The 70,884-nt window shown below is 41.9% G+C and overlaps 4 protein-coding genes across 9 annotated transcripts; 2 read left to right on the plus strand and 2 right to left on the minus strand.

Annotated features, from left to right (window-relative positions):
* The first annotated feature begins 4,625 nt into the window (after positions 1–4,625).
* On the plus strand, positions 4,626–18,566 carry impdh1b (IMP (inosine 5'-monophosphate) dehydrogenase 1b). 5 transcript variants are annotated; one of them, XM_041029912.1, is made up of 16 exons: positions 4,626–4,754; positions 7,113–7,211; positions 7,382–7,462; positions 10,656–10,704; positions 12,271–12,372; positions 12,478–12,552; positions 12,960–13,166; positions 13,286–13,373; positions 13,468–13,667; positions 13,870–13,960; positions 14,135–14,230; positions 14,789–14,932; positions 15,099–15,243; positions 15,335–15,478; positions 15,558–15,641; positions 16,334–18,566. In XM_041029912.1, exons 2-16 carry the CDS (start codon positions 7,114–7,116, stop codon positions 16,353–16,355), a joined length of 1,626 nt encoding a protein of 541 aa, XP_040885846.1. In that variant the 5' UTR covers positions 4,626–4,754; position 7,113; the 3' UTR covers positions 16,356–18,566. The 5 variants fall into 5 exon arrangements, with proteins under 5 accessions (XP_040885846.1, XP_040885848.1, XP_040885849.1 ...); XM_041029914.1 differs by having other exon boundaries at positions 7,385–7,462; XM_041029911.1 differs by having other exon boundaries at positions 4,691–4,839.
* LOC121176003 (proline rich transmembrane protein 4) lies at positions 18,292–37,177 on the minus strand. Of its 2 annotated transcripts, none has more exons than XM_041029909.1 (4): positions 37,089–37,177; positions 30,864–32,014; positions 26,003–26,152; positions 18,292–21,455 (listed from the first exon to the last, which is right to left on the minus strand). In XM_041029909.1, exons 2-4 carry the CDS (start codon positions 31,921–31,923, stop codon positions 19,378–19,380), a joined length of 3,288 nt encoding a protein of 1,095 aa, XP_040885843.1. In that variant the 5' UTR covers positions 31,924–32,014; positions 37,089–37,177; the 3' UTR covers positions 18,292–19,377. The 2 variants fall into 2 exon arrangements, with proteins under 2 accessions (XP_040885843.1, XP_040885844.1); XM_041029910.1 differs by having other exon boundaries at positions 37,093–37,146.
* A 7,552-nt stretch (positions 37,178–44,729) lies between these two features.
* Positions 44,730–50,216, plus strand: LOC121176249. The gene is made up of 3 exons (XM_041030273.1): positions 44,730–44,853; positions 46,212–46,792; positions 47,221–50,216. Exons 1-3 carry the CDS (start codon positions 44,831–44,833, stop codon positions 47,580–47,582), a joined length of 966 nt encoding a protein of 321 aa, XP_040886207.1. The 5' UTR covers positions 44,730–44,830; the 3' UTR covers positions 47,583–50,216.
* A 1,600-nt stretch (positions 50,217–51,816) lies between these two features.
* lepa (leptin a) lies at positions 51,817–52,578 on the minus strand. The gene is made up of 2 exons (XM_041030397.1): positions 52,420–52,578; positions 51,817–52,137 (listed from the first exon to the last, which is right to left on the minus strand). The coding sequence occupies exons 1-2, from the start codon at positions 52,573–52,575 to the stop codon at positions 51,817–51,819; spliced, it is 477 nt and encodes a 158-aa protein (XP_040886331.1). The 5' UTR covers positions 52,576–52,578.
* Positions 52,579–70,884: the final 18,306 nt, after the last annotated feature.

A 70,884-nucleotide genomic window follows, 5' to 3' on the forward strand; every position in this document is an offset into this window, starting at 1 on the left:
AGTCACCTGGAGGTGATCCCTTTGAGAGGAGTGACAGCCCAAAATGTGTGCATATGTGTGTGTGTGTGCGTATGGGAATCCTTTTAAGATGATGATCCTTTAGGGTAGTGCCATATGTAAAAACACACATGCGGGCCATATGGGATATTCATTTGAAAAACAAAATGCTTTTGAAACCATTTAGAGTGATTATGTAACACTGACACTTGGGTGCAAGCTTCACTCAGCAGTGTCAAGGCACAAGTACATGTTGTGTTAGACTGTGGGTCTAACCTCGGCCTCTGACTTTTTTGGGAAGTGCAGTGGTTTTCTATGAGGCTGTCACAGAGCAAAAGAAGCAATACACATCATACCAGTGGTTCCTGGTAAGAGCAGTCAAATTTATCACGAAATCCACAGTTGTAAAAATACACTTCAGAAATGCTGTATTTGCTACGTATTTGGTTTTAATCGAGCCCATGGAGACAAATAAAAATAACACCACCAGTGATGATCTTGCTGTTTGAGCTGTAAAAACGTGCTGCTCTCTTTGCAGAGCTTGTCTCTGGCCCTGTTCATTCTGATTCTGAAATCCTCTTTGTGAAAGTGACGTGGTGCCTCTGATAGAAAGCAGGATTAACCTATGCATGGAGAGGGAGCAAGACATAGAGCTTCATGGAGCACTCAGCGGGACTGTACCATTCAGTCCATTCAACTCGTAGAGAAGTGCCCAGGGCAATGGCTGCTTTATCCCACATGTAAGTACAGTACGTGGCTTTGCTGTGCTTCCACTCCCTTTCCATTACCCTCCACCTTCATGACAGAAAATCTCCTCCACAATATTCGAAGACATCAGCACAACCGCCTCTCCACAACAACACTCTGCTGCTGGCTATCATTACCACAGCGACACCCTCTCAGTGGGAGAATCTCCTAGGTGACGCCCTCTGTTGACACGCCTAGAGGTGGCTGGTGCCTTTTTGTAGGCAGGTGCATCCTGTGCAGGAGCAGACGGAGTAGCCTGACACTGGTCTTTTTTTCTGTTTTTCTCTCTGGGGGAACACCTGTGCAGCTTCGTATCTAGTCTGGAAGTTAGCAGCAGAGTAAACAGAGCAGGCACTGGAATTCAGATAAGAATATTTAAAACAAAAGGAGAGTTTGCATTTGTTTGGCAAAATGTAACTTTTAAACTTTTACTAAATGTTGGTTATGACTTTCCTATCATTTCTGGATTTCAACAAAAAATCAGCCTCTTCTGTTCTGAGCCAAATGTAACCTTCAGCTGCTGGATAACTTATCTGACTTTGTGAATTCTGTTTAAAAGCAAGGAACTGCTGAGGCAAAAGGGCCACTGGATTCAGAGACTGACCTTGAACAGACGATGGAGGGGTATGGCTATGAGCACTTCGGTGCAGAAGGGGCGAGGGAGAGCCAGCAGGTGGATTATCGGAGAATTGTGGGAGACACCCAGCCACCACGGACCAATGTTGGATCCCGAGAAGGTGAACAGTATGTCCGGCAAACCTCACATGGGCATGGACATGAAACTGCAGCCCAGCGATACAGTGCAACACGCATCCAGGCCGGTTTTGGCCCAGAGAGGTGAGTTACTGGGCAACTATAGGAAGAATGAGTCACCTTCAGGTGTAACTATAACAGTGAGTGGGTTAAAATACATCTGTTTGTTTCATTATTTTCACAGAATGTGTCAGAAAAGGTTTTTGGAGCTGTTTGTTATTGCAACTGCCTGCTGCAGAATTAATTTCTTACCTGCAAGTGTGAGAGCTCTGCAGAAAACTGAAAAAATGCTTAAACTTTTGCCAGAACTCACAAAAAGAGGATCAGTCTTGGTTCAAAAAAGATAGTTGGTAAAATAAAATGATGATGTGTAGTCAGTTCTCTGGTTCTCATGCTTTCACTGGCTGTGCCTTCCCAAGGCTGCACATGTAAATTAAAGTCATGCCATTGGGTCAGTTTACATGTCCACACACACTTTCATTGAGATCGGTTTGCAAATGCCCTTGAGGTTAAATAACTTGCTTTGGATGACACACTTTGCTGTGGAGTTGAAGGCCCAGGAGATAATACTTTTGGATTATGAGCAGATGCAGAGAAAACAGAGATCTTAAGTTGTCAGGTCCTATTTTTATCGTGGCTGTTCTGCCCCTCACACACACAGACAATTGTACGATGCACCATCAAGGCAGGAGTGAGCGGGGTGCTGCAGGGAGGATAAACAAGGCTGAATCAACTGCTCAGAATAGCTACAGTGCATAAAGGAACCACTGACCCATATCTGCAATGACCCACATTTAATTTGACACAAACACAGAGTGGGAAACAGATCCCCCTGAGTCACCTTGGCAGACATATCTTGCAACCCTTACCTAAGACTATTATAGAAAATGGGAAGACTATGCAGCGTGCTGAGTTACTGTTAAAACAACAGAGCTGAAATGCATCTCTGCAAGGAATTATCAATATTACTGACTGTACAATATGACCGGAAATATCAGCCCCACAAATGGTGCTAACGTTACACAAAAACTAAACAAAATATTCTGTGTTATCTGTAGCTGATACCCTGTTGGTTCAACTTAAATAAACACGTTCTTATGTCACTCTTACATTGGCTGCCATAGCTGAGGGTGACAACACACTAAATGCAAAGGATCACTTCTTAGTGGTGACACCCTAATCCCATGTATGAATCATAATCCCTAACTTCTGACAGTTGTTTTTGTTATATCTTGCACATGTAGGATTGTTTAACATGATTGCATTCCTGCCAGGAGTTGGACTTTCAGTTGGCCGGAACACATTTTAAAATAGCTCTTGCTGTTCTTGATGTTCTCAAAGTCAAAAAAATTTTGATTGGTAGTAAAACATTTTATTCTGATCTTTCTGCTTCATGGAAGAGGTGATAATAGATACTGACAGTCGTATTTTTAGTTGTGAGAAAGCAACAGTGATTTTCTGTCAGCATTTCATGGCAGCCAGTTATGCCGCCGACAGCTTGATGACAAGAGCGGCATGCTGACAGACTGTCAAGTAATGTGAATGTGCACGTGTGTGTGCTGCATACCAGAATGAGGCAGCAAGTGTCTGGATGTGCGGTCTTATGTTTCTGCTCTTTGCCAGAAGCCAAGCGACTGTCCAACACTTACTTCCTTTAAACATCATGCAGTGTTTTTTGCAATTTTTGGTCCAGCTTTTTGAATTCCTCCGTAAAATGCTACTGCTCATTAAATACAACTTTCTCATTAAATTTCACAGAAATTAATTTTAATAAGTGTTAAAAGATGCGTTTCTCTCATACTGGTTGGACCTGCCTTTATTTGCTCAACAAACTATTGTAAGCAGTACACCACACCGAAAGCAGCTACAATATTAGATGCCCAGTTTATTGTTATATCCTCTTTTGTACTTTATACTGCATCTTTGCATCCTTGAATTAAAGAATAGGATAAAAAAAAAAAGAACGAGAGTTTGATCCACATCGACATTTTGTGTTAAATGTGAGTAGATACTGAAGTCTTTTCCTTGAATCAGTGTAGCCAGCCTTAGCTATGCTCTGTTACACATGGTGAGTCAGCACGCTTTTTTCAACTGTTATCATGTGAATAAAATGTGGTTGGAGTTGGTTTTTCCACTGCATTTAATCCAATTCAGATGATTTACATGTGACCAAAGTTCAGGCATTGCTGCTTAGATTCGGAAAATTAAGGCCTTAAAGTTTTGACATTGGGAAGGCAGTCGCCATGCTCGTATACATTTGACAACAGATCTAAGAGAATCCACATGATTTCTTCTTTCATGGTGTTTAAAGCCATGTCCACACCCTTTCTTCCTAACTCTGCCAAGCACTGTGTCCACAAAATCAGATATCTACATCAAACAAAACAGGAGAGTGTACTACAGTAAACAAAAATAAAACAAAAGACGTTTATCAAGCACACTATATGTTGCTCTGAAGCTTTGTCCTTATACTAAAAATGCAAATTTACAGAAAACTGAAACTACTGACTTAAAGAGAGAACAGAAACTGCCAAAGCACAATGGTAAAGGAAACTCTCAGATATTTTACCTCAGTAAACATTTTCAGTACCACAGCATAAAAGTACTCCATCACAAATAAAGGCAGAAATATTAAGGACATACATTTCAATTATCAACAGTAAAAGTACTCATTATGCAGCAGTACTCTTGGAAAGTTTAGTCTATGACAATGCACAGTATTTTATAAGATAGGGCTTGTGTGTAAAAACTGACCGAGGGTGGTAGAAAGTATTTCTATATTGAAATGTAATGGATGCATAAAGACACATTATGGAAGCGGTCAAGTAAAGTATCTGAAAGTGCACTTAGGTAAATATAATTTACCGCTGTACGACCCTTAAAATAATGAAAATGAAAGTAGAAACGTTTTCTAACAATGAGAACACACACAGGTGCTGACCACGCAGTGGACCTGCAGGTCTGCTAGGCTTTCGGTAAAGTCAATTTTAAGTCAAACTTAAATATGGACCATTGTTGGGAACACTTAATCGTTTTGGTTCCACCACTGGTCCTGATTTCACAGGAGCAGGATGCAGCGGGGTAAACACGCCTCTGAGGAGAGAGGGGATGTGACGCTGCCGCTAGTACATAACACCAACAGGCACTGTCTGCACACAGCCACAGGCACTCACTTCTGTTTCACTTTAATGCGGACCAGTGCTTTCACATCCCGGAGCCACGAACGACCGGTGTTCTCGTCTAGTTTGTTCTTCGAGGTAAAGTGAATTACCGCTCCTATCATCGCTTCCGAGCCTGGCTTCTGCAGGTTCACCCCTTGAAAGTTGCTTCCTTTTGGTCAACGTGGGTATCAGCTCCACAAGGCAGCTAGCTAACGTTACTCGGTCTAGGAAAAGATGTTGGAGTTTACGCTAGCAAAGGAGCTACATGATTTAAAACGCGCTCTTACCTATTACGGGATAAAACAGCTTTAACATCTTAGTAGCCTTTTTTTCGTAGGTGAAGCCAAAACAACCATTCAGCACCGCTAATGCTAATATGCTAACCGTTGCTCCCACATGTCTGCAAGTTAAACGCAGTCTGGACGCAGCTTAGATTTGGTCAGCCAAAAGTTCACATGCATTCACATTATTGGTGAATTATTAAGACATCAGCACCTGATGTGACAGCTTTATAGTATCGTCAATAGCATAAAGCTTTCCTGTGTTTGTGTGCTGATATAAATTTCAATGTGGTGAAACATCAGGTTTGTATTGTAACGTTAGCTGCATCATGTATCTGAACGCCACAGCGTGCTTCGGTGTGGTAAAATGTCTGAAAAAAGTGTTTATGAACAGTGTTTGTGAAGACACGCTTATTTGTGTCAAACGCTGACTAATGATTTACAGGAGGTCCCAGTTAACTTGCCTGTTAAATTATCGTTTACATTGCTGAATGGTGGTCTGGTTAAGTGCCAGCCATATTGCCTGCTGGCTGATGAAACTATGACTGGCTGACTGTTTTCTTACATTACAGGTATTATTATTATTATCCGAGGCTAATAGTGTCAATAGTTAGACAACAGTTAGCCTGGCATCTACGTAGACATATTCATGTGATTAACCGTGAGGGGGTAAATAGAAATGCGTTTATTTCATTGATCTTTAATGGTTAACTTAATTTAACTTAAAGTAACACCACCTCCCTTTTACTGAAAATGTTAGATATGCCACTAGTCATATCAACCTGTATGCAACTCATGCTGTTGGCATGAAGCCTGACTTGCACCGCCGAGCTCGGTGCCAAACTCACTTCAAAAATCTACCAAAATAGTGTTGCCTCTGTTCTCAGAGCCGCTTTATACTGGGTAGAAATATATTTCAGATCGTTTAGCATAGAGTAGGAGCCACTCTTCAATTCGGCGTGCATTGAACACTCATAATTCTACTTTCCGTAATAAAATTTAAACTTTTAGTACTGGTTCACCTAGTATTGCTTCACAATATATTGAGGTTAACGCTAGCCAAACCGTAAGGAAATGTAAGCCAATTCTAAAAAGACATTCTTATGTTTTAAAAAGTGCTTTTTGGTGGGTGATATGTCGATTTCCAAAACGCAGTGGTTAACCAGGAATGGAGCCTTGAATTGTGACAGATGCGAGGGGCTAACATGGACATCGTTATTAGCATAGATGAATGTTGAAACGCGGATGACCAGCAGCATGGATGCCGTGCTGTCGCTTCGCTGTAAAAAAAAAACAACAAACACAGGTCTGAAGCAGCGTGTATTCTTAACTACGGGTGCGCAGTGCGAGCAGCTAATGTTTGCTAGCTGCTGATAATGTAATGTAGGTCACCGGGCCAGCAAACGTTACCGCTCCAGCCGATACAACACATTCTGAGGATGCTGTCTTCTATTAAAACCGCGTTTAATTCATTTTTAAAATATGATTTTACCTCAATATTCCCTCCCCTCGCCCTTAAAACTGAAAGCATGCACTGATAGCTATAGTGGTCCAGTTAAATGTTAGTGGGTCACCCGGCCATATTTTTGCTTAACACGCGGTCGCGTGGGGACTGCTGCACGGTTTGTCATTTGGCTGTGTTATTTTCTGATGCGCTCGATTTTATGTTTTGAATATTACAGGGATTATAATGTTTTAGATCCAGAGATAAAAAAGTCGCTCTCTTTAACTTCCTTCCTGCACAAAAATCACGGCAGTGTTTTTTTTTTAATGACGTATACGGGTTTGTGGTTCTCGATAATAAGCGATCGTACTGTAATTTGTGATATTTAAAATCTCCAGCAATGTCGCTTTTGTAGTCGTAAAATGTATGTTTTTTTTTAGATTTATACATCAGGGTTGCAAGTTTATGACAGGGTTACAAAGGGTTTGTTTTCGTAAGCAGAGGAAGGGGTTGCATCTTGCACCTGGCACGCAGGCGCACTGACATGAGGCTGGCTGAGGGATGTTGATGTTGCTATGGTTATGTCTTCCTGTGAGAAGGTCACTAAGGCTCTGCCTGCAAAGTGGATGTCTGGTGTTCTTCCAGAGCATCATTGCACTGTCTGCAGATCTTTGTATGATTCTTGGGCTACACAGTTGAGTGAAATTGATTCTTCTTGTCATTTGGCAGCATGGCGGACTACTTGATCAGTGGTGGTACAGGCTACGTACCTGAAGATGGACTCTCAGCTCAGCAGCTCTTTTCGATTGGTGATGGCCTTACATACAAGTAAGTTTCCCTGCATCACAGACTTTGATTTTTTTTTTTTTTGAATATCCAAGTAAAGTAATGAAATCAATTCAAAGTAAGGTCTCCTGATTTTAAAACCTCACCTGCGCGCAACGGTGGGTGAAGTGTACGCACCAGTGCTTTGTAATGGCCAACGCATTTTGAATCAGCAGATCTGACCAACAGTGCGTTGTCTCCGATGGTCAAACGGCTGAAGAGCTATGCTCTAAAGGAGATGGGTTGACTTACAAGTGAGTAAAACAGTCATATTCAAACTGTTTCAAAACTGTGCTGTTAAAATCCTCTGTCTCTCCAAGTGAATTCATAAGGGGGAAGCAAATGACTGTCCTTCTAAAGCAACATTACTTTGACTGCAACAATCCATACCAAAATCGAAATCTGGTGTCATGAAAGTGCGTGAGTGCATAAGAGTGCAGAAGATAAATGAAGGGCTTGTTGCTATGCTCAACTTGATCTTGGTCATGGGGATGAAATTTGCTTCCAATGGACATAACTGCCTTCTTAACTTCAACTAACCATCAAAGTGCACGACCTGTCTTGTGAATGCAACACGCGTGACAGGACAGCTCATGCACTTTCTTACAAACACTTTGATAACAGTACTAATCAAGCACTACTTTTTTGCTTTTTACTTACCCTCACACTCCTCTGGTAAGCATTCTGGTCACATGTGAAGAATGCTTTATAGATCATCATGAATCAGCATGCATTTTCACTAAATCTTAATTATCTTAATTAAGCCATGTACTCACCTTTTTTATTTTCTTAATCACCAATAATGAGAAGCAAAGCATTGTGCAGCTCAACTGTAGTGGTTGTTGGACACAGGGAAGCATGTCATTTCTTTTTACCTTTGCTCCACTAAAACATTCATCTAAAGTCATCACAGTGCTTTACCTCTTCAATACGTTTTGCCCACAGGTCCTAACAACCACTCCAATCAATGCTTAAGATTCCTTCTCAGTATTCCCCCAAAAGACTATTTGTTAATGTATTATTGTGTATAATGTATAATATAGCTAATTGTCCACATTCTGTTATCAACTGCATAAGGCCAAAAAAAGTACATTTCAGTTTAAGTGACTCTTTCATGGTTGGAAGGTTTTATAAGCTGAAAATCATCCAAGTCTTTGCTCTAATCGTGCTACTACTGCTTCGCAGCAGCTAATTGAATAAAAAACATAATGATGTTCGTGTGTGTCCACGTGTGATTGAATAGCACCCTTCACACTGTAATGAAGCGCATCACGACTGAAGGAAAGGTTGTGCACATGATGGACTGAATTAACATCATGTGAACTGCAGAAGGATTTGGGATGAATCTGGTTGGTTTGAGAATGAAAGAGTCTGAATGAGACTTTACAGGCCATGTGTCCTGTTTTTGAACCTTCTTATAATGCAGTTGTGACAAATACAGTAGATGCAGTAGTGGTAGAAGTAGAGATTCAGCTTTTATTGTTAGATTTCTTTCTTTGATATAAAAGTTTATAATCCTAAATCTTTTAATTTACTAGTTTACTCACAGTAGAGGAAAAAGAAAATAAGCAACTCAACAAAAGTGAGAAACAGGAAGACAGAAGCAGCTCTTTGAGAGAAACAGCTTCCTGCAGTATTGTGACTTTCACCCAGGTGCAGAAATCATGACGCGCATGACTGTGAACCTGCTGTCGTGATAAAATCTACTCCATATTTTTATCTGTGTACTTGAAATGGCCTCAGAAGTAAAGGTGCCTTGGTGCCTGAATGTAGAGTCTCTTTGTCTGACTATGGCTCTGTTAGCATAATATTGATGAACTGAATTTTATATGTGTTTTTATATAGGCACTGTAAAATACATCTACAAAAGATCACTGTAGTCACTGTAATTAAGTTCAAAAGTGCCTCTTATCGCACTCATATTTATCAGTTATGGTTAAACATGGGGTCATGGCCAGTCACACAAGACATTGGGTTTTAACTAAACCATTTTCTTTAAACCATAAACATGAGAGCACATGGTCCCGAGCTATACACTGATCTCTGACTATACCTTTAACAACCATAAAATCTGATCTGTCTCACCTTTTTTAAATCCTTAAGGGCAAGTCCCATGGCAAACTGAAGCCAGGGTTGAGCTCGAGGTTCACCATTATTAGATTTGCTGCTACATTAAAAAAAAAAAATAAATAAAAAGAACTTTCAGATGCTTTGATGTTCTTTGGGTTTGGGCATACAATGGCAGGCTGGCAGGTGAACACCAGTTGTGGCCACGGTTGAACATTGAAATATTTGTCTACATTTAACATTCAAATGAAAATAATCATCACCAAGCCATTGTTTTCTTTCGTATTCAAAGCCAACTCAATGAGCTCTTATGTAGGGCTGACCCTGAGTCAGTACGTGTAGCCTGTGGAGTCGCTGAGGTTTGTGGCTGCTGCTAAATGCTAGCAGATGTGTGCTGGACTTCTTTCTTATGCCTGCGTTGGCTTGTGGGTGTTTGGGCTCTTAAAATGAGGGGAAACAAACAGGACTCCTCCCTTGCAGTGTCCCATTGAGTGTGGCTATTTCAGACCTTCGTTTTCCCCACCCGCGCCAGAGCTGAAAAAAGTTTTCTTTTTTTATTTCACTTTCATTTTTAGATCGCATTTAGACTCGACTTTTGTACACCTGTACTGTTCACCATTTACCTGTTACCTTATTCTCACCTTGAACTTTCACTCTCCAGTTTCCTAAAACATGCATATGGCACACAAAGCTGCCCTTATTCCTTCACCTTTCCATCTGCCACATGCTTGATTTCACACCCATCTGCAAAAACCACAAAGTACATACTGAGTTTGGTTAAAAAAATAAACGCACTGTTCCTGTCTAGCTCCTACTCCCTCACTTATATTACTCCACCTCTCATTGTGAGTTTACTGGCCAAGACCCGAAAGAAGTCAGATGTTTTTGTTTTGTTGTTGTTGTTTTGTTTTTTGTTTTTTTTAGTTTAAGTTAAGTTTAGGATGCACCTGTCTGCACTCAGCCAAAACTTTACCCAGCAATATTCCAGAAAACATGAGTAGACGTGATTACAAGAGTATCCTACAGCCTGCTATAACTGCTATTGTATTGCTAGTGCTATTGTCTTAGTTTAAATAGTTTTACCAAAGGAAATAAATAGGAAAAGATCAAGTAATCCTGAAGTCATCAACTACGCAAAAAAATGTGTTCACTTTTCAATTCATGCTGCTCAAAATGTAGGGAATCATTTTCAGTTTTCTGCTTTTCTCTGAGCTGTTTTGCAGAACTTACTACAAATGCTGGTTAGTCATGTTGGTGTAAACACAAGGAACTCTTTAGCTTCTGGCATTTTTTAGTACAGTGTGGGTGTTTTTAGACCTCATAGCACTGCCAAGTTGCAAGCACTCACCCCTTATTTTGTGTTTTGTTTTTGTCTTTCAGTGACTTCTTGATTTTACCTGGCTTCATCGACTTTACATCAGACGAAGTGGTGAGTACACGTATGATGGCATGTGATATTTCAGACTGCAAAAAGGGCATGTTATTATTTCAGATGATTTTTGCAAGTAACTGTCACAACTGAGCTGAGACTTTCCTGGGACAAGACAATTGTTTCTTCAGTGTCTCCCACACCCCTTGTGATGATGAACTAACAGTGGAGCAGTGTCAGCAGACAGACCATTCTTGGCAGAGCCACTTCCTAAACCATCAGCCTTATTACAGTGGAGCCTTTTTAATTTTTTTTTTTTTTTTTTAAACAAACCTCTACTCCAGACCTCAGCGTTATTTTGGTAATTGCAGCTCTTACAAAAACAGCGTTGTTTTTGCCCATGTAAAACCATCTGCATCATTTCTTCTCTCCGGCTGCCCTGCTATTTTGGCCCACTGTGGTCACCCACTGGCTGCTCCCTCACCCTTGTGTTTACATTTGTGTCTGGTCGGTTGCTCATCCACCTCTCTCAGCAGATGATGGGAGAATTAATCTCAGAGCTTTAGATGAAATCCCTCTCCTCTGCTCGTTCATCTCGGAGGGTTTTGAACTAATTGCTATCTCTAATCTCTCGCTGTTTCCTTCCAAGTTAAGGAGAGTTCACGTTACTGTGTGAGCTGCTTGTCTGCCTCGTCGGGTTGTCATGGGTTAGTTGTCTCCACAGAGTTTTTGCCTGCCCTAGTTTTTTACTGGATAGTGGGCCTATTCAAGCTTGAATAACACAAATGCTTCCAGACTTTGAATAGAGTAGTTCATGTCCACACACTGCAGCCCAACAGATCGAACTGAAATTCGTAGGTTTTAGGTTTTAGAAACACGAGGAGGCGCCACGTGTGTGAGGAGCTGTTGTGGGAAATTCTTTGGGGTTGTGATATTCTTGACGTGCTTTCTTAACTCTCAGATGAATTTAGCAGGTTAGTGCAGTTGTGCACTCTAAATGGCCTTCATCACAAGCCTCTGAGAAAAGCAGCAAGCAGCCTCCATAGTTTATGTCTCTCACAGATAAGGAGTGGAAGCTCAGACATCATAAATCTCATGTGCTGGTTTTCCCATGCGTGAGGAATGTCATTATTTTCACTCCCCCATCTGAAGAAAGCAAAAACCTGGTGCTGGCTTTTGTGGGAATCAGCAGGAAGAGAAAGTTAAATCTGGCTGTTGGAGATAGATACTGTACTGTGGCTCGTTTCAGTTGTTCCACACAATGTCAGGTGTCTCTTCCTGAGAGGGAGGCTAGTATTTTAGATGGACCGTGAATTTTGTTGTGTTTAGAGATATCATATCACACATGAACACTTAATAATACTTTTATACTTGTTAAGGAGCTCACATATTGTACATCAGTCTCATATATGTCTATTTAAAGTGACCTCATTGGCCTCTTGTCATTTGAGGTTATGTCCCTTAGTATCATTGAAAGGGATTTAAAGGCATTAACCATTTAAAAACTCAGCAGCAGAGTACTGGATATCTCCCAAGTTCAGTCTGCCCCCTGGTGGTACTTGTGCAAAATGTCAGAAATCCAAGTGTTCAGACACTTAAATGTACATTCCCATCTCTGTCTCCCAGGACCTGACATCAGCACTGACCAGGAAGATCACACTGAAGACCCCTCTCATCTCCTCCCCCATGGACACTGTGACTGAGTCAGCCATGGCAATTGCAATGGCGGTAAGATCCCGCTTTGCCAAACTTGCCAAACTATTGTCTGAGCTTTAATATTTCCTAAATTGCATAATTCTAAAATCCACATATCATTGCTTTTGAATTTGGTAGCTAATGGGGGGCATTGGCATCATTCACCACAACTGCACACCTGAATTCCAAGCCAACGAGGTCCGCAAGGTTAAGGTAAACTAAACTGCTATTTTCAAAATCTTCTGTGTTTTAGATTATCTCATCTTTTTGTAGTTAAGACAAGTGTTCACTAATTGTCTCTTGGTAGAAGTAGAAATGTTATTATTGTTATTGTTTTCATTGTCTTGTCATTGTCATCATTTCAAATGATTTCCCATCTTGTCTCTATATAGGCTGCGGTAATTGTCTTCTTTCTCTGTTTTGTTTTTTCTTTGTGTGTGTGTGTGTTTTTCTTTCTTCTTGCTGCTTCACTATTGTTGCGTTTGCATATTGCTGTTCATTTATCATTGTATATCTTGCGTGTGGTGGTTGATTTTGCTGATTTCTGCTTTTGCTAATTTGCATAAATCAAGGGGCAAAAAAATAGTAATCCTAATAATTACGTTTGGTTTGGTTTCCAGAGGTTTGAACAGGGTTTTATCACAGACCCAGTTGTGATGAGTCCACGCCACACAGTTGGGGACGTGTTTGAGGCCAAAGTAAGACATGGCTTCTCTGGTATTCCTGTCACAGAGACAGGCAAAATGGGCAGCAAACTGGTGGGCATCGTCACCTCCAGAGATATTGACTTTCTGTCTGAGAAAGACCACGGCAAACCACTGGAGGAGGTGTGTATATTATTTTTTTTGTTTGTTTCAGTTTGTTTGCCCATCAGTTTAAAAATGTTTGTAGTGGCATCACTTGTTTTGATTATTTTATTATTGAAACTGTGCTGATGATCTCCTAGGCTATGACTAAAAGGGAGGAGCTGGTTGTGGCTCCGGCTGGTGTTACACTGAAAGAAGCCAATGACATTCTGCAGCGCAGTAAAAAGGGTGAATAAAAGTTTCTGAAAGCAGCTTCTTCTTGTTAGAGTTTGGTCTCCTACATGTAATTTAATAACCTGCCTTTCACCCTCTCTGTAACCAGGCAAGCTTCCGATTGTAAACGATAACGACGAGCTGGTGGCCATTATTGCCAGGACAGATCTGAAGAAGAACAGGGACTACCCTCTGGCCTCCAAAGACTCACGCAAACAGTTGCTATGTGGCGCCGCCATCGGCACCAGGGAGGACGACAAATACAGACTGGACCTGTTGGTGCAGGCTGGAGTGGATGTTGTTGTACTGGTGTGTGTTTTTGATGGTTGTATTGTGGTTGATTTATATCTTATCTCCAGTCTGTGATTGTTGCCTGTCAGTCATAATAGTGACTCTCACACACACACACACACACACACTTGAATCTGAAAATGATCCTCAAGCACTGGTGTTGATGTTGTTTCTTCAGTTCTGTATTCACTTTAACCAAGAATGGTTTTTGTATTTCTAGGACTCCTCACAAGGGAACTCTGTGTATCAAATCAACATGATCAATTATATTAAACAGAAGTATCCAGAACTGCAGGTTGTAGGAGGAAATGGTGAGTCTGTTGATAAAGGTAACAGTTTAAGAGTAAATATGTACATAAGGGTGGAAATAAAACATTGGCCCAAGGACTTTGATTATGTACACATAGCAATCCCTGCTTTTTTGATTAACAAAATATAATAATTTGCACACATTTCCTGACCTTTTTCTTTTTCTGCACCTGCAGTGGTTACAGCAGCCCAGGCCAAGAATCTGATCGATGCTGGTGTGGATGCTCTAAGAGTCGGCATGGGCTGTGGTTCCATCTGCATCACGCAGGAAGGTACTCAGTCCTGTGATACGTTGCCATTTTCTGAACACAGTTACAGCACTTTACTTCATATTCTGGAAGTACTGTAAAAGCATAAATGGACTGCGACAGCAGCTGTGAATTTCAATATAGTGGATAAGAATAATAAGTAAGTAAGAAATTTCAACCTTGCTGTACACGTTCTTTATCTGGCTATGAAGTACAGTGAGAAGGAAAGGGGATCAGTTGCTAGCAGTAACGGCTACCCTGAGACCACTCCTAGTTGTCATGGTGATCTGCCAAGGCCCCGTTCTGGGTTGCCATGGGGACCGGCCTCTCATGCTCAGACTAGGTCACGTTCACCAGCAAGAACAGAGGAGGCATGTTGCGGCAAAAGTACATGAACCTAAAATATGTCTGTTAATTTCCATTGTAAGAGAGGCTATTGTTTTTTGGGGGTTTTTTTTGTATTCGTTTGTTTGTTTTGGCAGGTGATTTCTGCTTGTACTAACCTCTCTTCTGCGTCACCTGAGCATGTGGTGCCATTGGTTGCCATGACAGTCATGTTAAATAATGTTTTCTGCCTCGTAGTCATGGCTTGTGGGCGCCCCCAGGGGACCTCGGTGTACAAGGTAGCAGAGTACGCCAGGCGTTTCGGTGTGCCAGTCATCGCTGATGGCGGCATTCAGACTGTGGGCCATGTGGTGAAGGCTCTGTCACTCGGAGCATCGACTGGTGAGACTTCAAAAACTGTTGACACACAGAGTGTTGTAACATCTGAGGGAAAAATACCTTATCTAATTCCTCATGCTTTACGCAGCTTGTTAATCTTAGAAAGTGGTCAGGTTAGGTTGGGTAATACAAGAACGCAGACATGATTCTCTCCTGTTTCTCACTCCAGTTATGATGGGCTCGTTGCTAGCAGCAACCACTGAGGCTCCAGGAGAGTACTTCTTCTCAGACGGTGTGCGGCTGAAAAAATATCGCGGTATGGGCTCTCTGGATGCTATGGAGAAGAGCACCAGCAGCCAGAAACGCTATTTTAGGTATGTTGAGGTCATGAAAATCCAAATTCCAAGTGCAGCTATTACACTGTTGTGATCCCACTGGATGAATGAAAAATGGTCTTTTCCACAGTGAGGGCGACAAGGTGAAGGTAGCCCAGGGTGTTTCAGGCTCGGTCCAGGACAAGGGGTCCATCCACAAGTTTGTGCCATACCTGATAGCCGGTATCCAACATGGCTGCCAGGACATCGGGGCAAAGAGTCTCTCTGTCCTCCGGTGAGTAGTTTGTGTGGATTACTGGTTATAATAAAGAGGTTAAGTGTATTGTATTTTACAATGTTCCCGTTTTTCTCAGTTCCATGATGTACTCTGGAGAGCTGAAGTTTGAGAAGCGCACCATGTCTGCACAGGTGGAGGGAGGCGTTCATGGACTCCACTCGTAAGTACAAAAACATCTTTGCAGCAGTAAACCATACATTTGGATACATGCTGCAAAACACGACAGACTGTACTTTGTCATCTGTAGGTATCAGGCGCAAAGAATTATGATTTTATGGCTTATTTATTATTCGGATTTTAAAGTTGCAATGTTCTATTTTTAGTTCCCGCTTGCAAAAAAAACAAACATCCTCCTTCTTAAAAGGATGTTTGGCTGAATTGTAGAGGAAGAAACAATGTCTGTTATTACAGTGAGAGCAGGTTATTTCATCTCCCAGTGCCAGAAGCTGGAGTGCCAACTGGGAACTGGAGTGTCTTTGTTGATTGTCATTGCACTGTTAAGAAACAGCTTGGCTCCCGTACTGTACTTCCTGTTAGGTATTGACATAAGGAAGTGCTGCGGGAGAAAATAACCCTGCTCTCTAGTTGCAAGTAAGTTGCTTGGGAGAAGGAACAATGCAGCAAAAAGTATTATAAAAGTTCCCTTTTATTGTTCGCTTTAATAGCAGCGAGATTAGTAAAAAAAATATTTTAAAAATGCCATTTTCTGCCAAATGTGCTCGGGAAACATGATGTAGCAGGTGCATGCAGTTGTTGAATGAACGTGAATAAGCAACTAGTGGTCTTAGCAGTAAAGCTGGTTTATATTAGAGCAAACGCTGATTTCTCTCCAATGTTTCTTCGCCTCCACAGTTACGAGAAGCGGCTTTACTAAACAGGGTGGGGGGACTGGAGCGCACATCGGCGGTGCACGTGACATACCCAATCTTACAGTGACCAAATGTTAAACCTCCACTTCTGCTAAAATGCATACCACCCACTACACCCCCTTCTGCCCTCCCTTGCATTATTTCCACCGTTGCTCTCTCTGATCCCAACCAGCTGCTTGGGGGAGAAGAGAGGCACCATAGCGAAGTGAGAATCTTCGAACTGACACCCGACTCTCTGAACACCTGGGATTTTGCACTCAAGAAGCGGCACATCAGGGTTTTCGGAATGACATACACACACCTGTATCTTGAGTATGCAGCCTGATCCCAACTGTGTGTGTGTGTGTGTGTGTGCGCGCGTGTGTGTTGATAGCAGCGAGAGAGCGTGAATGAGGGTAGTGTGTGCCTGAGCGTGTGTCATATAGTTTAAAATATGTATTGGGACAAACCAAGTGAAGGTGCACTGTGTGTTTTGTCCTCTTATTATCCTATCATTATTAGTGAGTCTAAAACAGCCACGGTGCAGATCCCATCAGCATCTTTTTGGGCTTTTTTGGGATCCACGCTAATCAGCAAGCTCCCTGTCGGAAGCCTCACGCATCCCAGTTCTTAAACACACTAGTGCGTGTGCAGAAAACAAGATTTAAACACTTGTCTCTCTATGTGCAGTGTGTTGGTGTATCATGGCAAACTTCCTGTTGTTTTGCATCTTAAAGGCATCACAGGTATAAGCTACCTAATAAAAGGTAGCTGCTGATATTTCAGAGCTGTTTACTTTGTGTATTGTGGATCCTGAGGTATGAGATATTGCCCAAGGCAGTGAATCCTGTTGACATTATATCCTCCACCGTCACCTGAAATCAGTAGACAGAACTCGAACCCACAGTCTTTACCACTGTGGGCATTCACTTTCCCCTCAGAGACATCTTGAACCAAATAATCAGTGTCCCATCTCGGTGCATAGTTTTCATATGTTGAGCATGGAAGGGACCAAAAGCTGAAGATCAGGTATGTTTAAAAGAAAAACTAAAATGTACCAATCAAAAATAGTTCGTAATGAGAACGATCATAGCTCTGCCCTTAATTTGAATACTTTTAGATCAACCAAACTTTATATTAAACCTGTATAGTCTTGGGGGCTTTGAATTGAGCATGAAGGGTTTTTGATATGCATGTTTGTTTTTTCACTAAGCCAAACATGGCTGTATTTATATTCTGCTTTATTGTAATTGCATACATACTGCCAAGTGTATTTACACTTCCTCTGACACTCTTCTTTTGTAACTTCAAAACCAAAATTGGCGCAACAAGTCGCTTGTTACCTTGTCACTTGTTCTTTCCTGCGCTCTCACAGCGTCGCATAGGTTCTGTGTGACAGGTTTATTTTATTTCTGACTTGCGTTTACTTTTTTTTTTAACCAGAGATATGCCTTGAAACAGGGATGGATAAAGGCTGCTGATGACAGCTCAGTGACAATGCATTAAAATGCGTAATTCTATACACACTCGCCTCCTTTTCTTACTTTGAAACAGTACTGCTGTGTTTGTTATCATTCAGCTTATGTAGGAGTAGGCTTTTCTAACATTTTCATACTGGATTTGTTTTTTCCCTAGTAAAATGTCCCAGATTGTAAGACTTCAGTTGCTTTCTCTAACGTGCTAATATACTTTACCCTCTTCGGGGTCCACTTGACTAACAGAGATCTTGCAGTTGGAATGAATTGCGAGAAAATGTACATGGAAATATATGGAGAAATATATACATATATTCAGTCAAATGACTGCTGCTTGTTTTCAGTCTCCCACCTGAAGAGATAATTTAGATTCTTAAAATGTCTTATTTGTCAAGTACTGAGTCCTGTTTGTCTAAAAAGCACTAATAGAGTAAGTGAGAGGTTAGATTTACAGTATTTTTTATTATTATTATTATTATTATTATTATTATTTTTTTTTTTTTTGAAGTTGTACTTTTTATAATTTAAACTTAAGTACACTGAAAAGCAGTTAAAGTTGCCATGCCAGTAGCCTCTGCAACCAACAATCAAAAGAGTAAAGAAGGGCTTTTTAGATGGACAGAAAAGACTCAGTTGCCAATAAATCCATTAGGGGTTTTTGTGAAATATCACTTCAGAACATGTTTACAGTGAAACACTCAACAGAGGAAAGTTGCTTTTGCTGTTCAATATGGTAAAGAATAATAAATAAAACAAACTGTGTATGGGCTGCTGTCTTATTTAACACGTTGTGAAGTCACATTGGATACAGGATATCAGAGTGAAATTTGAACATGTTATAAAACAAACTTTATTAAACAATGTGTTGAGCAAAGTGATGTATGAACATAAATAAATTTAGAATACTGGTCATAGAGGATGCTGTCCGTGTATGTAGAAGCACAGTCCATTGGTGATAAATGTAGAGGGGAAAAGGTAACATAGTGCGTGTTTTACCAGTAGAGGGTGCTGCTGCACCATAACTCCAAGTAAAATGTGTAGCATATTGGCGTGAAGAGTTTATAGTTTGACAAACTTAATTTTAATCCCATCTTTTTCAACCATGAGATTTTAATAACAGTGATATTCAGCTGAGTTTGAGTATTACTTCAGTAGCATTTAATAAGTGCTTAATTCAGTCACAGTACTATCTATTGGAATGTTGGAATGCAATAAAAACATTGTACAAATAAAATCCTGTTATTTCCACTCAGTAAAATGGTACTATTCTTTTGACTGTATCAAACTTCACCAGCCTTTATCAAACATGTAAAAGTTACAAATTACCTTTTGGCTTTTGACATTCTTGGCACTTAGACCCTCTTAGACATTCACTAATGACCACATAAGAAAGCTTATCAACCTGCAAAAACTTTACCTTGGCAGCTATGGGTCTTTTATGTTGTACGCAAAAGCTACCATGCACTACCAAACAGGCTGTAAATAAAAAACCACGACAGTCAACTTGCTGCGCAAAGCAGGCACCTTTCTCAATAAGTCTTCAATGTAACCCTTGTTTGACCAGACTGTTCTTTTATAGATCAATAGTCTCACTGCAGATGCTCAAGGCATCGATTTGTCTGCAAACGCTGATGAACTCCTCCTGCACCGACCGGTCTGCGTCAGATGACATGTCCAGGTCCAGGCTCTCCTGTGAGGCTGCGCCCAGTGTATGGTATTGCCTCTGTGGGTCAGCATGGGCTTGGTGTCCAGAGGGCGCCACGTGACCCGTGCCCCCTTGCTGGAGAATCTGCTGAGCATGTCTTTCTGGGCTCGGGCACAAAACCAGCGAGGAGCCTCCGAGAGAGGCTCTGTAGAGGGAACAGGAGGAAGAGCTGCCCCTCCAACGTTCAGGAGATGAACAGCTGGAGGAGGAGGACAGGGATGGGGATGGTGGAGCACCTACAACAGTTTCTCCTTGAGATTTGGTTGTAGGGGGCTGGGGTTGACAGACCATCTCCACACAGGAGGAAGTCCGATAAAGGCCGGGGTCAGCTGAGAGAGGATCACAGAAGCTGTTGCTGGGAAGTCCACTGTGGTTGTTCACGGAGAGGTCACTGCAACGAATAGGCCTAGCAGGGCTGAAGAGGCTCATGGGAAAGAGGGCCTCACTGAAGAGAGCCTCGTCTATGCTGCGACGCAGGTTGATGGGCGAAGGTGGCCGCAAGTCTGCAGTGGAGTCACTGGTAAATGAAGATCCACCTGAGGGCTCTCTGCCTCCACAATCATCAGGTTTTTCTGACCCCTGCAAGTCCATATCCAAGTCCAGGTCTCGGTATGCTAAGGCCCTGTTGCTGTGGTAGAGGAGGTCCAGGCCGTTCAGACTACTACCAAGCCTCTCATCCATCAAAGTGTAAAGAGGAAGGCTCTCAGTCTCTCCAAGCCCAACTGTGTCAACAATGGCGAGTTTCTCCTGCTGGCTCAGGGTCCACTGGTAGCTCCCAGGCAGAATTGGCGATTTGGATGCCAACAGTTCAGTCCAGCAGCTTCCTGCATTTGGAAGGTGGTCAGAGCAATAGACTGGTTGTGCAACCACCAAGGCTAGGGTGAGGCAAACCCCAAGCTCACAGAGCCTGCAGCTAAACTGAAAAGCCCACCAGGGCCAGGGGTGGAAGACCTTCTCTCCACCTGCGACACCCATGGCGTTGAGCATTGCATATAACTGGAGTCCTGCACATGCTAAACAAAACAACGCTGAGAGACAAACGGTCAAAGCTGCACGGTCCCAGTCACGGCTCTCAGCGAAGGGGCAGCGGTTGTAGCGCTCGGCAGGCGTGGGAGAAGTGTTGTTCAGGTGGTAGATGTGCTTGGAGTCTGCCCGCACGTAGATGTAGAACACAAAATAGGCAGCAGACAAGAATGTGGCCAGTGCTACAAAGGCTCCACGGGAGATGAGTGAAAGAAAGAGGCAAAGTGGAGGCTTTTGCTGGTAGAACTTCAGTAATGCCACCGGACCGAATGCAGCAGCAAAGTGCAGGACGACCAGGCAGGCCAGGAAACAGGGTCTCTGGAAGGCTGAGTAGGAGAGCTGCATTCTTGAGCGCATGGAGAGGAGAAGGAAAACCAGGCCAAAAGCTGCGGTCAGGCAGGGAAACGGCGCCTCGTAGAGCATCAGTGTGGCCTCGGTGGAGGGTAAGCGGTCCTGGTGGCCGTAGGCGTCATATAGGAGCGAGAAAGATCTGGTACAACCAGCAGCTAGGAGGAACAGGCTGACCAGGGCGAAGTAGCCACATCCAGAGGGGCATCGCAATGGCAAGCAGAGCAGATTGAGCGCTGAGGCTAGTGTTAGCATCGCAAAGACACAACCAGCACCATAAACATGTGCCTCCCAGGCCAGGCCCCAAGCAGCCATGGCACTGTTCCAGTCGGTGTACAGGGGCACCAGCATGGGTGGAGCTGGGATCAGGAAAGGGCTGAGTGATTGGTTCGCGGCAGTGGTGTTTTGTGTGTGTCTGACGTCCGAGGCGGTGGTGGAGTCCCAGGCTTCTGAGAGGTTGCAGATCCCAGAGCGTTCTTTGTTGCAGTCTGGAAGGAAGGTGACTTTGCTGTCCACCGGGTTGGACACCCAGGGTTCAGTGTGGAAAGGAATATATGGAGCTCCTGGGGGGAGGCCTGGAAAGAAAGTAAAACGTCAAGTTTGATCAAATTTGCTTTGAAGAGCTGGAGGGAGAAATAAGATTAATATTTGAAAAGGGAGGAACTGAAACAGGAAAGAATAGGAAAATCCAAAAACTTGGAAGTGGCTATAGATTTAAACATCTATTTTTACATCAGTTCAAAGCATACTAATCGTTCACTCATGAGAATAAACAGAAACATTTGATCAATGTTCGAACTGTCAGGGCCAGAAAACAAATTGGCTCGGGTCCAAGACGGTGAAAGAGTACTTTCCTCCGAATGTACTAATCCTGTTTAAAAGCTTGTAAGAAGCCGACTTCAAACTGAGCAGGGCCCAAAAGAGGAGGAGGAGGAGGTGTGTGTGTGTGTGAGTGTGTGTGTGAGTGAGATCAGCCCACTCAGAACCACAGAGCTAGTTTCTCTTGCATTACGTAAGCCATCTGGAGTTTCCATGCGAGTACACTTTTATTATGATTGTGTTAGACATGTTTTAGCACTGGGAAGGAAATGGCTGTTTCTAAGTGGTTTAGCTTTGGAAATTGAGGAGTAACCATGTATATATGTGTTTGCGTGAACATTACGGAGACGCCTGCAAAGCTCATCTGCGGTGTACATGTTTATGCTGTTCAGATACTGGGGGGCGACTTGAATGGAACGTAGCACAAGTCAATTCACACGGCATAGTGCCTCACAGATGGACAAAAAGACAAACATTTTTTAGTCTTCTAGTGTCCACATCAGTGAGCTTCACATAATGGAGCTTGTTCTTTTCCACAAAACACAACCATTAGCATGTGCATGCTATCTTTCCACCACAGAGAAGAATATATTAGGACCTTAAGTGTAATAATAGCAACTTAAAAACCATTTTTTTAAAAAAGGCAGTCAATGCAGAAAAGAGCAGCAGCTTCTAATGGCAGCTCTATCATTTATACACACACACCCACAGGCTCATCAGTCATTTTATTGCAGGCTTATCAGAGACAATCACTCTTCCATAAAGAGCCAGGTGCTATAATGGACCACAGAGACAGGGACAAATGAACAGGATAAACTGACAGCACAGTAAATCACACAGCGTACACTCACAAATGTGTTTCGCATTAATTTGGATGTGAGATTGGTGACATATTTTTGCTGTGACTCTTGTCTAGAACTGAAAAAATGGGTTTAAATACATCTAGCAATGTCTGGGGAATACATTATATCTGGTGATAATGTTATGTGCCAGTTTAAGAACTTAAATGTGCAGACATCACCACCGCAAAACCCTAAATCTTCGCATATAGACTGAAGATGTCTAATTTGTTTCCTAAGTAAAACTAAAAGTGGGATTCATGTGGTTTAGTGTTTTTTTGTTTTAGGTCTTTCTCTGCTGTCTTTTAATGTACTTTTATAGATTGTATTTTTGTGTTTCCCATCCCACCCTGTCCTGGCCCCCTAATTCTGTCTTTTGTTTATGATTTCCCTTGAACACCCGCCTTCAAAAAGGGGAAACTCCCAAAGGTGGGTTTGTTATTTTTAAACTGCAACAGATTTCTGTAGCAAACGCCACTATTTTCTTTGACTGTCCTGGATTTTACAAGTCTCTTCCCATGCTTTATGTTTTCTGCCTCTGCTGATCTTTGCCTGTTTTTCCAAATGTGCAGATAAAACGTATGTTAGCGGCTGTTTTCATCATGTTTAACATGTAGTTTCACAGCTCTGGCTGCAGAGTGAAATGGTTGACAGTGTGTGCGTCTGCTCTTAGCGCTCTAATAACACTGTGATGACGCTTAGATGCAAACAGCCTGAAGCCCTTTCACTTGGATTAATGTTGATGTGTTTTCTCCACCAGTTTTGTCTGCGTGTGCTCATTTTGTTGGTGTGTATCTGTGTGTTTGCATGTGCTTGTACTGTTGACACTCACTGTACTTGAGTACCCCTTGTGAACAAAGCCATGCTTCCCTCTCTTCTTCCTTGCTGTCAAAGGCTTTGTAATATTTTGCTTATTCGTTTCCTAAATCCAAGCCGAATCACAGTCCCAGGTCGTTCTGAAAACGTCAGACTCAGAAATATGACCCCACTGTCAGCTGCCAGTGGATCTTTTACTGTAGCGTGACGCAGCAGTTTTATGTCAGACAGCTCCCTTATGCATCTTTTTCATAATGATCCCTCAGCATCGCACATACATGGCAGGGTGGAGAGTTAGACAGATGTGTGAGCATCGTCAGTACATTCAGGTATGCCACACATTCACTCCATGATTCTGTTCTGCCAGGAAAGTACAAGCTGTACAGCCATTAAGTCAGTTAAGCAAATGGACTAAGCATCCTGTTCCATACTTCCATTTAATTTGCCAGGAAGGAATGACTCAATTATAAGCACAGTGGTTGATTTAGAATCACAGCGGTGCCCTGGGGTGTCTGGATCTCCTTTAAAATTTTATTTTACTTAAAATAGTCCTGAAAAAAATCGATAACATCACTTATTCATTTAGCAGATATTTGGTCATAAATAGAATTATTGGATGAATTAACAATTTCGACCTGATGATGGCACTTCATCGCCTGCAACCGACTGACCGACATTACCATCTCTGGTGCCGTGTCTCTGGCATGGCTAGTGATCGACAATATTAATCAATGACAGCAATAATCAATACTTGCAGCACTACACTGAAATAATAATGGTACTACTTGTTAGTTCAAACTCCATATTGAATCAGTACAAACTTGCATGAAAGCCGTCTCACTGATACTCAGGTGTTGAGTTGCGAAAATAAACATGAGCTATGTTAAATCCTGTTGGAAGTTCTGACATTAGCAGCTTAAAATGAAGGCCTTAAGTATGTCAGCGCTCTAATAAACCTTCTCTGTGTCACTGCACTGTCAATGTCATCCTATCAAAACAGACAGCGGCAGTGTGGGAAATGTAGCTGGAGTGTAAAACAAACACACAGCTGCAGGCATTTCGAATGTGGGGGCCACTGATAAAGTAGGTGAGGTTCAGTGCAGTGTTATGCTACTGACTTGTCTGCCCATGTGTTTACTTTGCGTGGCAGGACTAGGATACCACTGAGTCAGGCCAAGTGGAAAACGTGACGGGTGCTGAATTAGTGCCATGTTTTGTTGCCTCACTCGTGCCGATAAATGTCACATCTGAGCTGCCGGGCTGGCCAAGTGGCCTGGACGGGGTTTGGTATGTGGCGGTGGCTACAGAACAAGGACGGATCAGAGCGTTACGTTCCACTGCATGCTGCTCGGTCATCTGACACATTCCTGTGGGAACGAGTCTCTCATGTCAGGGACAGCTGACACATCTACAGTGGGCACAGAGACTGAAAGCAAAGTCCTGTGTGGACAGCAAGACGTGGGAGCTTGAGCTCCACATTTTGCTAAGATGATAACTCAAAATGGACAAACCAGACACTGCCTTTAGAGCATCTTTCTTGTTTTTTTAAGTTCCTACTGTAAACACAGTAGGAAGTGGAGTGGTATGCAGTTGGTTACAATCTGCAACCTCACTGGTCGTTTTAGGCTGAGGCTGTCATTATCTGCTTCCTAAACAGCTGGGAGTAATGCAAAAGCACTGCTGTGGGTCAGTGAAAGCAAATAGGAAGCTTGTATGATAAATGTAAATCTGTTTATGTGGAGCCAGTGTTTTCATAACAAATTCGCTTTAGGGTGGACACATTCAAATGGCAGATACACAGAATGGTAACATCATTGTCTCACTCACGCACTCATGGAAAAACCAGCGAGCCCCGTGGCGTACTATTATCCGCGAGTGGCACATTTGACAGGTCTATTTTTGAAAATCACTTGACAACATCTGCTATTCTGGGCGAGGTAATGTGGGCTACATCTGCTCCTGTGAACTGGGCCAAAAGTAGATCTTTTAATAAACATGTTACGCCAGAAATCAGCTTCATGATGATGGACTAATTCATAGGATAGACTATGTAAAGACTATATAAAGATTTTTACAATGATATTTTATTTATATTTATATTTTTTTATTATTATATTTTTCATAAGAGCTAATGGACACCCTGCCTTAATGCACAGATACCAAACCAGAATAAATAATAATTCTGTATTTATTGAAACTGCTGTGTGCAGCAACTCTTTTAAGTGCTCTGCTGTCGTTGGCTGGCACTTAATCAATACTTGTGTTTCCATTTTTTTTATATAAAGGTAGTTATTGTCAGTGGATCAATGATTATTTATCTGAGAGTACAGAGAAATGTTTGTTTATCATTAGGGCATTGTTTCCCGTCTCTTCAGTTCTCAGGAGGTCTCTAAAATCACAGCCCCGGTGAGCAGTTTTCTCCTCCCTTTGGAAGCAATTAGTAGCTTCAGACAAAGGATGGAGGGTAATTGTTTCTCCCAGTCTTCTGACAGATTTACAGATATTGAGACATTTACAGGATGGGTTATGAAGCAAGCAGCATGCAGTCCCTTTAGTTGCCCTCCTAAGAGCATGGCAGCACAAACACATGCTTAAAACAGATGCAAGTTACAGTGTTTGTTTACATCTTAAGGGATGCGTTTGCTCACCTGTGCTCTGTGGCAGGGCTGTTAATAGCAGCTTAGCGGATGGCGTGGAAACGTCTGCCAACCTCCCGGTGTCACCATCCCCATCTGAGGCTGAAGGAACCACACCTTCCTCAGCCTCCTCATCCTCCTTATCCCCTTGGCCTGGCAGCTCTGGGAAGACACACGCAATTTAAGCTCTGAGTGATCTCAAAGCGACGACACTGCAACCCCCAAGTGGTCTGAGAAAAACAGATTAGCTCGTCTGGAGTTCACAAAAAGAAAGTTTAACCCTCTCTGTTGACCTCACAGCAGATCTGTGACTTCACACTGCAGGAAATGGTAGGGCTATATTTCTTAACCCAGTTCTGTCAAATAGATCGACCTATCATCCACTTAGTTGTATCCAGTCATCCATTACACAGTAGTCTGGCCCTCTGTAGTCTAATTACATTGACATCCTGATGTGTGTGCGCATGGGTGTGTCCGTCCTGGTCCAGCACAAATCCTGACTCCTGGTTCAATCGTCTGTGGTAGTGCAGTGCTCCAAAGTGGAAGTAAACAAGGAAAATCGCCTCATAAAGAGCACAGAGAGAGAAAAAGGAGACAGAGACTGAGAGAACAAGGAAGTAATGACTACATGACAGAGCCGCATCATTCTCTCGTCCCTATGGTACACTCACAAAATATGTTTTCACAATGAGGCCTCTCTGCTCAGGGTTTGTGTGTTTTCCAGTACAGCACAGTGCAGCAGTTATAAATGAATGATGGAGTGGGTGAACTGAGTGTGGTGAGGCGAGGGATAGCAGGCCCAGTGTTAGTTTACAACTTCAGAATTAATATTAATAAAAGATACCGAGGCATAAAACGTGTGGGAGGAATAATAAGTTGGAAAAAAAAAAATCATAACAGCTACGAGGCAATGCAAGCGACTGTCTTATAATCTAGGTCAGGCGCACAAGGCTCGAGGTAATAGGAAGTTTTAAAAGTCTCCACCGTGCACTGCTAGCCTGCACACAGCTGGAGATCTGCCTCAGCCAAGAAACAGAAAAATTCTGCACATGTACACACCTGTACCACACATTCAACTACTACTGCAGATTTTATGTTAGAATTTAAACACTGCTGAATTTACAGCATTGAAATATTTCACTTCTTATCTCAACTTTTTTTTTTTTTTTTTTTACAGTGTAGTGTAATTAAGCATGTGTTTGTTTTGAGCATGTTAAGTGAACTGGAAGGAGACACTGTACACCACAGCCAGATCACTGCAGCAGCTGAGGACAGACGCACCGATGTGCCTGTGGTGTCGGATTAAATTGTAACATCTGACAAGATCAGCTACGAACGAGAAACAGGGGCAGTAAACGGTCACAGTCACTCACTCGCTCACTCACATGCAAACAGAGCAACTCGTCTCTTTAGCACATCACACGCAAAATTACTGATGACCAGCTATTTACAGGCAACTGCTGACCGAGCAAAATGCCAGCAAAAAGGGATGAGAGAGGGCGGCATGAGCTGAGTGGACTATCGCCACCAGAACGGCTCAACCTTTCATGTTAGTGCTGAATTATCATTTTACTGTCTTCACCTAATTAGTACATATTCCCTTTTGTCTTCGTCACCTTTAAGTATGCTTTTCTGTACTGTGGATCCATTGTTTTGCAGTTGAAGAAAAATCTCTCTGTGTGTCTTCTTGACCTCAGGCTCTGAACTGAGATGACTCAATTTCTTCACGTGTGCACAAAATGAAAATTTGGGTTTCATCCTGAGATCTAATCTGAATCGAATGGAGCAAACGTTTTGAGGCAATGATGGTTAGTTTGGTGTGGCAGCCATTCACGTTATACTGTAGTGTTTCAGACACTCTTTATTATCTTCAGCTTCCAGGAATAAGAAAACAACAAAAGATCATGTTTCACTTGTAACAAACACTCTGAGCTGAGAGTGATAAGAAATAATAGGAATGAATTGGATAGCAGTGCAGCGGAGAGTTGAATGCTCATAATTAGATGCATAAATACGGGATATTATGTCTAAGTTAGCTCATCTTGATTTTTTTTTCTTAATTTACTTGCACAAAATTGCATCATGTTGTAGCTAATTTGGCTCATTTTCAAGACAGTTACTGAGGAATTCATGGAGTTTTTCTATTTCTGTTCCACTTGATTTAAAATCCATTCATTCAGAGAGTTGTGAGTGAAATGTTAAAAACAAGCAGGCCCGTTCTGGCCAGTTTTTTTTTTTTTTAATTCATGCACTCTGCCTGGTAAATATATAAGTTGTTCTCTATTTACATTAAAGCCCCTTTTTCCATGTAAATCCTATACAAGGTCATCAGAGATTCACGTCACATGCTTTCTGTGTAAAGCCATTTCCATAATCAATTAATCTGTCAATGGACACACTTTAGCTGTTTGGTCCAATGCTCGGATCACACAGACAATATATCCTTGCAGGTATTAATGGAGTGTGTTAAGGGTCCAGCCTGGCCGCTGTCTATTAGTACAGCACACAGTAATGGAAAAGATGAAGGGGCAGGATAAAGGAGAGCTTTCTGGAAGAAAATTTACAGCAGTCTCTATCACAGATGCTTTAGAAAACCTACATTTTCAACCCCCACACCCCATCAGCCTCAAACCTCAGTTCCTTTTTTCCCTCCTTTTCTGATCTCGCTTCTCATAATTGCCCTTGCTATCCGATGGTGAAGTGTCCCATAAAAGGGGATTTGGCACAGATGCGGAGCGTTGCTGTTATTTTTTTTTAATATATCTGACAGTTTTCTCAAGGGCAGTGCCACGGAGCAAGCACACTCTCGTGAGGTTTCTCAGTGAAAACACACCCATTTGTGCGGTGAAGATGTTCAGCACCTTCAGTAAGGACAGCTTTAAAATAAATTACAGCTCACAGATTGACTGTTCGCTTTGGGATAATGTATGATAATGCAGGGGCGCCATGCTTTAATTTTCAGAGTAGTCTTTTCCTGTGTCCTTTAGCAAGGTGTCATCGTTTACACATCGCATGACTCCAGTGCAAACTAAAGGCACCTAATTCTTTTTGGTTTTCCATCCTTCCTGGATAACCACAAGCTTCTTCCATCCCTGTTAGGATGTTTTCACTCTTCAAAGCAGCCATAGCTGACATGTCTGTCTACGGGGAAAAAAAAGTGACAGGGATTTGTGTTTGTACAGAGGTAAAAAGATTGCGAAAGGAGAAGGGGAATGGGGCGGGGGGGTGGAGGAGACTAAATGGCAAGAAGCATGTTCAGCATCCGTGAACGGCGACTGGCGAGCGGATGGTCCCACAGGAGTGGTGGTGGTTTCGCTGAGTGTGCGCTCGGAATACTGATACACAGTCACAGCAGCCCTCCCCACCCGAGCCAGACCCCCTATCTTTTCTGTAAGCCGCCACACAGTGCACAGCTGAAAACAAGTGCAGACACAACACTAGGCGCGACAGACAAAACATGACACCCAGCCGTTTCAGTGCAGGCAGCGTGAAGCAGTGTGGGAGATATAAGATCTGGAGTGGTTGCATTTCAATGCTGCAAAAACAAAAAAACATTAACTCAACCTTTTTTCTCCACTAAAAGGCTGTAAATGTGCATTCTGACATTGTGCGGAGTCATATGAAAAGTAGAAATTTAAAAATCTATGATTGACATGCTGTTTAAAACAGCAGCAAACAATTTTGTTGGGGTTCATTTCTTTATCGCTGTTTTGCCTTTGATAGGACGGTGGCATTGAAATATAGATGCTAACTGATGTGCAGAAGTAGAATATCATTGTATCCTACACATGCTGAGTGAATATTGCAGTCTATACTATATGCGTCCACCAAACAATCATGGTTTTATCAGATGGAGACCCCCCTGACTGCGAATAATCGACTCATCATTTTCCAGCCCAACCTCTAACCCTGTATGATGAATGTGTCTGTACTTGGAGGACGACCCACCTCTGAAGACTCATTAAGCATACAGACATCAGACCGCCACCAGTGTTGGGGGATGGGCCATGTGTCCTGAAACGTACTGGCTACCAGTAGCTGTTTTAGCGCATCATCTTCACCTTTTCATGCAGTGTGGAGAAAAAGCAGCATTCAATCAAATGCTCTTTCCTTCCTTTCTCTGAGGTAATGGCTTGTGCAATGCAGGAGTGGAACAGCTGCTTGGAAACTCATTATAGACTGTTAAAGGGATAGTTAAGATTTTTTTTTTTTCTGAAGTAGGGTGGTAGGAATTATTCACTGGTAGCAATTGGGAAATGCAGAATTAACTGCGGGTGTAGATGGGGCCAGTAAACAACAACACATGACTCAAAAAAAGCTTTTTTAACCAACCACAACAGATTGCAACAGATTTGGATGCTTTGCTCTCCTCTGTTTTAAGTTCAAGACAATCATCGGGCTTTGGAAATTCAATAAAGTTGTGACATTCTGTGGTTTACTGTTCAAACAGTTTTGATTACCACATTGTGGAACAACTTCCATTTCTGCAGGCTGCCATTTTGCTGTGATATGTTTGACCACAGCAATATTCTGATCTAATGTGCATGCATTGAAACCACCAGTGAGTAATACCATATAATATCAAAACTATACCTTTAAGATACTCTACAAGATAGATAACTCATCAGTCCAGCCATGTCAGTGTTGATTCCAGACTTGTACTTTACAAGTGTTGATAGGTTTGCAACAAGATCCAGATTCATGCTAATCCCAGACCTTTGGCTACTTACCATGTCAGAAATGTCATTGATCCAGCTGAACTGTCCGCAGCCTTTTGACAGCCATCTATTGAACACTTAAGACCTGCCTGCACATGATTGATCACATCTATTGAGTCAATCCAGCCACTATTGATTTGTTTAGCTTTGCTTACCTCCTTCTGTTGGGAAGTTAACCCTTTGGCTCAGAGTTGTTCTCGTTATGGATTCCAGCACTAGTTTGTGATCGATCTCCATGGCAGTGGTGATTACCCCCGGCTGTTCCTCCACGGGGCCCGACCTGACCTTGGAGAAGCCCAGGTCGGCCTCACTCTGAGTGGGCTGAGTTTCTGTCATTCTGGCCTCTCCGGTGTGGAGAGTAATACTAACAGTCGAGTCTTGTGGTTTTCTGACAAATGTGGTTTCTGAGGACTTAGGGGGAGTCACAGGCCTCAGAGGGTGTCTGCTGGTCAGTGGGGTCTCTGCCAGTCCTGGGTTTGTTGTGGTGGTTTGGGCTGCTGCCCATGTCAAGGCAGTGGGAACTGCAGTTTCTGGTGCTATCGTCGAAGAGATCTTTTGAGAAAAACCTTCAGCCACCTCCTTATCAGTGTGTTCCTCTGGGAGGTGTTGTGCAGTGGCACCCATGCTGGGTCCGGCTGCTCGTGTGGTACCCCGTGGTGGATAGCTATGTGTTGGATCTTTTTCAGGAGTGTTCGGGCTGGTGGGACTGTTGGTGAACAGAGTGCCTCTGACAGAACTGCTTGCGAGAGAGTAGGAGTTTGAAACAAGAGTGTCATTGTCGGTCTGTGCTATGCTGCTGTGTGGAGAATCTGATGTCCCCGTGGGAAGTGATTCAGTTCTTATCTTTGTCTCGCTGGTTAGGAGCCCCTGGGTTGAAACAGTGGGTGGTTCAGATGCTTCAGAATTGCTCCCTTCCCCTGAACCCAAGTCCTGCAAGCGATCACTTGCTTCTGTCAGACCCTTGGCGGTTGTGGTCAAAGCAGCATTCTTATCGTTACTGTCCGATCTCCCATAAAAGGGGATACGGAATGGCAGTGAAGGAAGGGAAGGTAGCTTTGGCAGAGACGGGGTCCAAAACCAGCTTGATTTATTTTCAGGTGGGTTCTCTCTTGTTGGTGCTGGTCCCCAGTGGGCCTCTTCATCAGCCACAGCCTGCCTGTGAAGTAGCAAAAAACACCAGAAGCAGAGCACCAAGGTCCGGTGGAGGCGAAGCATGCTGTCGACAGTGACGCACGGATCGGTCACATGTTGTTCTCCATTCTCCTGCTCCCTGAGGCTGGTTTGGCCGGCTCTGCAGCAAAATGGCCTAAAAGACAAGCACAAACAGGACACCGAGTGACACACTTTTCATCCACTCTTGTACAGCTGAAATTGAGTTGACGAAGACGTGATAGAATTTGCATCTGCTCGTTTTTCTTTTCATTGAACATTTTTGAAAGGCCGAGCTTCGGTTCCTCAGAGTGTGACCTGCTTTTCAGCTGCTTTTCCAGACCACAAAGTAAATCAAGTATAGAAACTATGCCACCCAATACAAGCGTCTGCTGAAGTTAGCAAGCTAAAAAAAAAAAAAAAGTCTCTCGCCACAAATCACAACAAGAACTTAAGTATTACAGACACCCCACAATTAGTGGTGTCCTGTTAGATGTGGTGGTCAGTATTTATGTCATGCTGTTGTTCATGTGCATGCTGCGTCGCAGTGGTTGGGCGGCCACATGGACTGACCAATTAGAGAAAGGACGTACATCTATATGTAACCTATTCAGCAAGGAGTGGTCAGGAAGTAATGTGTGTGAGAGTTGGGTTGGGGGAGGTTAGTGAAGAATTAGGGTCTGGGTTGCCAACATAAGAATAGAGGGACCTCTTTTTCTTTTGTGGAGTGCTGAGTGGTTCAAAGTCACTAGCCTGTTGCCTCAGTGAAAAGGCTGGAGCACCAAAGGAATTTCCCCTGCGAGAACAACAACCTGTATGCTTTGGCTGTACTTAACTCCCCCTTTAACTCCCCCTCCCCACCCAGCTTTGGCCTTGCTCTCTTTCAATCTCAGATTTATTTGTTCTTTAAAGCGGAGGGAGAAAGATCTATTTGTGTGGGAGTAAAAAAGAAAAAGCATCAATATTCACAGAGAACCACTGTGAAGTGAAGTTCTCTCCACTCTTTCTCTATCACGCTCTTATTCTTTATATTCTCTTTATTATTTCCCCCATTTTTTTCATTGTCAGCTCCTGTTCTTCAATCTGACAAGTATTTTTACGACTCTCTTTTTTCCGTAATCCATGCCAGTTCAGTCCACTCTCTCAAGTTCTTGCCATTTTCTTTTGTATGCGCGCACAAGATCAATCAGCGATTACCATAAGAGTCTCCGGCTTGTTCTCACTGATCAGGAGAGCAGGGACTTGACCTGCCATCTCCCCCTCTGTTCCCGCCTGGAGGGATGAAACCAGCCTGGATACAGAGTCGGACCCTGAGATATGAACACTGACTACTGGGGAGGGTCAAACATAGAGCTTCCCACACACTCCCCAGTTTTAGCATTTTGACTGAACAGCATGAAAATCATTTTTCATTGAGGTGAGGTTGTTTTTAGATGCCTGTGTGTTCAAGCTTGCACCAACCAACCCACACATGGTCGCAACAATTCGTGCGCACAGAGATATGACTGTAGATGAATCTCTGCATCTCTGCGTGTTAGCACAATTGTGTACTTGTTCGCCCACATGTACTGTTCTGTTAGTAGGTACACACACCCACGCACACACACTTTCCCAGCTTCTTCAAGACATTTTGCCAGCAATTGCCAGGGGTTACAGAAAGGCCAACAAACTATTAAGTGCAGCCTTTAAAGAGAAAGGGAAATGTGGCTTGTTAATTGTGTTTTATTATGTATAGAAATATTTTAATTCATTGTGAAGCTTGGAGCAAATTATTTTTTATCCCTAATGGGTTTTTTTTGTTGTTCTGATCAATTATTTAGACAGCAGGGAATATGTATAATTTATCTTGGGTAACAATCTCACATTTCACTTCAGTATCACATTCGTTCAGTATCACCTTGTTTGCACATGTCGAGCACAAAACGCTTCCCTCACTTCACTTCACAGTAGATGTTCCTTTATCTGTCTGCATGTTTTTATACTAAGTACATGATTTTTATAGGTGCTAAACCTCCTTATGTTTTACACACCACCAGGGTTTTTGGGCAGAATTCAGTGCACACTTTCATTCTTTCCAATCACTGGGGCAAAGACTTTCCATTCTTACTTTGTCTGATTTAACTCAAGTAACTTACCAGATGGTATTTTGTTGTTACTACTGTATCTCCCAATACAGTTAAAATGTAGTTGCTATCAGAGGACTCAAACTGTATAACTAACAGAAATATATTATAACCCTTCAGCTTAATATGGGAAACATTTTAGCAAATAGTGGCTTATTTACACATCCAACAGTATCATTAGCCTTAATTTGTCTTGTTTTTGGTCAGCTGACCTACCTGCACTGCATTAATTGGGTTCATTGATAAAACAAATTTTGAGCTAATGAATCTAAAACCACTTTACCACTATTCCAGACTGGGCCTTTAACTTTCTTGTCACCACTCGTCACCGCATCAAATGCATGCTAGTGAAGGCATTGTCTGTTGTGACAGGCGGCAGAGCAAGTGGAAAGGAACTATAAAATGTTTCTGTGGGGAATTTACAAGTCCCCTCTATTATTTTGCTGGCGTTTTGTCTCACTGCTCCTGACAAAGACGAGGAGGGGGGCCTGCCACTGTAGTGTGCTCATTGGAGCAGAGATAGAGAAACAGAAGGAGAAGCAGCAAAGAAGGGCAGGGAGCAAAAGACATGGGCAGAAGAGGAGAAAGAGAGGCAAAACCACCATATTGACATTCAGTTGTGGCATTCTCTGTCCAGGAGAGTAAACTCTGCAGCAGCCTCCCTAATGCTCATTTTAGATTGTTGCCAGAGCCTCTTTTATTAACTCTGTAAACAGACTCCTGTCTTTTCAATTTAGTCTGTGTGTGTGTGTGTGTGTGTGTGTGTGTGTGTGTTCATGAGAAGCCCCCACTACGTCTCAGCCACTTTGATCTAAATCAGCCTTCAGTCTGCTGTACCATGTTACTCTATGGAAAATTCTGTTTTCTAAACTAATCTAATGGCAGTATTACGACATTGCAAGCCACTCTGTGTGATCGTAATAAGGCCACTGTAGCAAAGCTGATGAAAGAAAGAAAGAAAGAGAGACACAAATAAGTAAGTGCAGTTTCTGAAAATGAAAGTAAGATGAGAGGGAAAGAAAAAAGAAGGTTGTAAAAGGAGATGTGAAAGACAGAGGACTGAATTAGAGGTGTGTGTCACTCCTGAGTGACTGAAATGGAGAAGCTCTGCGCTGAGGGGAGTCGCAAATGGAGATGAATTGACTGTGGCCGGTGTCATTACTATTTAACAAACCTGCTATAAGCTCGGCAAAGCCTGAGGATCAATGTCACAGTCCAGGATAATGGAGTAATTTACATTCCTGCAAGTGGCTACTGTTGTGGGTGGTTGTTCTGTGTTTTTTTTTTTTTTTTTTTTTTGAATATGTGTGGGCGTGCATATTTACAATCACTAGTTTTCACTTTACTTCCATGGTCATATGCTGCATGTGTATTTACATGTGCATCCTCCAACGCGTTGCGGGGGCCTGTGTTTTTCGATTGCCTCTCTTTAACATCATGGGACCTATCTCCCATCTAAGGAGTCAGCTTATGGCTTTTTCCTCTTGTCCTCTTCTGACTTTGACACGAGCAGAGATGTCAATACTGCGCTGATTCAATCTGACTGGCCGCTTTAAGCCAGCAGGGATTTATTTTGCATAAAGCTGGAAGGATTTTTATAAAGTGTTAGAGAGCTTAATGCAGCAGGTAAATATTTGTCTATGCACCTATCAATCTCTGTACAGTAGTACTTGTTATGGTCACGGCAAATTATTGTGACAATTTAGTAAATTGCAAGTCTGCTTAAAAAAAAATCACAGATTCTTTACCTGTGTATTTACTGCTGCTTCATTAATCCCTGTTTAAGTTAACTCTATAATTCACTGGTTGACATATTTTTTCCATGACTAACCTGTGAGTTGTGAGGGAGCTCGAGCTACAGTCAGTAGTCCCTGGACGGTATTGACAGTAATGAGAGCTGCTCTCATGTCCAAGAATAACCAAACCCTGAGTCATGAGTCCAAATGAGCAGCATCACAGACTCGACTCCAACAGGTTACGTATGTCCTGGTGATTTTACAACCAAACAGCTTCCTGAGTCATGCTATTTACAAACGAGACTAATCCCTTTCTGTTCTAATCTGCGGGGCTTTCCTCTGGTGATTCTTTGAAATACCATCCTACACATGTAATTTCCACATGCAGAATTCCTCTCAGAACATTAGCAGCACAGTTAATAACATCTGCTGGAGTCGCATTTTTCTGGAAAAACTTGTTGATTCGCTCAAATGTCATTTTTCCCTTTTTCTCAGATTAGATTGGTCCTCCAAACGTCTTCCATGTCTCTTGTACTCCATCACTGTAAAACCCCACCTTGACCGCTCATGAAACATAGTCCCCATGCTTGAGAATGACATTAATTGTGCTGGGCTAATGCTTGTGTTAGCCCCAGAGCTGATGAATGCAGTGAACCTGCCGATTATAAAGGACGCTCTCAAACAGAGGCGTTCCACCGGCTGCCTTTGCCATGGTGACAGCTGAAGCCAAAGACGTCTCGCTAATCCCCGGGATTTGAGCACCTTTTTGGACTCTACTGTTCTCCTTGTTGGAGTGTGCTGCACTCACATGCAAATAGGCTGTCACACACATACACAAACAACCCAATCCAGGGTCGCTGGTTTGGCTATCACCAAAAAAACACACACACACACACACATATACACACAAACATGCATGTGCATGTACAACCTTGTCTAAGCCAGATATTTGTGAATACTATTAATATTAATATGTGTATAATAACTGCACCCAGCTGACACACTGACAGACACACACTCTCTCATATATACACCCACCAACACACACATTGCTTGTCTGCCTATAGATTTACCACTGAATGATTCCCTCTGATCTCCTTAATCCTGATGTTAATTACTATCAATACACCAACATCAGCCAGCAGCCCTCTTACATGTGTCTGATGAAATACAGTATGTTAGTGTGTGTGTGTGCGTGTCAGTGTGTTTACCTATAGCTGCAGCTAGAGTGCGTGCCTCAGCCTGTAACAGCATGCAAATGGGAGTCAAACCTACACATTTAGATACAGACCAGCTGATTAACATAGACATAGAGAAAGAGAGAGAGGTACAGCTGTGTGCACAGGCAGATGAAAACATGCCAGCTGCTTACCTACAGATGTGTGGAATAAGATGGAGAATCCACAGCCAGTGGTGAGTGTGTGTGTGTGCTGCAGGAGAGACCGTCTTTCTGAGCCTGTGTAGGTTTGTCTGCTGTGTGGAATTGAGTTCCAGTCTCCCTCCCTCTCCCTTCCTCCCTCCCTCCCTCTCTCTCTCTCCCTCTCTCTCTCCCTCTCTCTCTCTGCATTTGTCTCTATCTCTCTCGCTCACTGCATCAGTGGTCCACAATGTGGCTTCCATCACAATGCCTGTGGTCACACCTCACTGGGCAAATTGTTCATTAGCGGAGATCAGGCAGTGCTGTGGACACTGGGAAACAGAGTTGGGAATCAGACTACAATGGCTTATGCAAACATACATGCTGAATATTATATGCGTAGCCTGTACACACCTGCATGTGCATACATGCTGTAAGCTGGTAAAATTTCAAAGCAGCGGTTTTTAAGCACTACGTTCGAACCTTAAAATAACTTATATGCTGAAGTTAAAATAATTACTTGATTAATGTTACAAACTGGTCATGGCTGAAGGAAACCAAGGTCACCTGTCAGTAAAGGAAACGGGAAGCGAACGGCAGCATCCCCATGTCAAAATCTGATATTTTGTCTATCTCTGAACTTCTACCCCCACTAGAGGGCGTTGTCACTTGACTGTCAACGTGTCGTATTAGGGAATCTTCCGCTTGTGAGGACAGTCTCATCTGCGACGGTGTTACAGGCCAATAAACGTGAGCAGAAGAGTAACAGGCAGACTGTGAACAAGCCAAAGGATTAGCCAGATAACAACTTTATTTGGAGCGTCGACCCAAAGTCAGCCACCTGAAATGTCAGCAAGAGTCGCCCATGGCACAAGAAAACTCTGACACATGTACCTGAACCAGGAAGTCAGTTTGTAAATTGTGATGGATGTTGACAGCAGACAGTTTGGGTAATAATTTTACTGTTGTCAACTATGGAGAGGTTAAAGTTATAAGAATCTGACATTAGACATTAAGTTGGTATGTAATAGTAATTTAATTGTTATAAGCAGCAAGTTCCTACAGCCTCAAGTTCCACGTTCTGGCCTCCTGCAAAGTGTATATGAGGTTAAACAGACTCACCTTTCACACACTTTGAAACATTATTTTGTCCACCGGCGTCACTGACTTATCTCTGTTGACATCTAAAGTGTCCAAATCAGAGGGTGCTACTGTTGTGCATACATTCCCAAGATCTTTGCCTCAATGATCCTAAGGAATTTCCCAAATATAGAAACAATCAACCAACTCCCAGCCCAAGGAAACATCATTTCCTGAGCAGCGACAGCTCTGCTCATGATGAAGCCCCCCTCCCCACCTCAGCTCAGTCCCATCGGTGCAGGCGAGCTCACCTTAATAACATATTTGATCTTGACTCTCCTTGCTATTCTTACCACCTTTACTTTTAGACTAGTAGGATAAAAGTCTAGTTTCCTTGCTACACGGCCGGGTTCTTCCACTGTTTTTCTGCAGAATAATTGGATTTAGATTGGAATGCCGTATCTGAAGATGCACGTCCTCACCACCTGAAATACATACATTATTATTCTGACCTTCAAAACTAGTCAAGACAGCCATATGCTAATATGGTAAGGTCTAGGGAAATGACACAGAATGTATCCCCCATACCAAACTGAACGGGAGCAGGAACGAGCTCAGTCTCTGAGAGCTTTGAAGAATCTATTGTTTTTTGGGAAAAGCAACATTTTTTTAGAGACAATAGATATTGTAGAAGGGTTGTTTAAAGTCTGGTTTCATGCCATAGAAGAAAAGCAAATCACTTTTGTAATAACTGTAGACACGAGAGCTTCTTTTTCAGCCTGCAGGCTTCTCTTAACAGCAGTGAGGGATATGGAAGTTAAAATTACCTCCCATTCTGATCTCAGGACAGGTTTAAATATTTCAGTCTTATGAAGTTATGAATCTGCGACAGGGTAAGCTGATCTTTAAACTCTGCCTGAGGACAGCTTTAACAACAGACGAGCATGTGTGCTTTAATTGAAGACCTTTAGTCTTCTCTTTACTCAGTCTTTATTTATTCATATACTGTTCTGTACTGTTTGTTTTATTGTGATTCTTGTAATTTTTCCTGCTTTTGTAGTAATACAAATATAAGACATAACTGAGGGCAAACAGCTTAACAAAAAGGTAACTGGAAGAATCACAACACTTGGTAGACCCTGACAGGAAGACAGTAAAATAAAATATTTAAACTGCATGGTAGTACTTTAGTTGTCATGATATGAAGTCATAGCTCATAAACGTAACTTTTCTTTGGAACAAATGTGGATATGGCCTGAAATATAATTTTATGGCAATGGTACATTTCATTAAGTAATAAAGAAAATAACTGATAAAATAATTGCTAGATAAAAATATAATAAAATAAAAAATAAGATAAAAATAGATTATTTACTCTCATTGTCTCTGCTGTGACGTTGTTTGGCTTCAAATCCAGCTCATCAAAGCCATCAAATACTCTTCCTCTTCAAGATAACCTTTGTGGAGAGTATCATGCCCCTTCACACATATTCCTGTGTTATCAGTGTGACTAATGGCAGTGGACTTCAGTGTGTTAAAGGGACATTTCGTGCTTTTGCGGATCTCGCTGGCGTCTTGAGGACACTGTGAAGCAGATCGCCATCCCTTAGATAACGCTAAGAAATCATTGTGTGTCTGTGTATGTGCGTGCAAATCCTTGTACAGTCTGCTGGCTCCGGCACACGGAAAGTGCCAGACAATGGCGGATTGTTGAGGTCAAAGAAAATTTCTTTGTCTGGGAAAAAAAAAGCAAAACAATGGAGTCTATCAATAGTTTATTGGCTCTGCCAGCTATATAGAACCCGCCCGGGATCTTTTCACTGTCTTTTTATAGCAACTACAAGGTCAAGACCCCACATCTCTCAAAACCTTTAGTCACAAAAACAATGCATCTTCTAACAGCAACTTTTAAAACTCAAGTATATTTAGCTTTTATTTTAAAACATGGCCTAGGGAGCCTAGTGGGTTACATGTCTTACAGCCACCATATGACTACGTTTATGAATATTAGTATATGATGTCTCACGTTTTACACACTGCATGCTATAATTCACAAAAGTAAAAGCAGAGTGAGGCGTGTCATTAATCGACATCTTGATATATGGAACGGCAGCAGTCATGGTGTAAATATGACCTTTGAAAAAAATCCATAAAAACAATCTGACCGGGGGAGAAATCCAATACACACTTGGTAACTCTTAACATGCAACACGACGTCCCTGTGTATGTTTTGAGTCTCACAGTAGAATATGAGTATGAGTGTGAATGAAGGGTGTGTGTGTTCTCAGACGGATTTCCCTGCAGATCTGATATGGCTGATTAGGGCTGTTAGATGAGGATCGGAGTTGACCTTGGTGGACAAATCTTCTGCGTTTACTTGAGAGAGAGACAGAAAGGCAGTGGGATGTATAATGTGCCATCTTCACATTGCTCGAGTATTAAATTCTGTGGCTTTGATGAAGCATTTGTGTGACATGAATGATCAGTTTTTACCTCACATGAAGCAAATTGTCAGCTCACTTCATTAGAGTGGATTTGGTGGAGGCAGACTGCTTTGCATTGGCATTCGCTCTGCCTAGCTGACAATATGTACCAGCTGTGTGTGTGTGTGTGTGTGTGTGTGTGTATGTGTGTGTGGGTGTCTATAGTGTGTCTGTGTATGTGTGATAGCTCAGTCTGTTTCCAGAACTTACCAGAAGCTCCACTTGTTTATGCTATGAGCCTCCAGACGCTTATTTGTCCTCCTGTTTCTGTCCATTCATGAAGTGGAGTCATACAGATTTAACATCCCACATCTGCTCATATCTTTCTAATTTTTTTTTCACTTTGTGTGCAGTTATACCACCTCCAGGTATGTCTTTACAGTCAGGATCAACACACCTTAAACCTGCTTTAATAATTTTTATTTATTTTGGCTTCTTGGACTCAGAGCAACAAATTGTAAACACAGACTCCCGAGGGAAATATCAGGCTCTTTAGCTTCTAAATGCTCCACTGTGTTCACCAGCTAGTTGTCGTCTGCCATTTAGCGCCGGGCAGGTAGTGCACCGTGACTTTGTCGGAGCTTTATCACGGAAAACAGCTGGAAGCAGTGCTGATGAGAGCCATGAGACTGAAGTCAGAGCTGAAGGGACTCGCAGACTTATGTGATAATTCTCCATTTGTTTGTGAGATCTTTTTTTTTTTTTTTTTTTACATAACAGTAAGATTAACTCATGGTTAAGCTAATTTTAACCATTCGTGCAGTTTAATATTACAAGACAAGTATTCTCTCTGCCCATGGTACAACACCTGAATTAACTATATCACAGACTGATTAGAACACAAAATGACAGCAACAGGTTTCAAATGGGATTATGGTGCAGATGTTTGGGTCCAGTGAGATGTGCACATGCCATCTGTAATCAATGACTGTATATTTAATACATCAGCTCCGAGCACCTCCTGGGGACCCAGCGCGGTTCCCATACCAGTAAGGAAGACTGATGGAATAGAAAAAGCTCCTCTGTCAGATGACTGGTGTCACACATGAGCTACAACAGCCTCTAAGCATGTTATGAATGCAAATCACAGCCATGACATGGAGAAGGGTGAAAGATGGAGGAGGATGGATGGAAGAGGAAGACAGACAAAAAAAAAGAAAGCAGAGAGCTAACGCTAAAGTTGCTTCATCAAGATTGGCAAAATACAGTTACTAGCAAATCAAAGATTGTGAACAACAGATGGATTCATTACTAACGTCAGATGTTAATATCACTGAGGAACAGATGAAAAAATCAGATAAAGGCACAACTGACTGTTGTGCGCTTGGTTCATTGTGATTTGCTGCGCCTTCCAAGCATGAGTAACCATAAAACTACAAATTTCCTCATGTTTCCTGTAGTTAGTTCTGGTTGTATTCTTGCTCCTCACACTGTAGTTTGCTTAAAAACAGCACCAATATCTGAATTTTAAATGGTTTTGTTTTGATCATTTAGCCTTGAATGGCATTGTTACCAGGTGCTCATACAAAGTCAAGCACAGAAGTAAATCCTCCAGTGTTTTAATGCCCCACACATGTTTGGTGTAATGTCATCGTATGCGTGAAAAGTTAGGAAGACACGTGATGCCTGGAGCAAATATGACAGAGATGAGTGAGAGGAGTGAAAGGGAAAGACCGGGAGAAAAACCAGGAAGCTGCAACGGAATTTCCACACCCTGATGTGGGTGGACCCATCCTGCCAGAGAGAACAGAGAGGGCACATTCTCCCCTTTCTCCCCTCCTCCCCTCTTTTTCTTCACTGACTCCCCTCCCTCCCAGCTCCCTCTCTTTGCTCGGACAATAGGGGCCACATGGAAACAATGCAAAAAGGAAAGGCTGGGGGTGTTTGTGTGGCACCAGTGAGGGGGTGGTCTGAGGTGCTGAGAAGGGAGACGGGTGAGAGGGTCTTGGAGCTTTGCAGTGAAGGTCAGGGGAGAGTGATGGAGGCTTTCTTTTCCAGGGAGGGAGAGACTGGATGAGGGGAATGTATAGAAAATCAGCAGGGAGGAGGGGGGGTGTTGAAGTGAATGACATAAGACTGAGGTACAGGCGTGTAGGGTAGAGACCAGCACATGGCCTGGGGGGCCTCGTGGGTTATGTTTTTGTGGGACTCAAACATTTTTCTGCCTGACTGAGTCTGAAAGTGACCGTGCTGAGCCAGGCAAAGACAGGACAGTCTCAGGCCTTTTCTGTTGGACACAAAATAAAATCATTAACAAGCACAAACCAGAGAAGTTAAAGCTGCTCAGATCAATATTTTATGTTAACAATGGATCAATTGACTACATGTAATGTGAAAGGAGACGCTCAAAGGGATGAAACAGGGAGAATTACGACTTGACTGCAGGAGCTCTACAAAGCGTTTTAGCATCTTTCAACTCATTGTTTTGGTTTTTACGGCCTGAAACATTAAGGTTTTGGTTCAGTCTCAATACTCTGGTGTTTCTGACCACAGCAGGCGGCTACACGTTGTTCTACCTGCCCAGCACCAAACACACTGACAAAGTTAGCGACATGCTGGTGAGCATGATGGAGCATTTAGCTGTCAGAGAGCTAAGGTGTTTGGTTGAGACATAAACAGAGCTAATAGAACAGTGAATCATTTACTATATTCATCAAAGACGTGTCGGCTGTTTGCTAACATGAGTGACGAGTGATGAAAATCTATACTCCACATTACCGTTTTCCATTTTTAATATCGCTGTAGTTTCATAGTGCAGATTGTCATTGCACTGTTTATCATCTATATGTAGCACTGCTACTATTTAGAGGTGAGGAGGCACCAGACAGTGATTTGAATCCTTGATAAGATGTTTAAAGGCTTTCTAAAGAAAGGTTATTATATTTTCAACATAACAGGATATTACAGTAACACGCACAAGAAGGCACTCAGTGCACTTTAACAAACCCAAAACAAATACCAGTATTATACTAGATACTCGCTGTGCTCATATTGAAGGTCAAACAGAAAACAGCAGTGCTGGAAAATATAAGGCGTGTGTCTGTGTGTGTATGTGTGTGTGTGTGTGTTCGTGTGTGTTGGTGGGGGAAGGTGAAAACGGCTGCAGAAAATAGATCCAGAGGAGGAGAGGGAAAAAAGAGAGAGCGAGAGAGGATGTGATGACCTAAAACTGCCTCTGCTGTCTGTATGTGAAAGAATGGAAAGATCTGATCACAACTGTGACAGCCATTATAGAGTCACCTACACACAACACTGTCATGACAACCACGGCCCACATTTACAGAGAGCCACCCTGAGATACACTGATGGTGGCGTCAGCAGAGACGATTTTGCGGGTTTTAAAGGCGCAATGAAAAATACTCTTACGTTTAATGCAAATAAAACTAAATTATATTTAAGATAATGATTATTATTATTAATCTTATACACCTTCGAACCAAAACACTGTAAACTCCTGCTGTGCAGCCAAGCTTTATTCAAACTCACATAACTTTACCTTACATTCTAGTGGAGATCCCAAAGTTTGCAATAATTCCAAATGCATCACACATTACTTTTTTTTTTTTCTAAGTAATCAATATCAATTATAGGCTACAAGTTCAAATGCACAGTGCTCCACATACTGAGGAGATCAAGTGTCTTCTTCCTGCAAACCAAAGAGCCTATGCCAGTCTCTGGCTCCATCTAGTGGCACTGAAATGTACTTGTTTGATTAGTAGGTCAGAGCAGACGGTTGTCGGCGATAAGCTCTGTTTAAGCTGCGGTATCAAATATATGACTGGGCCATATTAGGCCGGATTAACTCTTTGTGTTTCTATGCAACAACTATCAACCAAAGAATACATTTTTAAGAACTCAAGTTTTATTTAAATCATTATTATCATTATTATAAATTATTATCAGTATCACATTGCTGCTTCGCTCGATTTTTTTTCTCTGATAAATTTCCGCCTGCGTTATTTCAATTATTAATTTTACGGGAGCGAGCGTCGCATCCGTCGCAGGGGCAAGCTGCGCGTTCACGGAGGACCGCAGGAGAGAGCCGGCGGAACGAGGAGGCGGGCTCACGGTCGTCAGTTCCTCTTACTGGTATCCTACATCCAAGGCTCCCCTGCGCTGTGAGAAGTCGACACTTTGGCGGATCCGAGTCAATTTTCAGGCAGCCAGGAGGAGCAGGGCGCGCTCGGACACAGCATGGGAAATCTGCCGCTCTCAGGGTAAATGAATGACGTGTTGTTTAGACGCTTCTTGCTTGTGACCTGTTTTGCGGAACTTGCATGAATGCGAAATGTTGCAGGCTGATGCTGGGGTATAGTTATCCTCCTGAGACCCGGTAATGAATTTAAATAGCTGTAGTTTCACCTGCTTCGGAGACTGCATAGTGAAAGTGTGTTATCATAAAGCTCAGCTTAATTCCCGGGAGCTTGATCCACCCCTTCCCCCTTTTTTCCCCCAGATAAGATAGCGATCCAATGGGGGAGGGAAGGGGGAGGAGGGAGGCACGAACATCCAAAATCCAGTAGGCCAATCATGTCATGCCTTTCAGATGATGAAATGTCAAGCTTTCAGGGGAAGTTCATCACAAAAGAGAAAGCGAAAAAGAATGAAGCCAATTAATTTGAAAACCAAATCTCTGTTTAGTTCAACTGTACTGATTGCAACAAAAAGTCAGCACAGCCTTCATCAGTCAGGTTTCATCCTCTTATTTATTTTTTTTTTTAAATATAAGCATATGTCCACCTTTATTTTTTGATTCGATCCTCCAGGGCATGGATGATACCGGTCTCACACAAATCTGTGGAGAGATGTTCTGCCATTCTTCACAGATGTCTCTCTTCAGCTTTTTTGCTGGAGGTGTTATGCTGTTCTCCCTTCTTTAAAATACGCCAGAGGTGATCTGCTGGGTTCAAGTCAGGGACACGACTGATTTTTTTTTTTTGCAGTGTTTGGGATCATTGTCATGTTGGAAAATTCCTCTCCTTCCAAGCTTCTTGAGACAGGGAGTTGCCTTTTCATGCAGCACAAACCTGTATTCATGGTGCCATCGGTCGGCACTGTGCATTCACTGTGGTCGTCCTGGCCAGGGCCACGCCAAGCACGCTCGGCCTCATCTGATCCGAACAAATCTATTTTGATTTAATCTGTCCAAAGTACACGCTGCCAAGATCCAACAGGCCTCTTTTCATGTTCTTTGGCAAAGTTTAATTCTGTTTTGTGAGCAATGGTTTTCTTCTTGGACACTGTTCACAGTCACCGAAAGACCAGCTTCCGCAGATAATCCTTGTGCCAAGTCAGAAGCACATAGCCATCTGTTTTTTAATGCAAGATTGTATAAATAGCAAATTGTGCTTGGTGAAACTGAAACTGGTATCTGTGTGTTGTCCACCACAAAAAGAACTTTACTTGGATTCTCTAAAAATAACTGCAGTGTCCAGGTTTAAATTTTCTGGGTCTCAGGAGGATGTTTGGTGAAATCTTCACATAAATAAAACCTCACATTTTTTATGCTTATGCCATATAAACCATTTTAGTCCTGTGTCAATTTTAAATCTGACTGGCTTGTTATTTGTTCTAGTCTTTTCAGGACTGATGTGACCATGTCTGAACAGGTCAGCGGAGGGAGGTTCGTTACCAGGAGGATCAGGAATGGCATAACTTATTATTACACTCCATTCTCAGAGGCAGGGGACCAGACACATCCTGCCAAAGATTCTCAAACCACCACCACCGCTCTTTGCCCCATATCACCCTCAGCCCTGAGCGACTCCTCCTCTGCAGATCCTTCTGCCTCCACTTCCCGTCCCCTTCTTCTTTTCTTCTCCTGGCTCGGTGCCCAGCCAAGGGCAGTGGCCAAGTACAGGGACCTGTACCTGGACCGTGGCATGGATGTCCTCCTGGTCCAGAGCAGTGTAATGCACTTCCTGTGGCCTCGATGGGGGCTCGACTACGGATTGGAAGTTTTGCAGACTCTCGAGGAGCCTCAGTTCTCAGGGAGGGCGGTGCTGGTCCATGCCTCCTCCATCGGAGGCTACACTTTTACCCAGATACTGACCCACATCGCTCAGAGACCGAAAAAATATGCATGCCTGGCCCAGAGGGTGATAGGGCACATATATGACAGCTTGGTGGTTGGCAGTCTGGAGCACATGGCGATAGGTGAGTGAGAGTGATCCACCACAGTCCTGCTGGGGCTCAGGTTACTTTTGTGTAGGATATGTGTGTCAGATCTTTAAATAATTCATTAGGCTGCTGACCTACTGCTCCAGTTTGTCAGGAGTCCAGGACAGTGGCTGTAAACAGTTTTTTATCATGTGATGTTTTTTTTCTCCAAAAATGTCTTAAATGATTGATCGAATATTTGCAGATTAAATTCATGTTGATTGACTAATTGTTGCAACAGATTATTAGATTATTATAGTAAATATGTATAAATATAAGAATCCTATAAGCAAATTTCCTTCAGGACTTGTAAGGAATTGAAGTTTGATACCCAGCCTGTATATTGCACTGTGTATATCTGTAATTGTACACTGAAGTATAAAGTTTTAACACTCTTAATTATTTGTTCTGTTCTTGCTGTTCAGGCCTTGGTAAGACTCTGGTGCCACGTTTAGAGAGCTTCGTCAAAAACACAGCCATGCTTTACTTCTGGCTCTTCAAAACCCACACAGCGGACTTCTACGACCACAGCATCCAGGTTTTCCAAAACAGCCCGATCACTGCACCCGCCCTCTTCTTCTTCAGTGAGAACGATGCCCTGTGCAGCCCAGCTGTCATGGAAAAGCTGATTGACCGCTGGAGGAAGAGAGGCATGGCGGTGGAGAGCAGGAAGTGGAAGGAGTCGATACATGCGGCACACATGCGATGCCACCCACAAGACTATCTCTCTACGCTGGAAAAGTTCTTGAAGTCACTGCCGATTTCCTCCCTCGAAGTGAAAATGTGAACTGTTAGAGGAGCCTGATACTGAATTTGAAACCTGCAAGATGCACTATGATTTTATTTATGACTTCAAAGAGAAGACACTTAAATTATTTATCTCAGCTGTGGCATTATTAACTGATTTTAAGCAAGGCTACATATTTTAAGTGATATCCAGTATCTAATTTATTATTGTGGAGGTTATGCCATGCGATGCTTGTTTTGCACAGGAAGTGTTTGCTTATTAACTCCTGTTACTCTTAGTACCAGAGATCTGGGGCCTGTACCACAGAGCAGCTTCAACTCTGCCTCTCCTGGGGTTATTTGGCTTCACTGAGCCTTCACTGAGCCTGTATCACAGAGCTGTTATTAACTGGTTATGTTACGTAATATTAACTCTGGGTTTACTTGTCCAGCCACAAGTATTTTCATATGAAAGAGGCAGCATTGTTAATTACAAGCAGCATCGTCAGAACCGTGAATGAAGTACTTGATATGAGCATATACGTGGGTAAAATCAGTTATAGCAAGTAGTACCAAGTAGCCGTTGATACACCAGCAATCATTTCCAAATTTTAAAGTAAAGCTGAGCATGAACTGTCATTAAATGGTGAAGTGATATTTTTCCTGTGATCTGATTGGTCAGGCTGGTGACAGGTTTCAGAATAGGTTTGTTTTACCAGAAAACCTAAGTTAAGCCCAAAGACAGCTGGAAAGCCCTCTAATCTTGCTTCGCGGTACAGGCCCCTGGTTTCCACACAAAATGGAGCCCAAAATAAAACTTTTGGACCTCAAATGTGAATTGCATTGTTACCAAAAACACCTCTGTTTTTGTTTTCTGTTTATTGTTTGTTTGTGAGGGTGAACATCTACAAGCATGTGACAGAGGAGGAGTGGCTTAATAAAGTCTTAATATGATATGAGATGAAAGGGGAAATGTAATGGGAAATAATTATTGGTGTACAAATTATTTTTCTAATGAAAAATGAAAGAGGGCATAGCTTTTATTTCCAATTATCATATCAAAGTCTTTTCATGCTCTGTTTTAAAACCTGAAAGCCTGAATCAAAAAAATTATTCTACTGATTTATAAAAAAAAAAAAAATCTGTCCATAACTATGTCACTTTATTGTAAACTCTTTTATCCCTTTCAGGATCCTGTAGAAATGATGACTCCATTTTTCCAGTGATCTGATCAGTAGTCAGTCTGCTGACAGGTTTTAATCTGATCCTCTGAAGTTACCTTCCTCCGGAGCCAGTTAGCCGTGCAGCATGTTACCAGGAAACCTTAGTTAAGCCCCAAGAGAGCTGACTAACTGTACTAATCTCTCTTCGTGGTCCAGGCCCCTGAACTTGTGTTGTGGTCACATACTCAGCGTGTTGTGTATTTTGTGGAGCTGACTGTACTGTGGGAGTAAAAAGCTGAAGTATACAGTGCAAGGAGCATGGTTGGAAACCAAAGGTTCTCCCAGGGGAGGTCAGCTGTAGGGGCTTTGTTGGCAAATCTCTACGCAAGAGAGCAGAAAGCAGGAAGTGAGAAAACATGGCAGACACCGCACACAGAAGAAAGGTCAGAGACTGTCAGACGTGTCTGTTGTGCTGTTTGATAGGAAGAGGTAGCTGTAGAGGCTTGACTGAAAACGCCCCCAGAAACCTCAGGAAGAACATGTACTGTAATTGGCGAATTGTGGGTTTTTAGCTCATTTTGATTATTTATTCCCCCCCAATACAATAAAAGGCAGAGGGGTATAAAGTCACTGAGTAATAAAAACAGGTTTAGTTTAATTTCCCCTGTAAGAGTGGGTACCCAGGAAGAACAAAACAAGTAATAAAACATTATTACTTGGACATGGATATGTGCAGATTTTTACAGATACCATAAATACCATACAGTGTGACTGCGTAGCTACGTTTTGTAGCTATACTGAATGCGTTAATGCCAATTTCCCAGTGAGTGGAATGTAGAGCGTTGACTTACCCTCTTTGGCATAGATGCTTCTCTCTATGAATCTTTTAATTTTTTTCTTTCCATTTTAATTTGAATTAATGTGTGATGCTCATTGCTTAATATTCACGATTCCATTATTTAAAAAAAACATTTCAATCCTGATGTGCTTTTGCTCAAACATGTAGTAAAGTATAAAATGCAGCTTTGTCGTTTACTGTACTCACCTCTGTGTGTCTTATACATGAGGGATGAGGTATTCGCCGTGCTGTAATACTTTACAGCTGTGCATGTGTCACAAGGCCGCTCTGCATGGTGATGGGAATGAATAATAGAGTTTTGAGAGCTACACTTTAGAGTCAAATAGGAGAAACGGGAATTCTGTCTAATGGATTCTCATCAGGATCTGGTTGTTTTGAGTACATTTTGAGTTATCTAATTTTTTGTGTCTAAAAAAATACCTGATTGATCATTATTATCTGTTTTGAAGAGTTGTGAAGTATTTTTTTTTTATGCCATAAAATGCACCCTGTTAGTTGTCAAGTCAGTTTAACTCATATAGCCCAAAATCACAAATCAAAAATTTAGATCATTGGACTTTACAATCTGTGCAGCTTAGAAAATCCTGTGTTCGTAGACCTTCGGTTTGTATAAGGAGAAAAATGGCTCCCAAAAAACTTTTACTGTAACAGGAAAAAAAAAAAAGTGAAGAGACCGCAGCAAGAGTATTTACTTTAGATTGTGAGTTGTGGATTTTTGAGCTCATTTTGATTAAGTATTCTCACCAAAACAATCACCAGTGTCGATATTTTCACTCCCGTATGTGCAAAATGTAGAGCACAATGACTAACTGTCCTCGGCTCCGATGCTTCTTTCTAAATGAATCTTTTCATAAATCATTTTCCCTCCATTTTAGTCTGATGAACATTACCACTGAACGTTAGTGATAATATTCTTTGTTTAAACATGTATAAAAGCTTAAAATGCACCTTTGAGTGCTCCATTCTCCTCACTGTACTCACCTCAGTGAGCCGTGAGGCCGCTCTGCACTATATTAGTATCTGTGTGTGTGTGTGTGTGTTTTTGTGCGAGTCAGGGTTCAAACTTTAATGCCACATTCTTGTGCTTTGCCACACTGCCGAACTGTTGCCCTCTGTATTAACCTACTCTCCCCAGAGTAATGATTTATTCATTTTTTTTTTAATTTAACTGTGGATTTAAAAATCAATATATCTAAGCTAATTTAAAAAATGAACAGATATAAAATAGTTCAGTCCATTTAAAAAAAAAATCTAAATATAAAGGTCTTGCATTTGGTTAATCTGTGTTTTAGGTGGCTACCTTTCTCACAGCAAAGCTAAAATCTGACTGAATTTTGTGTTTAGCATGGTACATTGTTTTTCTGTAACATACGCATGATATTAAAATAATAATTAATAATTAAAATTTACACTTTTGATATAATTCTTCATGAATTTTATTTTAGAAAACAGATTGAGTTGAAGATTGGGTTTAATCAATTAATCAATTTTTATATTGATCTTTTCACATTTAGATTTACAAAGCATATTAATATTTATTTTAAAACGCCATTTGTATTTGCCATTTTTATTTCTTCCCTGGGTGAAATTTTGTTTGGTTGACCAGATTTTGAGAACAGATTTACTTTCACACACAAGTAAAAGAACAAAAAAAAAAATCTTTATTGCAAAGTTTAATATGACAAATGACATTTCAGCTAAAAAGTCTCACATTCTGTAGCTTTCTGTTGTAAGCTTAATGTTTCTGCTCTGTAAAATATTACAGTAAACAGTACACTTCATCATTGCACATTCATCAAATAGCTTCCATACTTTTCCTTAAAAAAGCTTGCACACAATAGAATACCCACACCAACATACAACACGAGTTTTCAATTGTAAACCATACCCAAAGAAACATCTGTTACTTTATGTATTTATTTTTTTAAACATTAAAACTATTAAAATAGTATTAAAATATTTAAATATTATTATTCATTATATTGTTGTGCAAACATTAAAACTATGCACCTCAAAAGCTACTTGGATTACATACAAACTATTTTGCAGCCGGAGAGAGAACATTATCGTTTGAGTAATGAGAATTAATCATAACATGTTATTCATGTGCTTTTCTTCACTATGTGACCAAAAAACTTACAGAACATCTGTAAAAATAGTATGTGCAAAGAGAAAAGACACGGCTGACTACACTGAGCTATTTGTGCAAATAAGCCTTTGTATATTTGCATTATGGCAAGACTTGGCATATGTGTGATATAAGAGTAGATTTCTCAACAGACCTTGAGTTTGTCCTTGTTGAGAAGCAACTTTTCCAGATAGTGCTGCACCTTTGTCAGAGTCAGGTAGAGGTGACTGTCCGGGAACAAATTGTCTCCGGTCTCTCCGCTGGGTCTGGGGTGGATGGGACAGTCCATCGTCAGGGCGAGGGAGCGCACCCTTCCCTCCAAGCTGGAGACATCAGCCTGGATCTGGCTGAGGAGCTCTGTGAAAGGGCTCTGCAGTTCATTATCCAAAAGTCCAAGGTCATGGCTGATACCAGTTAGTCCCTCAATGGAATAACTGGTGACTTCTGCCTGTGGAGGTACCGGCAACTGAGGAAAAGAAAAAAACGTGTTCGGTATTTCATTATGTAGCTTAGTTTGACAGAGAATATTTGAACCTCAATGAAGAAAAAAAAATGAGCCTCAAGTTAAACTTGTTCTTGCAAAGCAGATAAGAGAAATTATGATGAAAAAAAATCTTTTACCCAATACTGAAAAAAAGAAGAAAGAAGAGGATAGACACCCTACACTTAAACCTTAAAACACACTGATTAGACTGCACTGTAAACTGTAAGAATGGTAAATCATGCTTAAATGAAATAATGTGCATACCTTTGTCCTGACTTTCTTAATGTGGACCAGGGTTATCTGAGCAATGTTTATTATGTTGTGTATGGTATTTCTGATGGATTCTCCCTTTGCGGGAAGACTTGTGCAACCAGGAGCCGCCACGAGAGAGACATAGAGAAGGGCCAGAAGGATGTGCATCCTAAAAAAAAAAAGAAAGAAGTAAATCAGTTGTGTTAATGATAGATAGAAAATTGCTCACTTACTAACAGTTATATTAAAGCTTTTCTTTTGCAGTAATTTTTTTTCTCATTAAAATATTGTGGAGTATTACTGATATTACTATCATCATTTCTGTCTCCACCACAATATCCTCTTATACTGTAAAAATAATAATAGTCTTACCTGTGTTACTGGACTTGTCGCTGTGCTCCTGTACCACTGAATGACAGAGAGATGACACATGCCTCTTTGCAGGTTTCCCCCATTTAAATAGTCTGCTCTGAACTCGAGTCTCGCCTGGGTCCATTCCCCTCCTCTCTCCTCCCCCCCGACTCAAACCTGAGCCTGACCCTTACAGGTCAACTTCTCAACATGCTCTGATTATGCAGGAAATTCACGCTACATGCCATGAAAAAAAGATAGATCACATCCTTCTGACTCAGTCACTTGGAACTCGCACACATCCCGTGTTCTTACTTTTGTTTTCCTCTAAGATTATTTCAGTTGATGCATGCGTGTCTGCTGGTGTAAGCCTGTTTTTGATGTTACCATATAAATCTTAACTTTTAAGTACTGGAAAATGTGTAGGTAGACGGTAGTTGAGCTGGCACCATGCAGTGCAAACCCACTAATACCCATGTGCACAAGTAAGCAAAGAAACAGATAATAAGGCAGAGAAGAAAAGAACAGTGAAACACAGTATGTATATGTAATACCATTTTATACATAGGTGAGGTGCATTGTAATATTACATGAGAAACTGGCCATCGTGTAATTCAAAATAAAGGCGGTGAGTCATCATCTTGTTGCCTGTCACCTTTAACAGTCCTCTTATTTTCTTTACACGTGTCTTTGAAAGCAGTGATCTCATTTTTGAGACATACGTGGAATGAAGAACCATGAACATTGTTTTCTCTGCTGGAATGTGGAGCCTGTGACGTTCTCTACCTGTTTTTATTATTGTTGTTAGAAGTAAAAGAGGCAGCAACAGGCTAAAAATGGAAACATAATAATGGCACACACGTTGTTCATAAACTGTGGTGGTTTCCGGAGGTGTTTTTCGAGTTCTGTCTGACGGCCTGATGCTCCAGCCACCAAGTTTGCGAGTGTGTGTGTGTGTGTATATGTAATTACTGTACGTGCGGAGGAGATTACATCCTCCATTTTACTGCACGCTGCAGGAATGTTCCTCTTTGTCTATCTTAAATCGGTGTTTCCCCAGCTGGAGTTCCCTTGTTGTGGCCAGCAACGGAATCGTGTATACTCAGGTTGTGGATGCCACTTAAGACCGCATCAAGGTTCTCGTTTGGCCTTGTCCTGGTGAAAATGAGGGGAAACCCAAACCCTAGGAAAACAAGAGGGACCAGCTTTCAGCTTAATTTATAAACACGCACCTCGCTCCCCCCAGGAGGCCCAATCTGGCTTTGCAGTGTTAGAAAATCAGCCGAGTTAGAAAATCCAAAGTCTTTAGGGCAAATGCAGTTTTTCTCCTCAGGTTCAGAAGGGGGCAGTTAACAGTGTTATTAAGCACTTTCTCAGTGTCACCAAACACTTTGTTTGTAGGGACACTGAGAAAAATAAAAAGAGGCCGAGAGGAAAATTCTCCTCAGAACTGAAAGCACGGGAATGTTGTAGCTTTTTACACTCAGGTTTTAAAGTGGAAAATGTTGAAATGAAAAGAAAAGCTGGAAATGTATGAATGAAGCTGAAATTCACCCCTAGTAGCATAAAGGCAAACATTTAGACAATGGAACTGATCAGTCGGCCTTGTTTTCAAGTTGACGACACACTAACGCAGAAACGCACATGCTTTGCATGCTTCCCATATTCCAAAACACACTTACATGTGTGGAATCCCTCAGTCAGGGAGGTAACCTGTCCTTAAGCTGTTCTTGTTCTCATTCAAAAGTTTTAGTTACAGCTTTTGGAGGATGTACCCTCCTTCTTCATGCAGAGGAAATCCCTGCTATGGTCATTTGTGGTTATTCTGTAGTGTGTGGTGACGCTCGTTCTTAGTTTGATTGCAAAATTAAACCCTTGCAGACATTTTGTGCTTTGCAGGTTGGGTCCCCCTTCAATCGGCAGTGGAGACTCCTTGGTTGTTAAGAATTATGGTAAATGTACTGACCTATTTCTTAGGCTGACAGATTTACTGAAGAGGTGGAACAAGTTTACAGTTTACAGTTGGATGTTTAAGCTAAATTAAAAAAAAGAAACATTATTCCTCTGCAGACAGGGTGGTGCATGAATTATAGACAGCAGTTACATGAACTTTTCCAGTAAACTGATTCCTCTGCTTCATTCTTTTCACAAACTCATCTTTCTCAACCCTGTCGTTGTGCATCCGTCTCCCGCTGAATCTCAGTACTAATTGAGACCTTGTTCTGTAGTTGGCGAACCCAGTGGCACAAGATTCCCAGAACTTTAATTAATGATTCTGTTGAGCTGCCAAATGTACCTTGCCAAAACAGACTGTTTTGTCCATCCAGTCAGGATACAGCACACAAACTGACAGAATCTGACGCAGATGGAAATACTTTGCGTCTGAAGTAGATGATACAGGGAGTCAAAAATGGAAACTGGGGAGGAGCGATTTATTGGAATATCTGCTTTGTTCAATTCCAGTAAGCTGACGTGGCATATGGCCACCTTTTCATCACCAACTGAACCCCCTTCTGGTGAAAACATTTCTCAGTGCACCACTGTCACTGGGAGCCAGTAGTGTAAGCAATGCCTTGTCTGCACAGGAAATAGTTGTGGTTTAATACGCATGACTAAGAGAATGAGTGAATAGTAGACTCAAGGAGCAGACGTCACAACAGATTTATCTAAAAGTTAAGGTCTGAAACATCAAAGCTGCATGTTTTTCTTGGAATCTTGTAAAGTTAAAAAAAAAAACATGGTTATTTTATAAAAAATAGTTTTATTTTATTTTTAGCCACACTAACCGTATGACAGGGATTGTCATTCTGCCATGTGTATTTATAATTTTATCCAACTAATGTGACAACATTCTTTGTCCTGTAGCCTACATAAATGCTCCTGCTGTATATTTCTTTCACTGTTTGCCTAACGTCACCAGAATCATGTGCTGTTTGAATACATTTCACATAACTCCTTTTAAATCCAGGGATATAAGACAAATACAACTGCAGAAAACTGCTGACCGCACCACTTGTGGTGATGTTTTAACCATTACTGTAATATAAAGAGTTTGTTGCTCTTGAAAGTAATGACACATCTACCAAAACTTCTGCCTGACTTCTTTTTTTTTGCGTCATCTCCAGTGGCCTGAATAAAAACACAATAAGGTTGCCAGTCCCTACCAGCACCATGAATGACTGGAACAAGATTTATTTTCTGCTGAATCCACTCAAGTCACTTCAAATCTCTTTTATAAGCAGGCTTTTGGCAATTAAATTTAATCACATCGTTGAGTCGAAACAAAATACTCGGCAGTGCTTGGCAAAAACACCAGGACCGAGAACTAAAACACAGACCAGATCTTTGGAAGACCGAAAGCCAAGAATAACAAACATGTCCTCAGACAGCATATTGTGTTACACCAAATGAGGCGTTAAATTTTCCATGTTTAACACTTTTTACCGTAACTTTGGTGTGAGCGCCTCATAGGGAGGAGACTACCAGTATGAATTTGATAATTTAACTTAATAAACTTGTTATAAAAGCATTCAGTTTCCCGCTGAGACTTGTAGAAACTTTACTGGAATTCTTTTTGAATTTGATTCAGTTCCTTTTTTGAACAGTCTTCTGTTTGTCTGTGTGTTGGAGCTGCTGAGTATTCTTGGTTGCAGTTCTCAAAACATCCTCTGGAGGGCTACAGTCACCCAGAGATTTAACTGAGGAGCAGTTTGTCAGTTTGTGTTCAGCACGTCTCAGCATTGTTTGACTTTTCCTTCATTTCCTTTTAAGACAAACCTTAAAGAATCTCCTATGAAATGCATCCTCTCAGAAATCACACATTTAAGACCTTGAATTATTATGGATCTTTATTGATTATACAATAGATCTTCAGCAAGTATTTTCATGTAGTGTATCCCAGAGGTTCCCAGTGGTTTTATTAAATATTTTATTCTCCTTGACTCTCTCAGACTAGTCTCTTCCTTTAAATGTTTAAACATTTGTGCTTATCTTGTTGCAGCTGGCAACTTCTGTTTATCCCTTCTATCTGATTTGATTAGTTTCTCATCCATACCATAATGCTTTGCGTCTCTTTTAGTCTGCACTGTTTGTATCACTGAAAGTCTTTTAAAATGTTTTATCATTGTAAAGACGTAAAAAATTGACTTCTTCTGTCCAAACATTTAATTTTTAACCAATTTACGTGGAGCAACAGAGACTGAAAATAGATGTTGTACAGTAAAATGAGGCCTGTGGTTACCAATTTAATTTTCCCCATTACAAGTGGGAGAGGAGCAAAAGTGCATCCACCAACCCACGTCCCTGTGACATGGATGAGGCACTGGCCTATTTCCCAGGGCGATGTGTGACACAAATCGTGGGCCACAGACTTGATTTAACTGGGAATCTCTAGCTCCAATCTGAAGGTCAGTCAGAGATTTGTTAGGTCAATTAATGAATGCAGGGGCCTAGTCTAGTGGAAAATATGCCACTCGTATTAGTCTGCGTGATACTGTTGCCACCCACGAGGAAGGAAGAGTCTGTGATTTAGTTTAGTTATTGAACTGTATAGTGTTTAATACTCTTAGACACAAATAATCACAGTGTTATTCTTTTATGATTTGCTTCAGTGTATTTGAGCTTAATATTTTAGGAGCTGGATTTTTGTTAAACCACTTTTTGTTAAACCAATTCTCGTAAAGCAGTTCTTAAAAAGAGAATTGGAAATCACTGACAAATTATAATTGCAACGTTTGTAACAGTGCAGTTTAGTATTTAGTCATATTTAGTATGTGTATCTTCCAAAAAATGCACACTTGGCACTGCAGACACACACAAAGTACTGAAACATTTGCAGTCAATCCCAAAGGAAGATTTATATTGTTTATAGTATATTGGGCAAACAACAAGACAGTACAGTCTTAGTTTTATTTCATCTTTATTTAAAAAGCCACAACAAAAAAAAGGCAAGTGACTTTAAATAAAACAAAACTAAACATGGATGACCATACAAGCACAGACATGTTCAGGAGAACAGGAAATCATATAAAATCAGAGAGAGAGAGAGTGTGAACAGAGTAAAAGAGTGCTGAGATAGAACGAGATTATCGCTGCCATTACGATGAGGGACACGACACATCCGCATAATCTCACTCAACATGTTCTCTTCATTGTGGTTGACCGCTATATGCACCGTATGTACAGTACATACACATGCACAGGAAATGCTCACTGAGCGAAGTCACATGTTCTGCGTAAGTGAAGTGTCCTCGTGAGCGCACGAGAAGCAAAAACTGCCTCAGGTTTTGATGTACAAAAACCACATTGTGAAGGCTCATGGGTTTGGATAAATAATCACGTTTATATAACACATAGCACGTCAAAGGCTCAGAGCTACATGTCTCCTTTCCCTCAGCTCATTTGTTCACTGTGCACATCCTTTTTATGCTGTTTCTAGAGGTAATTCTATAAATCTCTGGTCTGGTGATTAGACTCTATTCATAACAGATAGTCTTATAAGACACATGACATAATGCTTTGTTAATCCACTGATCAGCGATGATGCAAAATCACTGAAAACGTGCACACAAATGCACAAGGGCAACCTATTAGTGGCTGGTTTTTATAACCATGTGAGAAAAAAATAACGATACACATCTACCTTCACTGTTAATGCAAAAGGATGGTGTTCGGCCAAAAATAGAAGGAAAGACTAGTATTATATGACAGGATGAAAGCAGAATTTGTCACATGCTTTAAATGTGCAGTTTTCGATTTGAAGCTGATGCCAGTGAAGCTGCTGTCAATTTCCTTCTGTAATAAGACTCTTTGCAATCGGATTTTTCTCAGGTTGCCTGCTCTGATTTAGACGTCTGCTCTGCCACATCCTGTATCATGCCTCTCCTGTACTTCCTATTTTAAAATCGTGGTCTTGTATTTCACAACTGATCAAAAGCCACACCTAACTTTGGCCGAGCCTTTGACGAGCTCAGATTGTGTTAGATCTTAAAGCACCTCAAAGTACTGTGCGTGTGCCACTAATGAGTAGTGGCCTCACTCTGAAACACCCACAGAGATGAGAGTTACTCACTGCTCTGTCAAGAAGAAAGAGGACGACATCCGTTTCAGATGCCAGAATCCAGTGCAGATACTTTTTGGGGTAAGGGCTTCCTGGCTACTGCCTTAGGAACAGCAAGCCCAGACCGCAAAAAGACCCACAAAGGACAAAATGTTTCATGATCTTGTGGCGATGTCCTCAGCACCTACAGAAAGAAAAAGAGCCATCAGCACATCAGATTCATGCAAGGCATTTCTAAAACTGGTACATTTCAATATGGAGAACTACAGTTAGTGCATGGTAACAGAAGCGTGTTTCTAGTTCCTCCTTTAACATAAATTTTTATTTATGTGCTAATTTACACCACCACACCGTCCAATGTCAATACAGGCCATACCAAGAGAACAGGTGTACATAACTGGGAGTCCCATAATTCTGCAGTAGTTATGAATTTGTCTGTGAATTTGAGACTTACCAACTAAGAAATGATCTTTAGCGCCTTATCAATCAAGTTAACTCTGGATAAACAGACGACAATTTCAGACATCATCGTGTCGAGATCAACCTCTCATAAACAGCTGGAACGTATTGTTCCTAAAAAGCTCTTTGTCAAAGATCAGTTATCTAGTCAGACACCTCACCTTTGTGTGAACCCCCCTTTTCTCAAATCACTTCACGAGTTCCCTTCTCTTTCCAGAAAAGCTTTAACTGTGTTTTCCCCATTAACCATGATTTGTCTATCATTCACTGAGGGCTTCATTCACAAAAGTCAGGATTCATGAAATCTTGTTTTACAGATCTGCTAATTGAATATCATGAATTTGTACATTGTTGGTGCATGCTTGTTAATTCTGAGCAGTCAAACAGAATGAATGGAAGGTGGAGAAACGTACAGGTGCTGTGAATACTGTTACATCAGAGAAACACATGATGATGATGATGATAAAACTGAAATGAGACGTGCTAGAAACAATGATGTCAATAAGATCTTCAGCAGACAACACTGAAGCAGTGCAGCATCATTTTCTTTCATTTGTCTTCATCAGATGTTAAACTGAGACTTTAGGTTGAATGATATCACAGTGTTGTTGTTGAAGTTGTTATACTTCAAGATCAAATTTGAGAAACCTGATGTTGCTTGGGGACTGAAACAACAAGCTTTACATCATCCTGAGGTGGCAGAGGACCTTAGGAGTCACCTGTTAATGAAGCACACGCACTTCCCACCTGTGGGAAAGAGATGATAAAGGCAGTAGCTTCATTATCTTAAAGGCTCTTTCCTGATGAATTTAAGTACAGAAGTCCTCATGTTACAACTGCAGACTTTCAAAATTGTGTCCAAGGTTTTACATCAGAAAAAATCAAATGAGCCTGTGATAGTCCCTTTTTATTTTGAGAGATACAGTCTGAGCAACATGGAGCCCCAAAGCCGTTGATAAAAATGGCTGAAAAATAAGATGTCATTCAGACAGATGCTAAGCAGGACAGCACTGGTTATTTTGGTCCTGGCTTGATCTTTGTTGCGTCCTCCACATTTCCAGGAGCCTAAGTTGTCTCAGCTTTGTGATGAAACAGGTGCACAACCATTTTTTTACTCCGCTGTCTTCAGCCATCAGGCCACGGCCTCTACAGATTAGTGAGCTGGTACGGTCCAGTCCTTAAAGGAGTAAGGTGCAGAGTGGGTTGTCCGCTAATCGAAGGGTCGGTGGTTCGATCCTGCTCCTCCAGTGTTGAAGCATCTTTGGGCAAGATACTGAACCCCAGAATGTCCCCAATGTGTGTGTGTGACAGAAAAGCACTGTATGAATGTTTGTGCAAATGGGTGAATGTGGCTTGTACTGTAAAGCGCTTTGACTGGTCGATAAGACTAGAAAAGTAGTTGTAAGTTTCCTCAGCTTATCTGACTGTTGTGGTGGAGTCCAAACATACACCTCTACCTGCCTGAACACCTGAAACACTTTACTAATGTTCTTCTCACCCACTTCTAGTTAACCTGCCAAATCCTACCCAACTTTTGTCCACCTTTTATCTGCTCTCACTTGACCAGTTTAGAGTTCCATTGAGAAAATCAGCAGCAGCAGCAGGAACAAAACTGAGATTCAAAACTCCAATTCTTCAATTTCATACATGTCGAAGTAAAAAAATTCTGATCTGCATAAAAGCTTTAAAAGTATAAGTCAAAGTTACAAACATCACCAAACGTACCACATCCAATCAGCTGATTCCCAGACCAGGAAATTTAAAACATAAGTTACCACAGCCGCTGCCCATCATCACAAGCCAGCCGCCATTTCTGTCAGTGCACCACACTGTATGGAGAAGACAGTAGAAAACACCAAATACATAGCTATGTCTTTCACACTGTGTGAATTCACTGATACCGGTAGTTGCTTTAAACGCCATCCTGTGCCACACCCTTATCATGACGCAACAACTGCCTAAAAAGCCACCACCTGCTGAAGGTCTAAGCTGCTGTTGCTGAAGCTGCTGCCACAAATAATGTGGTGTACCTCACATGACACACATCAACTTTTCATCCTACCTAATCAGCCAGTGTGTGTTCTGATAATCTGATTCTCTACATTTATTGGCAACACGACAGCATGTTCTGAGTGCATGAATTCATAGTTATCACCTTTTCCAGTGTTTATGTTTAAATAAATTGGATTTTTAACCATTGCACTTTTACATTTAGTCTCTTTCATGTGCTTTTCATACGGTTTACATTGCTGCTATAACTTTGAGTAGGTTTTCATGATAAAGGACTATTCCTTTTAAATAAATGCTGTTCCTTTCAACAATGCCAACAATCAGACAAGACAAACAAATTAATTCCTGCTTTCCTATTATTATGTATTAGAACAGTAAGGCTGTATACCACTATAAAAGATGTTTTAGAAAGAAGATTACTCCAGGGATTATTAATGGAGTTCACATCATGGCAGATGCATTGCCAGACCTCCTATAGCTCATATGTGGTTCTTTCAAAATTTTCAGAAACTTAGGCAGGCGTAATATAAAATACGACCTATTTTATTCATCTATTGAATCTAAACAGGTTTAACTGTGACCCCTAATGCAAATTGAGCAAATATTCAACAGAAAAACATTACACATGTGATCTTGAATTGTTTCAACGTGCCGCAATCTTCATTACAAGAAACATTCTTGACATGTGTTTGGAAAACACATTAGAAAAACTCTATAAAAACAACTCCAAAATTACATCTAAAATTAGTATCCAGAAGAAATAAATAAAAATCCTGCGGCATAGGATTAAACACAAGCTAAACTAGAGGAGTGTAAATCCAGTCAATGTGCAGGCCTGCATCATGAAATTTCATGCTCCAGTAAAGAACAAGTTCATTTAAAAAAAAGGAAGTTTTTAAAAAGGGCTTTTGTGTTGTCTACTGAGTAGGCGTGCGCAGTACTAGACCACATCTGGATGATGGGGCCTATGCCTGTAAATGGGTGTTACAGCAAGCCCAGGGCGGATAGGGACCAACAGACTGGACCATCTGCACACGTAGGCATCTGCCACACTTACCTCACCACATGCGTCATATGTGAGAAAAAATGTGTCACATTCTCCACTGCTCTTTCTCTAAATGTGTCCTACATTGTCCCATATTCAGCTTACTTTGTCATACATTATACACTGACGGAAGATGGTGTTTCATCATTAATGTACTAAATGAATAGCATGTGGTGTATCCACGCGGGCTCGAACGGGCTCCAATCATCTAATTTTCGCAGTGTCAGTTCTGCAGGCCGTTAACAACTTTAAGCTCTCGGTCGTGCAGACGTTGCTGAGGCAGGTCCACCTCTACAGCAGCAAAGGATGATCGGCCCGGTGTTCAAACACGGCTGCATGGCACCTTCTCATCGGCCTTAAAACGATGGATGTGGAGAGGGCGCTCTCCGTAGTCCTGAAATACACACAGAGCTGTCCATGGTGCTGAAACCAGCTCTCAGTGCGTGGTGAACGCCCTGCGCTGGAGCCCAGAATGTAGAAAGAGGGGAAAAGTGGAGTTGGTAGAAAAGAAAAAAAACCCCCAAATAGTTAAATGGAGGATGACAGAAACACCAAAAAATAAAAGTTAAAGAAATGAAAAGACTAAAAACAGCCATGTAAAATATCTGTTTTTGTGCATCAGGATGGGATGTGCAGGCTGTAGATGAATTGATCGTGCATGAATTGGCACTTGTTGCCATAATGCATTGCAACCCTGCCGAGTGGGCAATATGTGGTTGTGGCTGCGTCTGCGTGCGCGCTTGTCCCCCCTAGAACGGTCTAATCTTCGCTATTCCACGCTAAAAGAAGTAACGTTACTTCTTGTAGGTTCCACGCGCACGACTGCCCCCCCCACTACAAACACACACACACACACACACACACACACACAGCCCGGCTATGAAAAGTAGCCTCTTGGCAAATGGTGATCAACCGGCTTCATGTCTATAGATAGCTCGATCTTAGTAAAACTCACCGGAATCGTGTACATTTTACTTGCCCAAACAAAATGATGTAAGACGCTGAGTGATTGGCATCGCAATCAGACGACACTGCTTGCAAGTATTGCCTTGGTCCTTTCGCGGTGTTTCTGATATTCCAAAGATTACGGCTTGCCGTCAGTATTGTAATTATCGATACTAAGCCGTATTTCCCCTCAGTGCACAGTCTCTGTCAGTGGTGAATATACATCGATGGATGCAGAATTTGTATTGCATCGGTATAACACGGCTGGAGACGGAGCACGTCCACCGTTGCGGTTAATGATAAAGAATTGCAATCAATTCAGTGGAAGTCAACAGGAAGACACTTTTAGTTTAATATGTTTTTTTTTTCCCTCCATCCTCACACATCAACATGTCTCTCCGGAGAAAACACTGGCCACTCACGCTTCACCGTCAAACTCGGGGATGAATTTCTCAATGGCTCTCTATATTGCAACACTGTCTATAACCACGAAAACAGAATGGCAGGTTGATTTTTATTTTTATTTATTTTTTTTTTACTCACTTCAACAATAAGCAAAGAGGAAATAATAAAAATAGAATGGGCTCACCCAGTCATCACCGATCCGAGGAAGCGTGCATCATTTTTCTCTTCCCCCCCTTTTTCCCTCCAATAATCCCTGGGAATTTGAACGGCGCCCATTGATATGCAGCAGTAGGGTCCCCCCCCCCACACCCCCCCTCCACTACCACCACCACCACCACCCCTCCACCTCCACCCTCTCACTCTCCCTCCATCCTCTCTCTTCCCAGACGTCAGTCGCATTGCCTCTCCTTCATTTCGTTCTATATTTATTTTATTTCTGTGCCTTTCTTAATCTTAATCCATTTTGTCCTCCTCCCTCCTCTCTGGAAAATGCTGCAAAACCTCTAATGGAAGCCACTCAATTCCTCCAGTCTGCTTCTTGCTGGTGACCTGCATTGACGTCATTGCGTCATTAGGTTTCCCCTGGAAACACGGGAGGGCCAAAAATAGAAACACATTAATTCAAACCCCAGGCTGGGGGGAGGGGGTTGGGGTAGTGGGTAGTTGGGGGGTGGGTGGGCTGTTTTTGTCGACTATTTCTTTCTATCAATCCATAATCTTGTGACACCCCCCATATACACCCCCCACCCCCCACCCAACACAAACACACACACCACTTTCTCTTCAGTGCTTTCTGAGCTTCCTTCATTCTCAACACCCATGAGGAAAAAACCCTTTGTCATATTTTATTAGGGTACTTAGATTATGCTGCTCAACTAGTATGTTTTGATTGATTGATTGATTGATTGATTGATTATCCCTTCGCTCTTTTAACAGCAGCATACTGTTCCTAAAACACCTTTTTTTTGTGTGTTTCTGTGTGTGCACTCACAACAGAGGCTTCACAAAATACTTTTTAGACTTGCACCATAGCTGTAACCTTTAGGTTAATTCCTGGCCAGATGAACCTGCTACGGGACCCCAGGGCAAAAACCAGCTTCAGTGGGGCTCCATTAACCCCAATTTCTCCCTCTGTGCAATGTCCATTGTCCTCTAATAATGCTTATACCAAGATAAATTTTAAATAAAGTCGGCACAAACCAGCTTACAGTTTGTAGCAGTTTGTTGTAGCAGAGCAGTTTGTAGAACCTGGTTCTCTCAGAATATGACTGGTCAGGAAGTTTTTGATGACTGGTTGCAGGTTAGATGAGAAACAAACATGCAAACATTCAGTTTCTATCAGTTTGAGACAACTTTCTGTGACATATTCAGTGACTGTTTCCACGCAAAGATTTAGCCAGGGCTATGTGTGAATCCAAAGTAAGAAATAGTTCAATAGTATTCATTCATTGTTCTTTCATTCATGCAGTCATTCATGTAGTTCTGTTCTTAATCTATTCACATATCCAGGGCAGCCACATTTCCAATGACGCAAAGTCCTCCTCCCCTTTAATCACTTTAGCTTCATCTATCTGCTCTGATGTTCGAGCTCAAGTGACATCCCCCCCCTTCCCTTTTCAGCGCGCCCCCACCGAGCACCACCGCTCACACACAGGCACGTGCTCACGTGCACACGCTCCAGCCTCGTGACACCCGGCTGGAGGCACGCGCACTGGCACATGAGCGGTGATGCTGCATTCACGCTGTGGCCTTAAAGAAAGGAAGAGAAAGAAGAAGCAGAAGAAGAAGAGGAAGAGGAAGACAAAGAAGAGAGACATCGCGAGACCACTCTGCCAATCGTATCCAGGGTTATTTCCCTAAACAAATAATTCTAACTTCCCACAAACAGAAATGTTTGTAAATGTTCAATGTTTACATTTTGATTAGTTGTTTACACTTCTATTGTGGTCCAAATTCACAGCAGTTATTGCTAAAACAAACAAACAAACAAACAAACAAACCTCTTTGAGAGTTGTTTTGTCATCACAAAACCAAATTAAGTAATAATTATAAAACTTACTGATTTCATACCAAGTGAAATCAGCAAATGATATTACTAACTGAAGAAGAAAAACAGTCCAAAACTATTCCCGAGTTGTGGTGTTAAATAGTCCTCTAGCTACGTATGGGAAGAGAGATCAGTGAAAAGAGGAACTCATTAGTCTGTTTGGTTACCAAAAAGAGCATATAGGCTAATTGATGGGGGGATTTCTACAAAGTCAACTGTTGCTGCCACTTACTGATTACTTGTTGGTTTGAACAGTCAGTCATTGAGTTTCTATTAATTTTATGGTAAGAAAACCATACAAGCTAAAGTCTGGAATCACACACCCTGAACATTTGCATGAATGTTTTCTTCTTCACTGCCACTCACACTTTATCCAGATGTGCTGGTGTGGCGTTCAAATACCTGCAAAGCCCTCTTGTACCAAGATGACCTCATCATTATCTGCACCTGACCATGTTCGAGTTTACCTGAACTAGTGCTCCCCCTAGCGGTGCCAGCAGCTATTGTAACTTCCTCCTGACTATTTCTCAAGCGGATAATCAATAGCCAGACTATTGAAGGGACTAATGTCCCGTTGGATGGTCGTTTCCTCCTGCGTGGTGGTTTTCTTTAATTTATCTCTGATAAAATAACCAGCATGACTTGACCAGATGACAGCTGCAAGTGGGCTCAGTGGGTGTTGTGCCAAACCAATGTGATGGAGACTGTTGCAGTAATGCATGTCATAATCCATGCCTATGTTAAATAGGAAGCTTGGACACACACCCAGACTGTAGTAACCTACATCAGGAGGTGTGAGAGAATAAATAAATAAATATGCAGAGAACCTGTGAAGATCCTGTACTGGAAATCCAGATCAAACCAAACGCTTTACGTGGAACACGATTGGACGTTAGTAGCTTAATTGCGTAATGCGGTGCACCTGAGAAGAGGCGACCGCCTTCGTGAAGTTTGTTCAAGCGTTTCTTTTAATCCGCCTTCATAGGCGTGGCTCGATACCACGGGGCGGAAGTGGGTGGATTTATTTATTTTTTAAACTTAAGTGAAGTCAGGTGAGCCGGTGAGGTCCGAGTGAGTAACGCTGTGTTTAGCAACAATCATAACACCACCAACACAGCTTGTGAATGAGTTAATATCAGTGTAAGATGAACGGACCTCCGTCGTCCGTCATAATTTCAAGATGGCTGTGAACCATTAGCTTTGCCAATGCTATCTTGCAAAGTCTACACGCTGTTATAAACGTTTTTTAACGTTAGCGTCGACCTCTTGCTAGCCAGCCCAACGTTACGCCTCCACGTTATTTTGAAGTCAGCTAAAAGCAAACACCGCTCAAACCAAAAACAAGAGCCGAGTGTTAGCTATAAGCGTATCTTCGCAAGCTAACTGCTAGCTAAGCTATGACGCATATGCTGTAGGGGCAAATTAACTTGTACTTTTCCTGCATACGTTTATAAACATGGCAGGCGATAGCAGTGCGAGGGGCAGTCTATTATACAGCTAAAGTGCCATTGTTTTATTTACTTATTCATTGCAGGTGATGGCATGGCTCGTTTTTTGGCTCATACGGGACAAACGTGGATTGATTCTGGACGATAACTGCAGCTCCCAGGGCAGACATGCGGCCTGGATTACTCATTAGAGGTCTGTTCCGTCCTGCAGAGTGTTCATGGAGGACCTGCCCTGTCAAGATGTGGACAATTCAGGTGTGTGGATGACCTGTACATGTTTACACTGTTAAATTATGTTACTACAGCGGCAGCATCATGATGAGGCTTATCTGTGCTATTTATAATATATATATATATATATATATATATATATATATATATATATATATATATATATATATATATCAGTACATTACTGCTGAGGCCATCAGAAAAAAGTCATTGGAACTTTATTGTGAGTTTTGAGGCTGAAATTCTTGTTGCCTGCTTAGTCACTGATATTTTCACTGCATGAGGTGAAATAGTATCACACTGTATGTCTTGTCATCATTGCTGCTGCAGTTTTGATGTGTGGAGAGTAAAGGATTTCAGCTGTCATCATATTGCAAGATGCCTGTTTGCCTATTTTGGCCTATAGCTTCCAAGATACAGTATCATGGAAGTACATCTGCATGGTGGTTTGATGCCATAGTTACCGATGTTTTTGGTATGCTTACATTTTATTGGTATTGCCATGGGTCTTTGGCTTTCCATAGTTCCAAGCAAGATGTCTGCATAATCCGACTGGCCCCTAATGTAAGACACTGCAATCAAAACACTGGGTTTGAGTTTTAGATGCATTTATTGCACTAAGGAACCAAATAGGATATGCAGAATGATGTAAAGAAAATGGTGGCATGTGGCACCTTGCTTTATTTATTGCAGACTCTTCTCATTGTTATATGCCTTTAAAACAGGAGCTCATCTTGTCTCTTTGTAACAAGAATTGGAAATTTATCCTGCGAAACATAATTGTATCATCGTGTTCATCATGTAACTCATGCTTTCATACTTTTCTTTTACTGCTGCTGCTTTGTTTTATGTCAAATGCTGAATGCTGGCTGTAGAGTTTGAGCACTGTGCCTGTGACAGTGTTGATGATGGTAATGATGGTGATGGCTGTCAGGAAGATGACTAGATGATATATTGTATTTGTGTGTGTGTGTGTGTGTGTGTGTGTGTGTGTGTGTGTGTGTAGTGATTGGTGTCAGAAGCAGCCTAGAAGCAGAGACGCTAGAGGACAAAATATGACTTTTGGTAGTTTTTCAGCACTTTTCCAGTTGGATGGAGAGCTCTAGATTTGGCTGTTTTGGTGTGTCTTTCTACTGGCGCTGGGCCAGCAGGCTGTTCTGCCCAGCCTAGAGAAGAGGCGTAGTCACGTTGATCTTGATCAAATGGTGGCAATATTTACAAATTCATCCACAGAATATCTTTATGCTTTTCTGTTTTGTATGAAACTGCCTATGCAGGAACACTTTCACTGTTCCATAGACATTTTATTCTGATGACGATACTGTCCATGCAGTTCACAGTTCAGAGCATAAACGCTCACTCTTCTTCATCCATTTAGACCGGCCATTTCGGTACTACCAGATGAAAAGACCAGTTAGCTAAATGCAGTTTTTTTTCTCACCTCATCCCATTACCTCAGTCAATATCTAATCTTCCTCTTCCTCCTTCTGATGTTTCTATTGATTCCCCAGACAAGTTTGACCATGCTCCTTAGCATGTGTATTAATGATCTCTCACTTTCTCGCTCTTTCTTTCTCACACACACGAGCAACTGGTGCTGCTAGGTCGAAGACACTTTGACAGAGATGCATGTATGTGTGAGCGCCAGTGTGTGGGAGGGTTAGCAGTGGAGGGGATTGAAATATCATGCAGAGACTGATGGATACTGAGAGATGAATACTAAGTAGTGCAAAATCACATGCATTTATAATGTTTTCCTGAAATTTGGAACCTAGGTTGTCTGGTCAGGATGAGAAAATGTAGTATTTGCTATAAAGAGACGACCAAATTGTGGTTCCCTCACCATAGGCACTGACCTAGGGGACAGGCAGCATCGGGATGGTTGCATTGCATCGGAGCACACGCTGCATTAACTGCTGATGCCATCTGCTGGTGAAAAGTATAAACTACAGCCGCCGGCGTTCACTCAGATCTCTAGATCAAACATTTTCCTTCAAGCTTTTTGAGCATTTCTAATACTGTGCTAATTCTTTCTCTGCCTCTACTTTACTTTGGTTTTCCTGAATCATCAGTTTTCTTGCATCACGTTTCTATGCTTACGTTTCAAAGAGTGCAGTTGTTTGGATAAGATGAAACAAACAGATATGTTTAACATGCTTCTTATAGGACTGGTGTGACCGCATGGTTCACATTGGTACAGAATTATCACCGCTAGTGGCAAAGAAATCACTGATCACTGTGAAGGCAGTATTCAAAGTCTGACATCAAGTATTTGAAATATTTAGCAAATGAAACACAATTTGCTCGAAGAGTATTATGAAATGGTGTCTGCTCTCAGTGTAATTCAAGATCGAAATCCCAGTTGCTGCATTTATGAATGAATGAGATTTACCACCCCTTGGTAGTTTTTGCCTCTTTGGAATTTAAATGTATGCAAAGATCAAAGCTACCCTTCAGGAAGCAGAGGTGGTGCAATAAGCAGAAACCCCCCAGACTACTCACACAGCAGTCCCTCTTCTACTGTAGCTCAGTCAAAGCCTCCATCACACAGTCAGAGGTGCTACTGCAAACTGCCACCAGGGGGCAGGAGTGCTCAGGAGTGTTTTCTTCTCCCTCCCCCTCTCCCTCATGACTTTCTCTCTTTAGCTGTTTGTCTGTCTGCTCATAGTAAATGTGGACAAGAACATGCATGCTCACACGCAAATGCACACATACACCGAACTACATAGGAATATAAATATTGATGTCCTGGGGGAAAATCGAGATGTTTACACAAAGTTGTACACATTAAAAAAAATGCCTGTACAGACATCACATCGAGTTGCTCCCGAGCCTGGGATGACATTGCAGTTTCTCTCTGATCACAAGACCACGTTACGCTTTCATGTGGCCCCGACGTGACTTCACAAGGTCATGACCTCCCCGTGCCTCCACCACTCACAGCTCCATCGCTGCACTGCATGATCAAGGTTCAGCTGCAACACACATCCCTTCACAGCTACACATCCACTGACTTCCTATTTATACCAGATTGTTAATGGCTACTCTTATTAATTTCACAGGGAGGCAATCAAACAAAGCCTTACTCTGGGGGGAAGGAGCAGATGTCTGGTGTAACCTTCGAAATATTTTCAAACGGACCCTTACCAGGCAGGCCACAACCTTGGTGTTGGGAGGATGAAATCAGGGGGAGAGAGAGAGAGAGAGAGAGAGAGAGAGGGTGGGAGAAAAGTGAGAAGAGACTAAGTAAGTTGTATGAAAAGGAAGCAGAAAAGACAAACGAGTGTGTAAGATGTAGGGAGAGAGTAAAATCGAATGCGGGAGGGTAGGCCGATATCAAAGAAGTCTTTGTTCAACCGTCCCTCAGTAGCTGTATGAGGATCAGAGCCAGAGAGCAGCGGACCTCGAGGACCTTGAGAGGGGGAATTGAATGCTTACGGTGCAGAACTCTATCTTCAAGGCTCTGTGCCCTCAACTT

Source organism: Toxotes jaculatrix, chromosome 22 (genome assembly GCF_017976425.1).
Source record: "Toxotes jaculatrix isolate fToxJac2 chromosome 22, fToxJac2.pri, whole genome shotgun sequence".
NCBI classification, from domain to species: Eukaryota; Metazoa; Chordata; class Actinopteri; family Toxotidae; genus Toxotes; species Toxotes jaculatrix.

What these genes read in the sequence shown, in the direction of transcription:
- impdh1b (XM_041029912.1), top strand. Translation starts at nt 7,114, where the DNA reads ATGGCGGACTACTTGATCAGTGGTGGTACAGGCTACGTACCTGAAGAT. An exon ending in ACTTTACATCAGACGAAGTG is followed by an intron (nt 10,705 to 12,270) that starts GTGAGTACACGT and finishes TCTGTCTCCCAG; the next exon opens with GACCTGACATCAGCACTGAC. An exon ending in CCATGGCAATTGCAATGGCG is followed by an intron (nt 12,373 to 12,477) that starts GTAAGATCCCGC and finishes TGAATTTGGTAG; the next exon opens with CTAATGGGGGGCATTGGCAT.
- LOC121176003 (XM_041029909.1), bottom strand. Translation starts at nt 31,923, where the DNA reads ATGCTTCGCCTCCACCGGACCTTGGTGCTCTGCTTCTGGTGTTTTTTG. An exon ending in TAACTTCCCAACAGAAGGAG is followed by an intron (nt 26,153 to 30,863) that starts GTAAGCAAAGCT and finishes GTGTCTTCCCAG; the next exon opens with AGCTGCCAGGCCAAGGGGAT. An exon ending in AGCCCTGCCACAGAGCACAG is followed by an intron (nt 21,456 to 26,002) that starts GTGAGCAAACGC and finishes CTTTCTTTCCAG; the next exon opens with GCCTCCCCCCAGGAGCTCCA.
- LOC121176249 (XM_041030273.1), top strand. Translation starts at nt 44,831, where the DNA reads ATGGGAAATCTGCCGCTCTCAGG. An exon ending in GGAAATCTGCCGCTCTCAGG is followed by an intron (nt 44,854 to 46,211) that starts GTAAATGAATGA and finishes TATTTGTTCTAG; the next exon opens with TCTTTTCAGGACTGATGTGA. An exon ending in TCTGGAGCACATGGCGATAG is followed by an intron (nt 46,793 to 47,220) that starts GTGAGTGAGAGT and finishes CTTGCTGTTCAG; the next exon opens with GCCTTGGTAAGACTCTGGTG.
- lepa (XM_041030397.1), bottom strand. Translation starts at nt 52,575, where the DNA reads ATGCACATCCTTCTGGCCCTTCTCTATGTCTCTCTCGTGGCGGCTCCT. An exon ending in TTAAGAAAGTCAGGACAAAG is followed by an intron (nt 52,138 to 52,419) that starts GTATGCACATTA and finishes TCTTTTCCTCAG; the next exon opens with TTGCCGGTACCTCCACAGGC.